Raw genomic sequence first — 59,910 nt, 5'->3', positions numbered from 1 at the left:
CCCGTGTTTTTGAAAGTTCTTACAATCAAATCCCTATATGTTAAGAATCTTTTTTTAATAGGAGATGTTGTAGTTAGCAAGGTATGAGATAAATATCCATATTCGAAAGTTGTATCAACAGATATACATTTTTTTATTTATTATGAATAACCATTTTAATACCCGTTGATCATATTTAACTGGTATTTATTGAGATAGGTTAGATGGATCGATTTTGAAAAAAATCTTTGAACAACACCACACATCAAGATAAGTCTATTATTATAATTAAAATTGATCATCCATACGTAGACGGAGAGTTGGACCAGTACGTTCTTCATAAACTTGTAGGATTTAACAACCATGCATTTCTCAAAGCTAATTTTTTCACGACAAACTCGTATATTATTTAACACAAAACAAAAGACGAAATGAGGCATAAGTAGTGTTTTCAAACATTTATATAGTTTAGGAATTGATATCAGAAAAATAATAATTTAAATGCTGTTAATAAAAAAATAACTTGTGATTCTAAGGTGTTTAAATGGATTAACCACCAAATATATACACTTAATAAACATCCAAGTTAATATTTCAAAGATTAACATGTTGAACTAAGATTAACTATAGCTAATAAAAAATATATCAATTCGCTTTCATACTCTACAAAGTCTTAGCAACATGTTATTGAAGAATTATCTCAATCTAAAAACTTAAGTTATTCAGTGAGGTTCCAAGATATAATTTTATATTATTCTCTAACACACCCCCTCAAGTGAAAGCTCTTTAGGCTTGAAACTTGCATAGATTCACGTTACCTTGTACTTGATTTTTTTATTAAATAAATGGGGATGATGAGATTTAAACTCGTGACCGCTTGGTTATCAAGACTCTGATACAATATCAAATAACCAATTCAATAAAAAAACTTAAATTTTTTAGTGAGTTCTCAATATATAATTTTATATTATTCTTTAATATATATCATTACCATGAAATTCTAAAATTGCGACAGAATTATTGATGAAATATTTTTTATCAAATATATTCAATGATAACAGTGCTAAAATATTTATATTTATAATTTTTAATGTAATCGCCACTATAAAAAATATTGTTGGTAATTAACGATAAAATTACCGACACAATAAAATAATTAAAATTATTATTAATTAAATCAATCATAAAATTAGCAACGAATGTGAAATTACGGGCATAAGTCTAGTTGATGACATGATTTCATTAATAAATTTATTAGTGATATTTTTCCTGACGGATAAACAGTTTTTACATCAATGAAATATTTCTTTGGTATAATTTAATTATATGGCGGTGCATTGCAATACACGTGATTGAAGGTGTGAGCGACCATATTCGAAGAATGTATCATGACAATACACTCAAGAATATTGCACCCTCAACTTTCAACTACTGGGAATTGACAAATTCAGCTTCAATATATTTCTCTCTCGTCGTTGAAAAAAAAATTTAGATATGAACTTTTTAACAGAAAAACGTGCAAAAGAAATATTTTATAATTCATATAAAACAAACTCTAAATATACATAAGACAGCAGTGACAGATGAACATGTATGTGTATTGAATGTGGTATAATTAAATTTAACCCATGATCAGGGCTCAATTTAATTAACACAATTAGGTTATTTGTTATAGGCAACTTACTTTTCATATGAAGATTTAGACGGTCCATTGCATAAGATCTAAATATTTAACTAATTAAAAAGTTCATAAGTGATTATTATTATTATTATTGCCGCTGCAGATTTGGATCCAGCTAGAACCCTTGACCTGATGTCTGCGTGTGATGTCCAAAAAGAATGTCTTAATTGAAGTGCTCTGTACATGTCCACGTGATCTGTATAATCATGATCTGGCCGCCTCTGTTGATCTCTCTCTCTCTCTCTCTCTCTCTCTATATATATATATATATATATATACATTTTGAGGAGGAGGACTATTTTGTTACAAATTGTGTCTGGAGGGACCTTGAGGTGGTCGAAATTGACTTCCTTTAATTAATTTCAAAAGTGCATCTCACCAGCCCATTTAAGCAAAAGTGAGTGGGCCTGCAAAATATATAACCCCACAAATTAAGATTGAATGATCTTGCTGTGGATCCAACGAAAGGCCTAAAGTTGTTTTTGGTGTGTGGGTCCCGCCACGTGCGTGGATCCCCAATGGTTAGGATCCTCTGGTCATAGTTGTTTCAGTCACGTCATCACATGAATAAGTGGTGGAAATTTATTTAAAAATATGATTAATGGGTGTATTTTATGTGAAATTGAAAAGGAGATTTACTTGCTTTTAAAGTTAAAATTTTATTGAAATTTAATTTTTAGGATATGTTTTTTAATATAAAATAATAATATAATTTAAATAAATTATAGATAATTAAAAAATTAATTTCAAATAACTATTAATTTGTATATTTTAGGTTCTTGAGTTTTTGTAAGCAAAATAATTTTTAAACTTAAACTTTATACTTGCCCATCGGCTTGTGCTTGCTGTAAAATAATTTATTCCAATCCAATCCAATATTTTATTTTATGAACATAACATTCATGTTTTATTATGAATTTGTAATGGTTAATTAAAAGTTGATAATATGAAAAACTAATTCTCTAATATTTTTGCTTTCAAAATTAACTATAAAAAGGGGTGGAGGAATCAAATGTTTTTTTTTGTTTTTTTTTAAATATTTTTCCTTACTATAAATTTTAGTGTTTTTCTTTTACTTTTTAAGCTTTTATATTCTTTTCATATCTAGAATATAGGTCTGTTTTATTAAGAGATTATTGAGTCTATCAATTTTGATTCAAAGATTTTATTTAAAAATGAATTAAAATTGAGACCATGGTGTTTGAATTTTAGAATGCTCATTGCTAACAACATTTGCATAAATAGAGGAGCAATAAAGTTTAAAAAATAAAAAAAATTATCATTGATAATAATAAAAGGTTTATTATTTAAAGTGTTTAAAAATATATTTTTTATTTTAATTTAAACATGGTATTTATGTTAAAATTTTATTTTGATATCTATTTCAAGATTATTTATACTTAGTATGATGCTATAATATTTATATAAATATATATAGCATGGTTTTCATAATATATATGTTCTTGAACTTGTAATTTTGTAACGATAAATTAAACAATCCAACCTATATTTATTTGTGGTTTACAATGAGGAGGCACGTGTTGCTTCTGCAATTTTTATGTCTTTATGCAAGCCTCTAATTTCCGTGGGCCAGTCTGTGTAAGTAGGTACAGATGCAGAAGTCTGTCTGTCTGCTTCTAGTCGGGCCAGCCTGAAGCAATAAGTAGCTTTAGTCATTTACATTATAAAGGGAAAAAATTGGTTATAAACAGTGAAAGACAAAGGAAAATATAAGAGGATTTTACAGGGAAACCATCATGATTTAAATAAAAAAAAAAATTAACACATTAAAAAAATGACAAACTAGCAGCGCCAGAAATTTTTTTTTAGAAATAGTTAAGTTTGGTAGAAGTCGATGTTAGGAATAACAACTTTTTTAAGATAAAAAAAATGCTGGGAATAATAATATTTTAAATAAATAGTTAAAATATATCAGTACAAATTTCAATAAAAAAAAAGGAAAAAAAAATGAGATCTAGATTAAATTAAAATTTCAATGACAATAATATAGTAGAAAGATCTTAACACTACAAATCTAATGATGTTAAAAAAAATATCAATAATAATTGAAGTGGATTACATGCACTCTAAAAAAAAAAAAAAAGTAAGTCATATCTTGCTTCTAGGTGACACTTTAATTAATGATTTTTTTCTAATATTATTGAATTTATCTTATTGAAAAGTTTTTAACCATGTCATTAATTTTATTATTTAAACGTTAATGTATTTCCGGTGTTTCATTTCTTTTTCTCTCACTCCTCTTTTTTTTTTTAAAAAAAAAAAATCATGTTAGCTAATTTTAACTATTTTTTTTTAAATACCATTATTCCCGGTTATAACTTTTATTAAACCATATTATTATTTTTTAAAAAAATCAACCTGTGGTTTACCAAATTTTTTTCAAAACTATGTTAGAAAGGAAAAGCACTCAACATCCATTTGTTTTAATTTATAGTTGACTGACGACAACAATTGGCTCAGGAAATAATATTTACTACTTCCTCACGGAATTACTCTCCTGATAAAGTGATTCCTGGGACCTCAGAACTTTATTGTTTGCTTGAAAATATAAGAATCTTAATAAAGTATCAGTTTTTTCTTTGTTATTTCCTTTATAATTGTAAACATATCTGAACTAAATCACCCCTTTATGTGCTCAGAAAAGGGATATCTAAAAATATTATTATAAAAGTTAATATAATATGATTGAATGTAAGATTAGAAATTCAATATATTTTATCTATTATTAAAGATTAACAAAAGAATTTATAGAGTTGGAAGGCGCGTTGATTTTCTAAATTGTGATAAACGAATTGTCGTTTGTCATTGTTTTTCAAAAAAAAAAAGGCGAACGACATATTACTTTCTCTTTTAATAAAAAAATAATAGGAGCAGGCCTGTGCGTGTGGACAGGGAATTAGGCCTGAACCTTTGCTATCTTGTTTTTTTTTTTCTGCTCTCGTTTTATTGTATTCACTTACACTTAAATTTTGAAATGATTATTAAATACTATTACAAATTTTTGTTTTCATTTTAATGATATTTTTAAATTATTATATATTTGATATAAAAATAATAATACTAATAATAAATTATTTATAAAAAATCAGATTGAAAATGGTTGATTGTTATTAAATAATTATGAAAAAAAAACACTAAAATGATTATATTCCAAGATTTAATGATATGCCAAAGAATTTTCTAAGACATGAAATTTTTTTATGTTTTAAAAAAATTGAACCCTTATAGGCTAAATGATTATTAATTTTGAAGAAAAAAAGTCTAACCAAACAAGATTTCTACTTTTTTTAAAATGAAAATAAAAACAGAAAAGTAATACTAAACAGTAAACACCCTAAAGAAACTAAACATAACAATATCTTGAATTTCAACTCTTAGCTCACCTTTTCCTCTCAATTATTACTTACATGCTAAAAAAAACTTTGGAATGATTATGGAGCTTTATTTTTTCATATAAAAAAACTAAAGTTTTTTGTTTTTTTTTTCAATTCAGCTTCTTTTTTGTTTTTTGTTTTTTTAGCTTGGTATTTTTTTTAAAAATCATTCTTATATTTTTTTTAATCAACACTAAGGTTGTCTTTTAAATTAACCAAATCAATTAAATCATGTTTGAAAAACCTCCTACAAGATTTAATTTCAGATCTGGGCTAACCAATGAGGTGGGCTAAGAGGGGTTTTTTACCAGTTTTATTTTTTTTCTCAATTTTATTTTTATGATTTTTTATCAATTAATTAGGTTGATTTTGAACCGATGAAGAGAACTTGGTTATGTAAGGAAAACTCCTACATAATTTATGTAAATTTTATTTTTAGATTTTTTTTATTGGGATATCAAGATATCTTTAAACTGTTTAAATTAACTAGTTCATATCAAATAATTTTTACATAGTTTAATTTTAAATATAAATCAAGTAATAAATCATATCATAAAATTTTTAAGATTGAGATGTTGAGTTCAGTTTAGTACAAAATTTAAACAGTTTTTTTATAGTATAAAATATATATATTTTTTTAAATGATCTAATTTAGAAGCACCGAGGGCTAGGACAAACCAAACGCATCGCCACGTATAGGGAGGTTTCTTAAAAGGAGAGAGTTGGTTTTTAGAGCTGCCCGGAACCAACACAGGGGCTTGAGGTCCAGTTATTGGGATTGGCCCAAATTAAATACAAATGGATCTTCCACGTTTATTAACAGATTCATCAATTGGATTGGTGGGCCTTTATGACGATTGAACTTTTAGTGTTGGCAAAGCAGGTGGAACATGGAAGACTCGGGGTGCGTTTGTTTTTATAGAAAAAACATTTTTGAAATTATTATTTTTTATTTTAAATTAATTATTTTTTATTTTTTATATTATTTCAATATTGGTATTAAAAATAAATTTTAAAAAATAAAAAATATTATTTTAATATATTTTATTTTAAAATATTTTAAAAAAATCATTATTACAATTTTAAATATTATATTAGAACAAAACAAAAATGATCTCGTTTTGTTTTTTGAGAAATGTCATTAGGATTTTCAATTCTATTATAAATCACAAAAATAATTGGGAACACAATCCCCGCCTTGATTATGTTCTCTCTAATCTAATAATGGTTCTATTTAATTTGCTATTTTAAACTATTTTTATGAAATAATTGAGACTTTGAAAAAATAAACAAGTTTTTTTTTTCTATGCAATTAATTTTTTTTTGTGATTTTATTTTGTAATTTATAATCATAACGTAAATATCTATTAATTTGTTTATCAAGAAATCTCTTCCTCGCACCCGAAACCTTTTATGAACATAAATTTGTTCCCATCCCGTTCCCGATAAAATATGTAATTTTTACTTAATTTGCTCATTTTATATATAATTACTATATAGAAATTCTTGTCCAGAACTTATTACAGAATAAACTAAAAAATTTGGAAAAAAGAAATCGTGCATGCCATTGTGCTACTAACTAAGGTGTACGGAATGCATTGTTTATATGAACATTGTTTTTATTTTATTTTTTTTCATTCTGGTCATCCAATTTTATTTTCTTACAATCTCATCTTTCCAAGCTGTTAACATGGTTTTGCGAAGAGTCAAGGAATTTTGTTTAGTTTTATAATACTAGAGAGATTATTATAATTTATTTATGATTTTTTTCTTATATTTTATATAAATAAGTTTTATATGTATGATGCATTTATAAGAACAAAAATCTTTTATTCTTAGAGATTAAAATTAACGTCTAAGATATAATAAATAAAAAATATATAGAATAAAAAAAGACAACTTGAATAAAATATTTACATGTACATCTATATTTTATTTTTATTTAAAAAATCAATTACCTGCTTTGATATTTAATTTGTGTTGGTAGCTCTTTTAGATTTATTAACTCATAAATTTTTTAAATTTACTACATTAAGTGTAAATATCATTTTCCCGTTTCTCAGAGTAAAAACATATCCACAACACCAATGTTTTTGTTTTCTTGTAATATATAAAAATAATATAAAATCCTATTAATATAGCAATGGCTATAAAACTAGATAGCAAATTTATTAGTAATTGAATAAGCTAATCCATCTTCAGACAGGAGTACCCATCGCAAGCCCATATATACTCGAGGGTAGATTATGCCCGTTAACGCATCAATATTCATATATTTTAAAGGGTATTGAAATAAATATTGTAACAATACAAAATTTAAAATAAGTCGAATGTGGATTGAGCTTAAATACACAAATATTAATGGATCCTACGAGGCTAAAAGGTTCTCTTTTTTTTTTTTTTAAAAAAAGAGAGAATAATGAATGAGTAATAAATAAAATATTGTTCATCATTAATGTTATTAAAACCACATTCCCTCAAATTTTAAATTTTAATTTTATTAAAATTTATTTATTTTATATTTTTCAGATCGATACGTTTATCTAAAAAATATTTTTTAAAAAATAATAAAAAAATATCATTTTGATCTATTTCTAAATAAAAACCGTTTTAAAATCACAATCGTTATCACAATTACAAACATGCTCATAATCTTTCTTTCTCTAAGGAGACTTCAATACAAGTTAAGCCACATCTCATTAACACCTAAACAATATTTTAAAGGGTATAGAAATAAATGTAGCAATACAAAATTTAAAATAAGTCATCTATTGATTGAGCTTAAATACTCAAATATTAATGGATCCTATGAGGCTAAAGAATTCCTTCTTCTTCTTTTTGAAAACAAAAAGAAGAGTTATGAATGAGTTATAGATAAAATATTCTTCTTACTCCCACAATTATCATCTCTATCAATATAAAACCTCTATTAATATAAAACCTTTATACTCCAACAATTATCACCTCTATCAATATAAAACGTATATTAATATAAAGGCCATCGGTTAAAATCATGTTCTTTTAAATTTTAATTTGTTTTATTAAAAATATTTATTATTTTTTATTTTTAAATTGTTTTGACATACTTATTTAAAAAATATTTTTTAAAAAATAAAAAAATTATTTTGATGCATTTCTAAATTAAAAAACACTTTAAATCAAAATTATTATCACAATTTTAAAATAGTTCCATAATTTTTTTTCCCTAAGGGAATTGGAGACTTCAATACAAGTTAAGCCACACCTCATTAACACCTAAACAATATTTTTACGTATATATATGTTTACTTATTAGTTGATGAAAAACATGTATTTATTTTGTTCTTAATTAATCATGTATTAAAATTCGCTGCATGAACCAATTGCTTAATTTGTTCTTGCCGTGTTTCTCCATATTGCCTTTTCCGTTTCCTTTTTCACATGCAAACTCTTTGAGCTAGCTTCAATCGCGATTGTCAACTTGAAGATGCGTCACAATTGATGGCTTTGTCTCTTGAAATGGCAGCGTAATTTAATCGGTTGCAGAACCCAAGATTTGTTGTGGCAATGTCTAGCCTAGCTAGAGTAAATTACGGCATGCATGCTAATTAATCTACACCCTGATGTTCCTTAATTTAATATGTTTGTCACTATATACGCACGCATATGTTCAGATTATATATTCAAAGTTTCTAAAGCATCGAGGCTCTCGTCTTTCCTTGATTTTTGGTACTGTTGTGATATTACAACTAATATTTGTCCGGGAGACATTCTTGAAACGATGGCTACCCCCCTTGTCTTGTCCCCACTTTCCCCGAGTTCAGACCAGACACCGTAAGTCTGTAAAGAGGGAGTACTGGTAATTCGGATTTATAAATTGTTTAATCTTGAAACTAGAACGCCATCGTTGGATAGAGGACCACAGGTCGAATTCTTCTGTTATGCTTGGTCTTTCAATAAGTAACCAAATCTCCGCCTGTATAGATTAGTGTATATCTAATTTCTCAGGCGAGGAGGTGTGGACTTTTATCTCCAGCAAGAGGCGTGTCGAGGGTGTGTTCCGACGCTTCATGACCTCAAATCACATCCGAGAAGACTTTGAAAAGTGACTCTCGATTCATTAGTTTAATTTTATGCTTTTTACGGTGTTAAGTGCTATGACTTTCAACCTTAATAGACTGGGTAATTAACAAGCAATACTGTCTTCGAGGAGGAGGAAGAAGAAGAAGAAGAAGAAGAAAAGCTATCGAAATGAGAAACATCTTAATACTTGTATTTTTCTTACGAACTACGTTAGGGCATTTTGTCTCTAGAAGGAAAGGGAGACCTCTGGCTAGGGCCAAGTGTCTTTTTCAATTTTCTTTTCCGTACAAGGAAACAAAGCTACGATTCAATTAGAGATTTCCTCCTTTACATGATTTGAACTCCACTGCTATCAGGGACTCCAGGGCGGGGCTCATCATATATCCTCTGTACAATGAAAATGAAGATCATTACTTTTAGGAAAATTACACCTAGAACTCTGTCTATAACTTACTGTAGGCTCGGGAAACAAAGAGAAGATATCCTTTCTTAATTGCGGTTGTTTCTTGAGTTTTGAAAAATTATAATTTATGTTTTAAATTTTAATGTATCATACTTTATTTAACAATAATTATCATTGCATTTATCTTTGTAAATACAATGTTTTTATTGAAGTCATTATTTTTTTTAAATAAAAATATTTTATAATTGTTAAATCAACTTTAAAAAAATATATCAAAATAGTATGTTTATGTTTTGAAAGCTAATAATATTACAAATATGATAAAATTATGTTCAAAATCTATTTAGAAATTATAAAAAAAATAATTTTCATGAACAATTTATTATTGATATTATTATTTTCATATTAGATACATAATAATTACAAAAATATTAAAAATTAAAATAATATTTAAAAATCATGTCAAAACTAAAAAGTAAATCAATTTGATAAAGTTTTTTTGGAGCACAAACAAAAAAACAAAATAAAAGCATAAAAATGAGTCTAGCCTATTGCCCACTAATCATGCCTGCAAGCTTGGTCTTTTTTTTAAAAAATAAAATAAAATAATATACAAAGGACAAGTCATCCATTTAAAAATAACATTGTTAGTTTTGCTTGAACTTGCCACCAACGCGCTAGGCAACTAATCTATGGCACATGATTATTATAAAATTAATTAAAAATATATATTAAAGTGTTTTACTACTTATATTATAATGTTTTATTATTTATACAAACAGTAAAATACCGTAAAACACTCCAGTTAATTTAGAATGTTGAGGTAATATCCCACTAGAAATACCGTACCGGGGCCTTGTAGCAAATTAGCAATTCTGAAGGTTGTTTGAATTGAAAGAATTAATTATATATTGGATGCCACTTTCTTAAGAGTTAAAAAAAAAAAAAAATTACTTCTTATCCCATTTTCCCGCCATTGGTCGCCACTTTTTTTCTTTAATTAATGATATCAGATTTAATATTCAAATCAGTGATACAAAGAAGAAAAGTTACATCCATAGCCGATAAGAAAATGGCTTGTGTAGGAGAACATAGACTTACAATATGAGCAACAAAGCAAGAAATCAAGGAAATCAAAATTATGACAGAAATATTACCTACCTATCTATCTAGCTAGGTATTACTAAGTTTTTCTTTTGTGAATTGGTGGCGTCCGCTGCGGTGGTTCATAATCTATGATCACCGCGTGCAGCAGCCTTTTTTACTTACTTTAACGTCAAAATAATAATTAAAAATACCAAAACAATGCATACTATAAACTAATGTCGCGCAGCTTGCATTTGTTTTGGGTATAAAATATCACGGGTTCAAATTATGTTATTTATATTATTATTTTGTCTCTGAGTAATATAATAAGAAGGGATAAATTGAGATCAATTAAAATTAGACATACCTAAATATAAATTTAATACATGTTAGTTGATTGTATATTTTATTAGAATTATGTGATTAGATTATTATTTTTTATTTGATTATTTTTTGAATTTTATATTTAAAATTACGATCCAATCTATTCATTAAAAAAAGTTGATTCAATACACATGTTATTCAGATTATTATTTTTTATTTGACTATTTTGAATTTTATATTTAAAATTACAATCCAATCTATTCATTAAAAAAAAATTGATTCAATATATTTTTTATGTATCGATGATGTATTTAAATCAGATATTGGATTGACTGCCTCCCTGCCTCCATTATATTCTTGCTAGTAAATACCACATTTTGTTGTCTTGGATCTTCCAAATCATTCCCGCAAAGATCCAGACCCTTTTTTTTTTTTTCCTGATATACCAATTTGATACGAGAGATCTCTTTTGCATATAATTGCACACACCTGACACCACAGACTATATCTCTAAAGTGTTTTACTAAATAATTATCTTCTACTTCATGCAATGTAGCTGGCTGATTAGCCCCACTTAATCCGTAGAAGCACATGCAGATAAATTCATGCATGGATCATTTGCCCTTGTCACTCTCATCATCGACAAGAGGAAAGTGATGGTTCATGAGCTCACATTTTATTGCAAAACCCTATAAGCTAGATCCTTCACTACTACTGCACTATATATAAAGACTCAAAAGCATTAAGCATCGTTACCTCTGTATTTGTTGCTTTAAGCAACAACACATGAGAATTAGGAGACTTGAAAATCTTACTACCTTCATGTTCCATCCCTATCAGAAAAATAGTGTTTGAAAAGATAGTTGATACTAATTAATGGCTATAAGAAGATAGCATCAACGAGAATGATGGATGATCATATTATTGATTTTTTTGTACAAAAATGGGTACGTAAGAAGTTAAGCAATATACTGGGAGACAGGCTGTAGTTATAGCTAGGGCAATGACAGCAGTGAAATAACAATCCTACTAGTTTCTTAATTTCTATAAATAATAAAAGCCAATAAAGGTATATGAATAATAGGATAGCTTCTAAAAGAAAAGACAGCTTCTCAAATTTATAAGGACATATATGTTGGACGTATGAAGTTGGCCTAATGGTTAAGGACTTGCTCGAGCTGTATGGAATGAATGCATGTCTTGGGCTCAACTATTGCCGGCGCTGCTCTCGTTTTAAATAATCCCATGTTTTGCCACTGCTGCTGGCCGGCCTCGGAGTTTGGTCTGAGCATTTAGCTGGTGCAAGTAGGCAGGACCATTTTCATGTATCCGGAGATGTAGGTGGGTACATTTTTTGGATACCTTTGTTAACGGATAAAAATTGTGGACATATATAAATGCATAACATAAGATTCAAAGAGGGAGATTGATCAGTTATGAGAAGGTGTTCGTGTTCTAGGCATAGCATAATCTGATTGAAACCCAGGGATTTGATGGAGGTTCTTGTGCGGCACACGCCAAGAAACTGGAACAAGACCTGAACTTTTGGTAATAGTCCTTGAGCCCTTTGATTCTTGAGTAATAATTGCAGCACCAGGAGTACTCTTTTCACTGATGCCCTCTCTGTCATCAGTTCCATGAACTGAATCCATGTGTTCGACCTTCTCTCCAACCTGCACTAGACCCCAAATTAAATTTAAAACTACACGCACGCAAAGAGGGTGAAGGATATATAATCAAAGAATCAATGATACATGTTGTAGTGGGAGTGTACGTAGGACACCAACCTTGGCAGAGAAATAGACTTCTGCTTGAAAACCCTCTTTCACAAACCCAATATTTCGAGCATTGCATAATGCATGCATGGAAACAGACAAGAGAAAAATGGAAAGCAGCAAGGATTTGAAGCAGACATGATTAAAACTTAAAGAGGCAGGAGAGTAGAAATCAAGATGAGAGTTATTTGGTATGTGTGTGTTTACTGTTATGAGATGGGATATAGAAGACTAGCTAGCTATATATGTATTTGTATTTGTATTCAAAAGGGACGTAGAAGAAGGAAATTTGAAAGAGAACATGTAGAAAGAGTAATGATATGATGAGACTTGGGAGAAAGGAAATAGGAGGGGAAGCTGGCCCTTTAACCAGTCGCTTTCTCAATAGCAGCAAGGGACCTCCAAACAGTAAAGCTTCTCTTTAAATGAGAATGAAAGAACAAAATGTTTGGAGTTTCATAAAATTAAACAAAATAAAAATGGCAGCACTCTGTAACATCTTTCTTGATTTATGCACGGTTTACGAAGGCATCGTGACTTTACTTAGTAAACTAATTAATCGACACCCATTTTCATGTTTAACTATTATTAACATATAATCCGCAGTTTTAAGCACTCCCTGATCGATTTTCACCATCATCTAGATTAATAATTAAAGGGTATGAATAAATAAATAATTAGGGCATGCAATGTAGTCAAAAAGCACACCTACATTTATACTAGTAAAAAAAATCAACATGGGACTAGTGGAAGAAGTCAGAGAACAAAATGTTAGGATTTCAAAGCTGTAGAGGTAAGCTCAAATCACTACAAATTTTGTCGTCTGATCTCATGCTTGTGGCTCCGTGTTTGCAGTTCTCGTCCATCATGTTACCTTATATATATATAACTACTACTAACATTCTAGAATTTTATATGCAATTTTACTTTTTAACTGCGTTGTGGCAATAAATTATCATGCATTGAAAATGTTGTCGCTTGAACTATTAAGTCACACCTATAAGGCTATAACAATATAACTTCCATGACAGGCAAAACTAGGGACTTTCTAGGTATTAGGAAATGAGGAGAGACCTGGGCCTAAAATTAAAAAGACCTAGCTCCAAGTTTTAAGAAAAACTGTGACATAAATCAGATCACACACATAATATTATGATGGGTTTCATGTGATCTAAGTGAGCATCGCTTGAATCTTGTAATAATTTCATAAGAGAGTTTTACAGTTGGAAGCCTCCACGAAAGATGCGAGGAGACTAGAGTTCTGGCCAAGATCTGAGACATTGAGGAGATGCCTGTCTCCCAAACTAGGTGATTAAACAGTTGGTATTATGTTGTGTGTACATGACAAACAGTCGAGGCAAGCTGTCGCAAAACCTGTATATTTTCAACGCGGCGCACCATAATGTTTGCTGAGTTTGTTCCATAAACGAATTTACAGGTGGGTCTTTACGGGAACCTCACGGACCGACCAAATGTCTCTCCAATCTGAGTACCCTCAAGAGATTATTCATTCATTTACCTCGAGTAAAACATCAGAAACATCAGGGAATTGTCAAATCCTTTTAAACAAACCAACTGCTTTACTCGAACAGAAATCTGACTAAATAGAAAATGGAAGACAAATACCACTGGCCATTAGGTTGCATATGGTTGAGGCAGATTACTTGAATCATCAGCGCGGGAGTATTTGTGAAATAATAAGAACTGGTCAACAAAGAACTAATCGGATGCAATCACAACTGGCTGCAAAATTTCGATTGAAAATTAGCAATTGATGACAAGCATTAGATGTAAATCATTTCGTTTCCTCAGAATCTAACAGGAGCTACTTGATCAAAACAATACATATTATTCATAAATGTACACCATGTATGCAGAACCAGGCAGTACAGCTGCATCCTCTGTAGCTTGCAGCAAATTGATTTGATGCGCTAAATTCTATCGAGGCTCAGAGCACAAGGACCTGCCTCAATGGCTCAACCTTCCCATCTATTTATTTGTATAGATTTTATTTTTCACATGAAACTGAAAAACTAGCACTACATTATGCCTTCTTCCCTCCATTTTCCTCTCGTGTACAATGACTTGGTATGTACATATATTGAAGCTTGTGGATATTTGAACAGGCAAAAGTGCAATGAGAAGAAAACGGTCTGGGGTGATTGGCAAAGTCGTGCACGGCCCGAACCTCCAGAGACACTCAGTACATGGAAGAAAAGGTTGACTGCCGAGCACATGAAGCCATTACAGAGTATTCATCTCACATGTGCAGAAGATTATTTACAGTAACAGTAGCAGAATTTGTTCGCTGCAAGTCCTGCAAAGTTTTGATGCATTGGAGGTTCTTAATTAAGAATACAGGATACTATAAAAAAATGAATTGCTACGAAACATAATCCATGAATACCAACAAAGTTGGAGACTTGGAGTCTAGAAAATATTTTACACACTACAAAACCAATCTCCTAATTTATATAAATAAAAAAGCTCCAACCCTAATTCTTTAAATCAACATTCAATTTTGTGAACAGGTTTAAAAGTATACATCTCACGTTATATGTTATTGAAGGGTGGCAACAGAATGGAGATATGTTACAAAGGATCATAACACATAGTGATGCAACGTGGAAGAAGAGGGAATCGAAGAAAGCACATAAAGGAAATGATAATGACAAATGACAACATATTTGCAGACCTACTTTGTAACTAACCACAAAACGTATACCTAGGGAACAAATGAAGAACCTGGAGACATGTAAATATAAGTAAGTTCAAACAGAACCTGGAGTATCAACTCATCTGGAACATGGGGCAAAACCTCCCGCACTGTCTCAGCCATAGCAAGTATGTTTGCTATGACATCATTTGTGGAGTTTGATGCGGTCCTCATATGTAAACCACCAGTGCCACCAGGGTGTCTTCCACCAGCAGCAGGAGGGGTGGAAGAAGCAGATGGAGTAGCCTGAGATGGACTCATTGGCCAAAGGCTCCAGGCAGCATCCTCGAGAGCAGTTTGTGCATAAGTTTCTCCCACAGATGCTAGATGTCTCATCATCATCTGAACTCCCCCCAAGCCAACTGATCTCATAGCCGTTGAGGGACCAGCCCCATCTGCACCCTGGCCGGACCAAGTAGGTAGCCACCTTGAATCCAACCCTGCACTTCTATGGTGCAAGAGAGAGATGAACATAATTGATGGAAACATTGGCACCAATCTTTGAAATCGCAAACTATTCAATGACCATTTGTCTTTTACTTGAGATTGAATGGCTTTTAGAAAAGATTAGACAGACTCAGATGTTTGGAACTGCAATTTCAGCCAATGGCAGACTAGGATTTAAAATTTGGGTGAGCATTCCTGGTTATCATCATCTCTCTTGCCTCCATCTACTTCTTAGGTAAAAGGAAACATGCATGTATTGGAATTTACTTTTTCTGTTTTCTTAAGCAGAAAATTTGGTTAAAGTCAACTTAAACATGGTCATTGGATCTAATAGAATATGACAGCCAGTAAGCTAAAGAGTCATCACAATGTCAGATCCCGAGCAAATCTAGATTCAAGATTCAAGATTTCCAGTAATGCTAGAATTCATGGGTGCTCATAGAGGAACTACTGCTAGGTAACATGCTAACCATTGCTCAATAGCAGAATGGTCACTAGCTCTAAATTTCAGAAATTCCCCGGCCATTTTAAGGGGAAAAATGATTGTTTTCATCTAGAAGCAGCAAGCTGTACTCATTTCTAGGCAATCAAGAGAGACTATGATGATCTAAGGTAAGGGCCGCACCTCCAAGGGCTGCTCTCTGTAGAGTTCCGAATCTGGGTAGGGAATGCCCCATCAAGCAGTGCACGACCTGGAGTGTTTTGCCGATCAAATCCTTCATTTATTTGATGAGCAAGCTGCTCATCAGCCAGAACTTCTCCAGTATGAGTATTTGCTTCATTTTCAGGCCTGCCTACAAAAAGCGGCTTCCGACAAGTGGGACATGAGTATATCTCATTTAAACCCTGATCCAACCTGGTAATATTGAGCAATATTCAACATTTATTAAGCATAGGAGTAGCCAAATAAAATTGCTCAAAAGCAATAAGTTACAAAGTTGTACCAAGATCTCAAGCAAGCAAGATGAAAAAGGTGACTGCAAAGTAGCCTTTTGGCCTTAGCCATAGGTTCCTGTCATTACCCCGATTCATTAGACACTTACAGTTCCAATGAAAAAAAAGAGAGCAAGATATGAGCCAACCATACCCTACAGATAGCACATTCATCATCATATGCTCGTAGCTCTTCAGATGTTGCATCAGAAAGTGCTGCATGAAGGGCATCTAAAGCCATTCTAAGCTTGATAAATCCTTTTATACGCTTTATGATAGCGCTTAGCAAAGCCTGCTCAAATTACCAGAATCAATTAATGTAAAGGACATCAAATCAGTGTGTCAAAATAAACAAACTCATTTTATGTTAAATAGTTCCAAAAAGATAGTAGAACAAAATATTTACACGTATATTAAAAAAGAGGACCGCGTCCACAAGATGAAGTGCCACACCATGGAGCCACCAAATATGCACATAATGACCAAGTGCCATTAACAAGGCTGCCATGTCTAGCAAAAAGCCCAAATCCCGGATAAGAATGCCTTTCCACTCCAACAATGAACCTGCAACCACACTCCTTAATCAGGAAAATATCATCACATTAAATCCACTAGAAGTGTGGTAAAGTGAAACAAAGTGACATAAATAAACTAGGACCACCGAACAGCATTTTTAAAATTATATTGAAACTGCCCTTAAAGACAATGTGAAGACCGTGGGAGAAGCACTTTTCTAATGTACAGCAAAGGGAATTTATCTACATGCAGTCTAAGAAAAAAACAAGCCCACTTTCAGTTTTCAGTTGAAGAGCTAAGCACAAAAAAATGTGCCTGGTCGTTTTCAATTAAGATCTGTAAGTTAGTTGACCAATTTTGGCCCTTCAACAACTTTTGATGAAAGTAATTGTTGACTAGTCATACACATACACTATCCATTACACTATTTAGAACTTTCCATTTATACACACAAACACATATAACATAGTAATTACACACACATCCATGTGATCTCAGTTACTAAAGGACAAAAGTCTTTAACACGACAACAAGTTCTTGTAGAGTGTCAAGTGTAGAGAAAATGCATCCCCACCCTCCTCCCTCAAGTTCTATTTCTACCACTAGTACTAGTCCTTCACATTCACAAACATTGCTATAGCACCTACAAACTTTATGCAGTCGAGCAGTGCTTAATCTTTTTGAGTGAGCAGAACAAATACTTTAATTATGTTCACTGTTTTAAATTCCTAACATATCCATTGGATGTTTCAGTTGAAAAATATATCTTTGCAGTTTGGAAATTGACTTCGTTCAAGCAGCATCTTGACTTTGTGTCTGATCTCCAAGGTAAATTGCCTTAACACATACACTCTATAATATACTGTATATATAACAAAACTGTTGCCTATCACCTGATACAATCTATGATACTGGCATTCATATAGCAGAATAAAAGTTCAGGAAGTACCTGCTCTTATCGCATCAAAAAACTTGAATCTTTGGCAATTTGCACTATTCCCAGTCGAATGATGGAGCCAGATCTCAAGCAACTGAAATCCATGAACCAGCATAGCCTACAGAGAATATAACCTAGTCAACAAGTGCTATGTGTCTCACTAAGATTAAAATCCACGTAACATATTTACAATTTCTGTATAAAACTAGAGAAGAAGTTTTCCAGAGACATTACTTGCATGGTCTCAAAAGCAATACTGAAAGGCTCAAAGAACAGCAACAGAAACATGGATGAACCTGTGCTTCTGTATATTACATAACACATATGTATCCTGCAAACACCAAGATGATACAGAAATAAAGTGCTAGTCAGAATAAAAATTAACAGAGTGAGAAATAAACAGAAAAGAGAGAGAGAGAGAGCAGGCTAAATAATTCCCTTATATGCAACCATGTGAAAAATCACAAGAATTAGTATATCATCCCCTTCCCATTTAGACCTGTTATTTCACAAAGATACATTGTTTCTGATAGAGGAGCAGCCCCTCATGGGCCACCACTCAGAACATAGGAACAGGATGTTTATGGCAAACAAAGAAACTAAGCGACCTAATCCACCTGTCTCAGTGAGGCAACCATCATGACCAAGCCCAGCCACTGCTCCTCCAAAACTACCCCAACCATTTCCATCATCACAAACTTAGCACCAATAAAAGAAACTAATTTCATATGCACAATGACAAAGAAAATTGTTCTCTATAAATCAAAACAAGTTGCTGCTATGCTCAGGTCTTCTGCTTCCAATATGGTCTCTGATATACGATTGTATATTATTTTTATAGCTTTTACCAAAAGTCAAATTGTACTACCCATGGCAGATATTTCAAACAGTAATGAAATTGGGTTCTCATTGAGCTTTATTGCCAATATCATACAAAGATGGGCACCAAGTGCATTTCCTAAATCATATTTATCAATAAAATATTGGTTTACCAAAGGTTACCAGAAAAAGTCAACAGAGAGGACCAGCAACAACACTGAATAAGCACGAAAATATGTCCATGGCGTTGCAGAAGGAGATGCATTCAAACGTTCAAGTCGATCTCTAGCTAATGCTTGAAACATCTGTTAAACCATGCAAAATACCAGAAATCTTATCATTTCTATAATGAAATTAAAACAGCAGATTTTTATCATAAGAAAACAGTGCCACTAACCTTTAAAGAACATAGTACAGTCAGCCAAATTGACCAGAGACCTATTTGAGAAATTGTTGGTGGAATAACCAATGGTAAAAGTGTTCCCTGTGCAATATTCATCGCATAAGAAAACACAACAATTACATAACTACAAACATAGAGTTCCAACAGAATAACTAGCCTTATCAAACTTCATTCAAAGATACCCAATTCCAATCCAACAATCAAATCATCGTCATGGAAACTAATACTTATCCAGATTCAAAATATTTACCAGCCTGCTAACCAATACTATAACTGGACAAGCAGATTGCAAAACAACAGGTCTAAAAGATACAAAAGGAAAAGAAAAAAAAAAAACACCACTGCTAGATATTATTTGCTCTGAGAAGTTGGTGGTGCAAAAATTATGAAAAAAACAGGAAGAAGGTTGAACAAACACTCAAAGGTGATTTTACTTGTCATAAGTAGCCTTCTTTCTCATTATAGTTGCTCATTTAATAAAACCTGATTGTTGTCCCAAGACAGAATTTTAAAAAACTCAATGTGCAACAGAATGGATACAGTAGCTTAAATGAAGTAGCCTGTCCAGTACTACAGTAAATAATAAAGAAGAAAAGTCAAACGCTTTCCAACTAGTCACTTGGTAAGGATATTTACCTTGTAAATAGCATAATTAATGAGACGTTCCACTAGTTTTTGAATTTCAGAAGGATACAACTCTCCAAAGAAAATAGTCTGCAAATTAAACAACAAAATCAGAACCCTCAAAGCAATATCTATGAAGGAAAGTAAGCTTATCAATATGATAACCAACTGGGAATCTGAGCCATAATTCCATTTGAACTATTTAGCCCAAACAATGCTGCAGGTTCCAAGAACATATTTTCCTAATTCCAGTAGCATTAACTTAGTATAAAAGCCATCTCATCTATGCTCTCTTTTTTTCAAAGAAGGAAGAAGCTTTTACTGGAAAAGAATTAAGTTAGAAAATACAGAGAGAATATGTTTCATGCAGTGCAAGTAAAGAGAACCAAATCAGAAGGGCTGCCTGTGACATATCCCCTTTTGAGAACTCTCCTAAAATTCCCTAAGAAACATATCATGAAGAGACTAAAAGAAAACATCATACGCCCACAATAATTGATCATTCTGCGTACAAGCCCCCACAACAACAAGATGGTGTCCCATTTCTGTCAGGCAGGAATTTATGTGGTAAATTCTTTTCTAAAGCAGTAGCCCCATTCCTTAAGACACGGCATTTACTAACCATTAGACAAGCAATAGATGCCTGGCTAGCATGCAAACTGCAGAGAATGATAGTATAAATCTCGAAAAAACATGTTTCACCATATTTTTGTGTCAGGTCTTAAATCCTAATTGAGATCCTCTTAAACAGATTGCTCAACTCACTACATAAACCTCTGCAAATAAATATTCATAAATGAGCAGTTATAAACCAGAAAACATTTGGCAAAATTTTTTTTTTAAAAAAAACTCACCTTGAGACAAAGATTGAGTAGTATAAATACATTGAATACAAAATTGACCACCAATGCAATGGTGGCATATGAACCAAACAGAAGCTCAAGTGCATGGTTGGCATTCTCAAAGTTGGTAAGATTCTCAACAATCAAACCATCTGATCTCAATATATCTAACGACACTTCTGTTAGAACCGCAAAACTCAAAACCGTACACACTGCTGAAATCGCTAAATAACTGGCACCCATTTGTGACGAAAAACAGCCTCTCCACAAAAACCCACCTCCCAAAAATTCATAAGAACTGGCTTAACATGCCTCTTTCCCAACAACAATCACAACTTCAAACTAAACCGCAAAGAACAAAACCATCAAGTGGCTCAATTAGCTTAAAACTCTGTCAAGAAACCAATAGATTGTATTACCAAACTACAAAACCCCCACGAAAAACCTGCAGAAAAACAAATAATCAGCAATCAGAAAATAATTCGAAGCAGGAAGAGAAAAAACTAAAGCACAAAAAAAAATTCGTTACATAGTAACTCAATTCAGGTAACTTTTTCAGTTTTCAGCATCATGGCAATTTGATTGATAAGAAATTAAGAACCCCGTTTTTAATTAAACAGAAACGTTAAAAAATTGATGACGAATGAAAAAATCAGTTACAATAAATCTGATTTACAGCCCAAAATAGGCAACAAAAAAACCCTAGATTTTGAATTGTAAAAATAAAATGAAAATAAGAAGTCATTTGAATGGTTAGGGAAATAGAAGAAAGAACCTGATTTGATTCGGCTCGATCAGAGAAGGAGAAGTAACTGTTGGTGATGGCGTCGGTGGCAGAGAGAATAATAATAAATAATAAAAAGGCCTGATTGTGTTGAGAGTGTGGGGGTGGGGGAGGACAGGAGAGGGGAGAGTCTTTTTTTGCGGGAAAGTCATGTAAAGTATGTGTCATGATGATTTTTGTTTTCTTTTTCATCTTTGTTTTGTCTCCAATTGAAGGGAATGAAACTGTTTTATCTTTATCATCTTTGTATTCATTCATTATTTCAAATCTCGTTTTCCAGCACGTTTATTTTGTTTAAAAATATTTAAAAAAAAAAACTGAATTTTTTTTATTTTTTTTACTTTAAATTTATTTTTTTATATTTTTAAACCATTTTAATATACTAATATTAAAAATAATTTTAAAATATATCAAAATATTATTTTGATACATTTTTTAATAAAAATCATTTTTAAAAATAATAACTACTATATTTCAAATATTTCCTATATTTTCTTATACCTTCCTAGCTTATAGGTATTAATACATATTAAGTATTGTTGAGATTAGATGGTTATATAACTATATTTACAAATGATAAAAAATAATAATGTTTTCTCTTTATTTCTTAAATTTATATTGTTTTTATTTATTTTATTTACACTTATTTTATTTATATTATTTACTTTTAAATATATAGTTTTATGATATGTTATTAGCATGATTATTTCTGATTTCTATTTTGAAATAGATAATTATATTTAATTCGGGGATAAAAAGCAGAAGTGACCATGACACTTAGGTTTATGGTACTTAATATGTAAGAATTATTTATCATAAATACTTACGCTAAAATTTATAAACACCATTAAAAATGAGAACAAAACATCTCATCAAGATAAGATAAAGGTCATAATCCATCATCTTCACGAAGAGTTGAAAATTATCTCCCGATCAAATTAAGATGCCTTTTATCCAATGCACTTTGGATCAAATCAAAGGGTTTTTTTTTAAAAAAAAAAAAAAGAATTCAGTGATGATTCTACCCTTAAACATTTTTTTTTTCCCGCGAAACTCTTGGGGCTTGAACTTGCACACTGTTTTTGCATGCCAAATATTTTTTCGACTTTTGTTTGTTTAATTGCTAAACTATCAAGAAGTGGATGGAGAGCCAAGACCAGTAAACCACTTGCCGGCACTGTTGGGTGGTATTTAAACTGCAGTAGAGGCTGTAGAAAACTAAGATTTTAGATATCTGGAAAGAAGATGTTTTTGTAGACAAATCGAAGAAGTTGGTACACGAAGAAATTGATTCTGGCCCATGATCAAGGGTCCCTGAACCTCTTCGGCGTGTCATGATTGGAGCCTAGAACATCACAATCCAACCTCGTCTTTTTTATCATTGTAGCTAAAGCCAGGAGCTTTCTGGTTTCAGAGATTAGTGTAAACTGACTTCGATTCGTACCACCATTGTCAGCTCTCCCGAGCTAACTTGTTTTGATATTATTTCTTGCCGTTTGAACCTCCAAACTTACAAATTCCATAACCATAACCATAACCTTCCACGTTATATGACAAGAAGTTTATAAACAGAGTGTCAATGTTATATTTTCAATGCACTGCTGCAGTAGATGCTTGAAGAGAAGATGTTTTCATGGGAAAATTGATAAATACGTTGATGTGTTCAAAGAGCTAGCTTATGAGGACAAGATCAAATCGGAGTCTACGAATTGTCCTATCCAAGATGAGTTGATTTGGGATCTCTAATGGAGGTTTTCTGAAACCACGACTGTCCTGACTCTTGTAGGCTAACGCAGCTGTGTTTTTGAAGCCTAGCTGTCACACGTGCAAATCACCACCATTGCTGTCTGGTTCAAGTCTCCTTTTCAAGTTATCCCCGTTGGTTTCAGGTCCATAACCCATGGGTTGAACCCAGAGTTTCTACCATCCCCATATCGTCCGCTGGACTGAAGCGGAAGTCGGAGGCTTTCTGGGTAAATATTCAGATGAACTCTAGTTCGTTTTTTGAACTGGAAGTACTCTTAACTCATCAATGGTAACATCAAGGCTGGATTTTATTAAAGAGTACCTCTTTTCGTAGTTCATGGGAAACATCTCAGGTCTCATTTTGGCACAAAATATGGTATTCATATAATTGTCCCTGGCCTTGGAGTTAGATTTGGTGTCAAAAATAAAATGGTATTATTTTACTTAATTAATTCGTAATGAATTTTAATTAAAATTTAAAAAAGCATTTTTCGTGTTGTTCTTTTTTTTTTGTCGCGGAGGATATTCCAGTTTGATGACTCAATCATCAATTTTATAAGTTAACTCAATTAATTTAAATATTTTTATTTTTTTTATATAATTGAATTTTTTTTCCTTTAATGGGTTGATTGGGGATCGAGTTTTATGATTTGTTTAAATTTATTTTCTGTGAGGTTGTTTTTGTCTCATGACTTTGATTATAGGTTCTACATGTTCACTCGGTTGACTCAAGTTTTTTTTTATTTTTTTTATTGATTTTTTTCTAGTTTTATTCTTTAACATTTGAGTTAATTGCGAATTAAATTTTATAATTTTTTTTACTTGTTTTTTCTAAGGTTATCACAATCTTATGACTTAGGTCAAAAAATCTAACGGGTTAACTTAGATTAACTGAGATCTTTTTATTTTAATCTTTTTGTAATTGATTTGTTTTTCAATTTCATAATTTGTTTAGATTTCTTTTTTGTTGGGTTATCTCAGTCTTATTATCCAAAGTTTGACAAGTTGATTCGAGTTGACTCGAGTATTTTTTTTTTTTTAATTGATTATTTATTTATTTTATTTTTCAATATTGGATTAATTGAGAACTTAACTTCAATATATATTTTTTATGTGCTTTTTATGAGGTTATAACGATTTCATGACTCGGGTTATGGATTTTACATGTTAACCTGAGTTGATTTAATATGTTGTTGTTTTAATTTTTTTTTAGAAAAAAATATCTTATATTTTTTTTAGTCAAACTATGCTCTTTTTTTTCATGTTGCTTTTGAACTTACAAAGATTATCGGTTTACATCGGGTCAATCATGCACGATTTAATTTATTTTTTCTTCTTAAAAAACATGTTGACAACATATAAATATTATTTTAACATTTTAAAAATCTTGATCCAATCTACAAACGTAGCAGGGTAAATAATTTAGAAGTAAAATAAAATGAGAAAATCATAAATATAATAAAAAAAATCTGATATATTTTTATAAATGTAATAAAGAATTGGTCTCGTAACATTAGGTGTGTAAGAATTGGTGCAAGAATACCTTTAAGAAGAAGCAGACAAATAAACCAACAACGGAAGATGATGCACTGAGGGTCTGTGCCAAGGTTAAGCTCTCCACAAACTATTTTAAGTAAGCATTTTTCATATTGCAAATAATATTTTTATTATTATTGACCACAAAACTTAAATCCTAAAAAAAGAGTTTAAATATTCTCAATTGACAGACTAATCTCTTAAATCTCATTGTATAATTTTTTTAATATAGTGGTATACATAATGACAAAAGAATAAGAATATATAGTTTGTGGTTAACACGCAACTTATTTTACATTTTTTTATTCAATTGAATATTTTAGAAAAGTACACATGGAAAGGAACACGTCATCATCCAAACCCCGAGCCACGAGTGCACTCTGCTTTTCTTTGTCTTCTCTTTTCGTGTACCGCGTCTTAGAGAATAATATAAATCATATCCTGGGACCTCACCTAACAACTTAAGCTATTGAGTTGAGATGGTTCTTTGACATGGTATCAGAGCCTTGATGACCAAGTGGTCACGAGTTCGAATCTCACCATCCCCATTTATTTGATAAAAATTAAGCACAAGGTAATGTGGGCCTGTGCAAGTTTCAAGCCCAAAGGGCTTTCACTTGAGGGGGTGTGTTAGAGAATAATATAAATCATATCCTGGGACCTTACCTAACAGCTTAAGCTATTGAGTTGAGATGGTTCTTTGACACCGCGCAAGTAAAATTGTCTTTCCAAGACACTAAAAAAACAATCCAAAAATATGAAATAGAAATTAAACAAAAAATAAATAAAATTTTGTCGAATAACGTTTGAGTCACGTTACCAAACACTAACTAAAAAGTTAGTTGTGTAGCAATTCTTACACGACTGGCACTCTACCAATTTAAAACAGGTGCCAGCACCTAACTTTCCCGATCGTGACTTTTTTTTTTTTTTTTTTATCCGTTTCTAAAATCAAGCAGCCCTCTCACGGGTTAGGTTAATTATCGCCCAATTGCCCATCTCATATTTCTCGTAGCCCGCCCACAGGAGAAATGGAGCCAGCAGAATCTCTCTTCAATTTCATCATTATTTGCCCTGGGGGGTGCTAGCTAGGTGGAGCGGTGAGCATGTATGCTCCCCCCAATCTGATCATAATCTAAGGACAGAGCCACTGGAGATTCTCTCTCTCAATGAATATATGAATCCTGCACTAAATATAAATGAAAACGAGAAGGGAAAAAATAATGAGGAAATTCTCTTTGTATCTCCCCTCCTTATTAGCTGTTTCCTTGTTTATGGCGCCACTGCTTGCAAAACTTATTTCAGGAAAGATTTGCTTTTCTTCCTCTCTATATTTTTTATGAGGATATTGAGGCAAATCTTTTGTTTATCAAAAAAAAGCTGGAGTAATGCGCATTAATGGATCATCTGAACCCCGCATTCAAGAAAGTATTCAATAATCTTGAAGAGTTTCATTCTGGGCAATGCTGCATTGCTTAAATTGATACATAATATGCAAAAGAATGTACATATATACACAAACAGTAGGACAAGCCCCTCTCCTACTTCCACTTTTCCCAGCCGTATATAATGGAGAAGGTTTAAAAACATCCTCTCCCATCCTAGTACACATCAAGAGGATTTTTCCTCGTCATTTTAATCGGCAGAGCTCATAAAACACTCTGATAATCACACTAGCAAATATAAGTATAACCCCAGTTTTCCTCCCTCTATAAATCACACATCAAGTGCAGCAGCTGGTGCTCTTGACGTAGATCCTTGAGACCTTGATTCAGCAATCTTTGCAGCCACTTCAGCCACAATAAGTCTCGTCAATAGCAAACCTGCAACTAAAGCTGCAGCCATTAACATTGCGAAAACTGCACTCCAGCTCTTAGAAGAAATGTACCCTGTTAATAAAGGTCCAATTGCAGCTCCGACCGAGCCTGTTCCATCTATGATTGCCGTAACAGTGGCCAATGCCCTTGAGTTCCCCTTTAAGGAACTGTGAGTTCCCAAGTCAGCCGAGACAGCTGTTGTTATAAGAGCATAAGGGCCGTTCACAAACATGCCAGTAATGAACATAAGAGCAATGTTTAAACCCAAGGAAAGGTGTCCATAGCTCCGGTAGAAAAAGAGAGCAGGGATGGCACAGTACATGAAGCTTGCTGCTGTAATTGCTCTGGCATCTAGGCGATCAGAAATGTGACCAGCTAAAATCCCCCCAACCACCCCTCCAACATCAAAAAACGTTGACAAGTTTCCAGAAGTTCCATCGGATAAGTACTTTCCGTCAATGGCTGAAAGTTTGATGAGAATAAATAAGTCCACATCATGGATATTATTATGACAAAAAAAAAAGTAGCAAAAGAACACATTTCACCAGTTACAAAATGACAAACACCTATGTTTTATATCTAAATTTATAAACGAGTATCAGTAAGCGAGTCTTCACATTTCTATTGATGTTAAAGAGTTTCAACCAGTCATAGAAGACTCATGAAACCAATGAATCTCATTTTCTCCCTTCACTTTATAAGCACATTAAAGAATGCTACGCAAATTCAGGTCAATCCCAAAAATGAAAAAGCTAAGAACCCCAAATTACCTGTCTGGCTAATGTAGAAAGGAAGCCAGTAGAGAAAAGTATAGGCCACCAGTTTGGAGAAAAATAGGCAAAGAGCAAATGGAGCAACTCCAGGTATTTTCCATGCTTCAATGAACCCCACAGCTTCATGTTTAACATCAGGGTCCGAAGCCAAAAGAGGCTCTGTAACTCCCTCCCCAGCTTTATTTGGAGAATCCAATTCATCTTCATCTTTATCAGCTCCAACAGCTTCGGGACTAACAGGCAGTAACAAAAACACAAGCAAGCCAATAAAAGCAATAACGAGACCAGGCAAAACAAAAGACCAGCCCCACCCATAGCTCAACATTGCAGCAGCAATCAAAGAGCCTGAAATATTCCCAACAGAAGTGTGGGCATTCCATATACCCATAATTAGCCCTCTCTTCCTCTTCCCAAACCACTTACCAACCACCGCAACCACCGAAGGCCATCCAGTTGATTGGAACAGGCCAGCAAGCATTTGCACTATCAAGTAGTAGTAAAAGTTGTGCACATTTGCCCAAAATCCAATGCCAAATAATGACGTAAATATACCAGTTCCAACCATTCCTATTGTCAAAAAGATCCTTAAATTCATCCTATCACCTAGGTGCCCTGAAAAGAACATTCCTATGGCATATATAGCAAGGAAAGCCAAGTCTAGCTCACCAAGCAAGGCTGTTCCGTCTGAGGCATCAAATGGAGCCCAACCTTCTCCAAGTTTCCATGAAACTCTTTTTCTTTCAACTGGTTCATTTGAGTAAGTAATCCTCCATGGGACAAACCTTAACCCCACCTCAGATGATTGTGGGTCAAGGGTGCTCTTGACAATGCTCGTGGTTTTTCGAGCAGCATGGTAGCTCGCGTATGCCAAAAATGTAACGATCAAGACAATGGCTTGATGGGTTCCGTAGGAAAGCCTTCTCTTCTTTACGCATTCTAAGAATCGAATGCCAATAGGGGGCTTATTTTTGTTTCTTTCGACTGGATCCAGAGATGGACTCATGTATAGGTTCTTACCTCTTCAAGGAATGAAGGGGGAGTAGGGATTCAACTTCCTCTCTTAGAGCAAAGGCAGCACGCTGCAAAACAGAAAAAAAAAGAAGAAAAAATCAAGGTTTCACATGAGTTTACAATGATAACTTAGTAACAGACTAAAAGCAGCAGGAGTTGAAAAAACTTTTGATAGCAAGGAGAAAGTCTTCGAATGAGTCTGTATCTATGTCCTACAAGTTTCCACCGATCTTCACTTTAAAGACTGGAACTCTTCTTTTACAGAAGTTCTAAGGGACTCTTTAGAGATTCATTAGAACACATAAACATGAGCTCCTAATAAATGACTCTAGATTCTCTCTAAATTAATTTCTGACACACCTTCCAACTCTCAGCATTATACAAAATTATACTTGTATATTATATCTAGCTCTATGAAAGGATTTCTTCAGTTTACTACCAGCTCAACATCACTCACAGCAAATCAAACTAAGGAACTCAATTGGCACAAACTAGCAACTTTTCGCAGTCGTATAAGACTGATTAATTTTTAAGAAAATCCTCAACTTTGCATCGCTTTAGCAGAGGAGTTCAATTATACAAAACTAAAAACTCTCAAATTCTGTTAATTGAAAATTGAAAAAAAAAAAAAAAAGGATTAAAAAACCCCTCAAACGCTCTAAGAGCTAATGATATCTCAAGTTTCCAAGCGTGTCCAAAAATCATTTTTAAATTCGGGTCAAATAGAGCCCGTATTGAAGAAGACAGCATCAAGAAATATTCAAACTAGAAAAGTCTTCCTCTAAAAAAAAATTCAAACTTCAGTTCTGCATGCGCTAGACTTTATAGTCTATCAATCTAATAGATTTTTAACAAAATAAATCAATATAAAAAGTCCACGGTCAATTAAAAAAAAAAGAAAAAAGAAACACGGGAGAAAGAACTCAAAACAAAAAAGAAGGAACTTTTCAACAATCAGAGATAAACCCAAGATTTCTTGGGCAATAAAAATTACATTTCAACAAAAACCCATTTCTCAAAATCAACTTCTGAAGACTATCTACAGACCACAAACAAACCAGCACGTAAATCAAAAGCCATAATTTCAAAACCAAGAATATGGAAACGAACATTAATCTAAACAATGAACAGAAATCAATAAACACGGAAACTGAAGAGTAACAGCATACCCTGTTTTAGGGTAACAAAGCTCACAGGAGATTGCTTGCTCTCACCTTCTCTCTCTAGAAAACTATCAATCTCTCTCTAAAAAGGGTAACTATGTATCAAACTCTCTCTCTCTGCTTCCGTTTTCTTTCCTTTGTTTCTATTTCTCAAGGGAAAAAACGCCGCGCGCTTGTCGTTGTTGCCTCCAACGGGTGTCTTCTTAATGTTAGCGTTAATTAATATTTTAATCGTGTTTTCAAATGTCCATCCTGTCCTTTGCTTAATTTCGCAACAAGCTGTTTTGCTTTTATTTTATATTACGTGACTTGACGAAAATGCCCTTGACCGACCTGTCATCCTGGATTGAGAAAATGGTTTTTTTTTGTCATTTTTATAGCTTTTCCACGTGGGCAGTTCTTTTTGGAAACGCCGCCTCACACCATCAATTTTTTTTAAAAAAACTAACTCTTTCTGATATTAATATTCGGTTGAGTTTCAGCTTTTTCAATATTTAAAATTTTTCTAACTTAAGACACTTGAGTTTTTCAGTCAGTCATTCAAAAGATGAAGTCCAAGATCCAAAAACAATACTAAATTCATGATTTTACTTCGAATTTGAGCTCTTTGTGATGGCCCGCTCTCTCGAGTGTCCTATGACGACATCGCTGCCGTCGAAGCCCAAACACTTGTTCAGTCCTAAATCCACACAGCTAAGATGCTTGAGAAAACTAATGACTTGTACGCAATGGCCACCGTCGTAAATAAAATATTGCCCTTCAAAGACAAATGGAACATGATGTCGGTTACTCCGAGACCATCACCAGTCAAATGGATTGCGTGTTAATAACTTGATTGTTTCCGCGGCAGATATGTTGTTTTTAAAAAAATTATTTTTTTAATATTTTTAAATTATTTTGATATGGTAGTATTAAAAATACAAACTATATCTTAAAGTCGCTATGTAAGAGATTGTGGTTACCCCTATCATGAATGATTTGTTTTAAAAACAGAGTAAAATACAATTCGTACCCTTGATTAATGGCATTGTCCATCAAATTATGAACAATATGTGAAGGGGGGAGTATAATACTGTAGAATTGTCACTATAAATTGCGTTGGAAATTGGCAAGGTGGATGGTCAAATTTGCAAGGTTAATAATAAAAATGTTAACAGCTGAAACTTAGCATCAAGCACATCCTACAATGACCTTGTCATTTCCCAAGCCGTCATGAATATCACTGTTAATTTGATTTTAAAAAATATATATTTTTAGTTATTTATTTTTTAATATGTTAATATTAAAAATAATTTTTAAAATATATTATTTTCAAGTTAAAAAAAACTTTGAAAACAATAACTGTTGCTATATATATATATATATTACAATTAAAAAAACCGTTCCACTGTCATAATCAACGTGGAGTGCAGTAGCTGAAAGTATGACTTTAGCTGAGGACCACATAGGTGCACTCACTTTTTATTTGCTCCTGATGAGCTGCTTACCTAAGACACGACTTCCTTGACAAATTTTGCAAGTACTATGGATCTTAGCGACCCAAAATGCGGTGGACGCTGCGATCTGTGAAAGCGATTTTTATAGTGTCCTTTACAGTGCGGTTATGATTGTACATGTGATGATATTTTTTTAATTTTTAAAAATTATTTTTTATATTAATACATCCAAATAATTTGAAAATATTAAAATATATTAATTTGAAATTAATTAAAATTTAAATTTTTTCAAAAATATTTTTAAAACACAAAAAAATAAAAAAACTTTATACCTGGTTTACCCAATGCTTGATAAGAGGAACTGAAAAAAATTAAAACCCAAAATTACTAACACAGTAATCACTATCAGGGGGGTGGAGGAATGTAACGCTTGATTATTTTGTAAAAATTCCTGTGTTAGAAAGTATAATAACTGTTATTTTTAAAAATATTTTTTTATTTAGAAATATATTAATATAATTTTTTAAATTAGAAAAAAATATTTCACATATCAAAATAATTTAAAAATAAAAAAAATCAATTTTTTTAAAAAATATGATTTGACTACCTTAATCCAGAAATTACCAGAATATAAGATTGAATATTTGATTTATTTTATATTTTTCGAAAACAGGATTTGGCATCCTACGAACACGACATGTTCTACGAGGTCCCACCAAATCCAAAATTTTCCAACCCCCTTCAGGCTCGGGTCCAGACTCCAGAATCCTCGCCTCGTAGCTGAGAAGGGCAAAATAGTCAAGCTACATAAACTCGCGATACTGCTCTCACAATCTCAGCGGGGTTATTCTTGTACTTCCACGAGCCAGCATCATTTATCGGTGAGAAGCCGCGGGAGCGCATATTCGCATATCCGGAGGGAATTATTCCTCAGCTGCAGGTGTCACGAGTGGAAGGAGGACATTCTGACGTGGCAAGATTAATGGGTCCATGATGACGGGGTGGCCGTGGATGACCGACACTAGTCTGTTTCAGAATTTGAGAAAGAACATAGAAACTTCCTTTTCTGGCTTTTGGCGACGGTGATAGGCGGCTGCCTTGGTTCTTGTTTTGCTTTTATTGTATCTCTTTCAATTTTGTGTTGGAGGGTATTATGTTTGTAGCTTCTGGTCACGATTGAAGGGCACTCCTCTTCAAAAACAAAAAAAAAACAAATTAAAAATATATCAAAACCATATAAATGTTAAGTTCATTTGAATAAATATATGCATGCATGCATAAGTGCAGAATAATAACATGTTTCTCAATTGATGTGGCAGTCAAGGAGTAGACCTATTCCCACGCTATTCTCAGCTAGCGTGGTAGTCAAGAAGTGGACCTATTCTCACGCCGCATTTGTGGTGATTTGATCTGCGGATCATCACAGTAGAGATAGTAGAAGTAGTGGCTAATATTTCTCAATTCTGTTATGTAAAGAGCTGTATTTAAACAGCCCCACTTTGCTTAATAAAGAGTGTAGTTTTTCATCAATCTTGTGAGTTCCATAATCAGAGCTTGAAACACTAACAGTGGTATCAGAGCCTCTACGGGACAGATTGATTGCAGCGAGAGATACACAGTGAGAGTGAGAGATACACGGTGAGAGTGAGAATGAGTGACGATAAGAGTTTAACAAAAATTCCTCATTTCGATGGTCAACACTATGATCATTGGAGTGAGTTGATGGAAAATTTGTTGCGAGCAAAGGGGCTGTGGAGCCTGGTGGAAAACAGCATTCAAGAGCCGATAGTGGGGACTGCGTTGAGCAATGCGCAGCAGACACAACTCGATGATGCAAAAATGAAAGATCATCAAGTGAAACACTATCTATATCAAGCAATAGATAGAGTTACATTTGAACAGATTCTGGACAGGCGCACATCGAAGATTGTGTGGGATTCTTTGAAAAGCAAGTTTGGGGGAAATGCCAAAGTGAAGCAATCTCTACTCAATACATTGAGACGAGATTTTGAGATTCTGCAAATGAAACACAGTGAAACAATTGCAGAATATTTTGTGAGAGTCACTTCGGTGGCTAACCAGATGAGGAGCAATGGTGAGACGATGCCCGACACCAAGGTGGTGGAAAAGGTGCTTCGAACCTTGACAGAAAGGTTCACTTATGTTGTGGTTTCAATAGAAGAATCAAAGGATGTAAGCGCAATGACAATTGACGAACTACAAAGCTCACTTGTAGTCCATGAAGCCAAGTTCAAAAGGCTAGATAAAGAACACAATGAGGAGCATGCATTGCGTGTCTCAATTGGAGATGACAGATTCCACAATGAGCTGAGAGAAAGAAGACGTCCCACCTATCAAAGTCGAGGCAGAGGCAGAGGACGACAGGGATTTGGAAGAGCAACTATGAAATGCTTTAAATGCCATAAACAAGGGCATTTTCAGTATGAATGTCCTACTTGGGAGAGGAATGCAAATTATGTTGAATTGGATGATGAAGAGGAACTTCTTCTCATGGCTCACGTTGAGCCAATGGGATCTGCAGACATTACAACAGAGGACGATGAAGATGCTGTGACACTGGATTGTGTGAAAGAAAATGGTGGAGACGTGGAGCTGAAAAATGAAGGCAACGTGGCACTGGTGGATTGCGTGACAGTGAATGGTGGAGATGTGAAATTAGAAAACGATGTCCTTCTCCTTATGGCTCACAGTGAAACAAAGGAGCTGACAAAGGAAGAAGTGTGGTTTATTGACTCAGGCTGTTCAAACCACATGACAGGCAACAAAAAGTGGTTTGTCACTTTGGATGAGAGTTTTTCGCACTCTGTGAAGTTGGGCAACAATGCTAGGATGCAAGTCATGGGTCAAGGAAATGTGAAGCTGAAGGTTCAAGGGAGGACGCAAATTGTCAGCAATGTCTATTACGTCCCAGATTTAACAAATAATTTGTTAAGTGTGGGGCAGCTGCAGGAGAGAGGCTTAGCAGTGTTAATGAAAAAGGGAGTTTGTAAAATTTTTCATCCGAAGAAAGGCCTCATTGTGCATACAAAAATGACCACAAACCGCATGTTTGTCATGCTTGCTGAATTACATAACGATGCTTGTCTGCAAGTAATACAGGAAGATATCACAGGGCTTTGGCATAAGAGATTCGGCCACCTTCATTTGAGAGGGCTTCAAGGACTGCATCATAAGAAAATGGTGCACGGATTACCAGAAATTCAAGTAGTACACAAGGTGTGTGAAATATGCAACAAAGGGAAGCAACATAGAGAAGAAATTCCAAAAAAGGCTAACTGGAGAGCCTCCGAAAAATTACAGCTAATCCACTCCGATTTATGTGGACCCATAACACCACAAACCGTGAGCAACAGACGGTATATTCTGACATTTACTGATGATTTCAGCCGGAAGACATGGATTTATTTACTTACAGAGAAGAGCGAAACCTTTGAGAAATTCAAGTTTTTTAAAGCCAGCGTGGAGATGGAGACAGGGCTGAAAATTCGATGTCTACGAAGTGATCGTGGAGGAGAATACAATTCTCAAATCTTTTCAGATTTTTGCAACACACAGGGTATCAAAAGACAACTTACCACGTCCTACACTCCCCAACAAAACGGGGTAGCAGAACGCAAAAACCGAACACTCATGAACATGGTTCGGTGTCTACTGGTAGAAGGAAAAATGCCTAGAAGTTTCTGGGCAGAGGCAGCAAAATGGTCAGTTCATATCATTAATCGAAGCCCAACAACAGCACTGCAAGATGCAACTCCAGAAGAATGCTGGACTGGACAGAAACCAAGTGTGGCACATTTCAGAATTTTTGGTTGCATTGCTTACGTCCATGTACCAAATCAAAGGAGGGTCAAGCTCGAAGAAAAGAGTCAAAAACGTGTGTTCTTAGGAGTAAGTGAAGAATCTAAAGCATACAGACTATTTGATCCAGAAAGCGAACAAATCATCACTAGCCGAGACGTGATTTTTGCTGAAGAGGAGATTTGGAATTGGGGGAGGATAGATGGTGACACGGAGGAATTAAAATGGGAAGATGCAAAGCCATTTGCTGACGAAGAAGGCAACGCTGGCAACGACCACGCTGGCAACGCTCAAATGGAAAATGAGCAAATTCAAGCTCAGGCCGAGGAAGCAAGCCGTGAAGCAAGTCGAGCAGACGCCACCTGGCGAGCAAACGCCACCTCATCATCTCAAACAATTCAAAGGGAGCAGCCAAAGAGAATTAGTAGAGCTCCAGCACACTTACAAGACTACATAACTGGGGAAAATCTCATAGAGGAGGAGGAAGGAGACGATCAATTTCTGGTGCTCTACACTACAACAGATGATCCAGTAAGCTATGATGAGGCGGTGAAAGACATAAAATGGAGACAAGCTATGGATGCCGAGATTCAGGCTATCGAAAAAAATAATACATGGGAGTTAGTGGAGCTGCCCAAAGGGATGAAAAAAATCGGAGTCAAGTGGGTTTTTAAAACCAAATTAAATGAAAGGGGAGAAGTTGACAAATACAAGGCGCGACTCGTTGTGAAGGGTTACGCACAAAGACAAGGAATAGATTATAGTGAAGTATTCTCACCAGTTGCCAGATGGGACACTATTAGGATGATACTCTCTCTCGCTGCGCTACGAAGTTGGGAAGTTTTTCAGCTCGACGTGAAAAGCGCATTTCTTCATGGAGAACTGAAGGAGGTTGTTCACATTGAACAACCTGAAGGATACATTCGGAAAGGAGAGGAGCAGAAAGCGTATCGATTAAGAAAGGCATTGTATGGCCTAAAACAAGCTCCAAGAGCTTGGTACAGTCGGATAGAGGACTACTTTAATGGTGAAGGTTTTGAAAAATGCAGTTATGAACACACCTTGTTCATAAAGAAGGAAGGAGGGAGTTTTTTGGTGGTAAGTCTCTATGTGGATGATTTAATTTTTACCGGCAATGATATAAAGCTGTGTAGAGAATTTAAAGCTTCCATGCAATCGGTATTTGATATGACTGACCTAGGAAGGATGAAGTATTTTCTGGGTGTTGAAGTACACCAAACGGATGCTGGAATATTTTTATGTCAAGAAAAATATGCAGGTGAACTTCTTACGAGGTTTGGAATGGGCAGCTGCAATGCAGTTAATAATCCAATGGTTCCAGGAACTAAGTTATCATCACAGGAGAAAGGAGAAGAAGTAAACAACACCGAATACAAGCAATTGATTGGTAGCCTTATGTACATTACGACAACTCGACCTGATATAATGTATGTTGTAAGTTTCTTAAGCAGATTCATGGCCGCGCCAAAAGAAGGACATTTACTAGCTGCAAAAAGAATACTTCGGTACTTAAAGGGGACAATTGATTTCGGTGTTTTCTACAAGAAAGGTTCAGATAACATCCTCAAAGGCTACACAGATAGCGATTTTGCGGGAGACTTAGATGGAGGAAAAAGCACGTCCGGGTATGTGTTCATGATGGGAGATGGGGCAGTAGCATGGAGTTCCAGGAAGCAGCCAATCGTCACACTATCAACTACGGAGGCCGAATATGTAGCAGCTACCACATGTGCATGTCATAGTATATGGATGAAGGAAGTTCTAAACAGTGTTGAAGAAGATTATTGTAAGTGTATTACCGTATTCTGTGACAATAGCTCATCCATTAAATTGTCTAAGAATCCGGTACTACATGGAAGAACAAAACATATCAATGTGAGATTTCATTTTATTAGAGATTTGATCAAGAAGGGAGAAGTGGAACTAGTCTACTGTGGAACAAAGGAGCAAATAGCGGACATCATGACCAAACCACTCAAACTCGAAGATTTTGTGAAACTCCGCATGCTCTTAGGAGTACAAGCGAAGAAGGCATTAAACTGAGCTGAACAAACACGACATGCTCAGTTTAGGGGAGGATTTGTTAAGTTCATTTGAATAAATATATGCATGCATGCATAAGTGCAGAATAATAACATGTTTCTCAATTGATGTGGCAGTCAAGGAGTAGACCTATTCCCACGCTATTCTCAGCTAGCGTGGTAGTCAAGAAGTGGACCTATTCTCACGCCACATTTGTGGTGATTTGATCTGCAGATCATCACAGTAGAGATAGTAGAAGTAGTGGCTAATATTTCTCAATTCTGTTATGTAAAGAGCTGTATTTAAACAGCCCCGCTTTGCTTAATAAAGAGTGTAGTTTTTCATCAATCTTGTGAGTTCCATAATCAGAGCTTGAAACACTAACAATAAAAACTATGTGGAATTTGAGAAGAAGTGGAGCCTGTGAACTTTTAGATTGCAGCTTGATAATGTATGTGGAATTTGAATATTTTTTTTACCAAGAAATATCGGGTTTGCTTTTATTTTAATGGTTTGACATTCTTATATAGAATCCATCAAATGTCATTAAAAAAATTATATTGTTTTCAGGAAAAAAAAAAAAAAAATCGCATTTCCAAACCGTTGTAATTACTTGTCCTCATGGTGCCTTCTGTTTCAATTGAAGGTTTATTTATTAGGCAAGTGTTGTGGGAATTTTGGAACTAAATTTCACGTCGCCAGTTGAGTTTTAGGGTTTTGTTAATTTAGTCCTGATAAAAAGCAAAAAAGCCGCGATTCAGAGGAGGAAACACACGTGAAATGGCGGCGATCAAGAACATGCTGGCTGGATGGCTGCAAAGTTGTACCTGCCATTGAAGCATGTTATTGCCTCGCTATTTATCTCATTCTAAAGAAAAAAAATATTTTCTCATTCTAGAGAAAAGGAGAAAGTTATGTTAATTATGTGGGTGGATTGATCTTATGATGTTTTACAAGGTAAGAACTGATCGAGGAGATCACAAGATGAAATAAATAGAATACTTTGTAGTGATGATGTAAAAAACAGAGTGTGTGTGAATAAGATATAATAAAATATATAAATTATATATTTTAATCTTAACATGTATTACTATAAAATTTTAATTTTTTTAATTTTTTTTGTTTACTTTAGTTTACCTTAAGTATTGAAATAAATAATATTATAATAATTCTAATTATAAAAATTTCGATCGGCCCAACGAGTTACCCCGAGCATGAATAACTTGGGGCCTTGACTGGTTTGAATTTTAAAAAATATGAATTGACCAAACCTAATTAAGTTAAAAATCTTGATCAACTAGTAACCCGGTCAAAACCTGAGTCAAAAACCCATTAATTTTTTTTTAAAAAAAATTGGTCAAAAAAATATTGTTTTAATTGTTTTTTTTTTTTTAATTGGAGTTTACACTCCCGACCCGTTCCAGTTTTAAAATTATAATAACAATCACTTTTATCCCTTTTAACTCGTATTTTAAAAGTATAAAAATCAATTTTAAAATTATTTAAGAGACAAATTTATTTTTACGTCCATGTATTTGTCTCAATAACTAAATATTTTTTTTTATTATTTTTTTTGTCTCTTTAATTAAATATATTTTTATTTTTATTGTTCATGCATTTCTTTTTTGTTCCAAGACACTATTTAAACCCTACCTAGATTATATGAAAATGCTACAAATTAATGTCTGTTTTATTAAAAAAATAAATATCAAAATTAAACTCCACCTTTAAAGTGGTAATGCTCCAGCATTTAAATAAAATTAAAATTCGCTCCAACTTTTTAATTTGTCGTCGAAGATGATGAAAGAACCAAATGCCTATAGCCATTCAACTTCGGTGGAGGTTTTTTTTTTTTTCCTTTCTTAATTTTAATCTGGGCTGAGGTATTTAAGATGGGATTCACATCTGGCGTCTGTGTGTATACTAGACAGGGGAGGGTTCTTGCATGCAAAAGGCAAATAATTGGTTGCTTATTTTTATTTTATTTTTTTAAAATATTCCGATTGATCCACTTTGGGATCCGAACCTTGGAGAGAAAGGCCAGCGTCGTGTCACGAAGCGCCTACCTCTGAAAAAAGGAACAAAGAAAAGGCATGGCTTGTCATTTTCGCAGCACACAGGGTTTATACCGACCTCTCCTCGAATTCAAACTAAAAACGATGATAAAGGAGAAGTGCCCGTTGGCACTGTGATTCAACCTGTTTTTTAAAAAAAAATTAATTTTTTTATTAAAATTAAGTGTGGTTTGTACTTTTTAAATCGTTTTGATATGCTGATATTAAAAATAATTTTTAAAAAATAAAAAAACATTATTGACATGCTTTTCGACACGAAAAACTATTTAAAAAGCAACAATTACCACACTCCCAAACACACGAAAACTCACTTTCTATCCACACCACGTCGGTTCACGCTGTGGGACATGAAGGGCCGCCCTTCAATTGATGACTGGTGGAGACGTCGGTGTCCACCATTAGTTCCGGTGCCTGGTTTTGTTGTTATTAGAGAGGCCGGTGAATACTAGCAATGAAAAAACCATTGGCAAGAAAGGAGGCGGCCTGCTTTACATAGAGTGCGGTGCAGACTTGGAAAAACATGGTGGTTTTTGTATTATGAACATTGGCTAGAAGTGTGTTGTCGACATTGTATAAAAATATGTTTTTATAGAGGGTATCACAGTAAAATATAGAAGATTTTGTGGGCGCACTTCTTTACAAACCAACAAAATATTGATGAGTGAAACCGGAATTTTTTTTAAAAAAAAAAAATAGGAAAAAAAAGTTGAAGAATAAGACAAAACTCAATATAAAAATAGATAAAATGATAATAGATAAAATTATAAACAAAATATCAATTAAGAAAATGGATGAAATTGCAAAACAAAAGTCAATTAGAAAAATTAAAAAATAGCAATTCAAATAATGAGATCTAGATATGTTAAATAAGATATTAAATAATGAAACTGAAAATAAAAAATAATAATAATTAAAATAACGATGACCAAATCTAATACAAAAACCAAATCAAATTAAATTTTAAAAGTTGAAATTGAAAATAAATAAAAGAACGAGAAACAAATTTAATGTAAAAATCAAATAAAAATTAATTTAAAGGGATAAAATTGAAAAGAAAAATAGATAAATAAACAATTTGAAACAATTAAATATTAATAAAAAAATGACAAATATAACTGAAATGAAAATAAAATGGGACACATTTCATTTTTTGCTTGGTCAGTGCACATCATGAGGCCATGAGAGATAAAAGAGAGGGGAAGAAGAAACTTGATCACTACCAAACCACCGAGAACCATGATACACCCGCCAACTCAATGACGCGTTGCCACTCGTTGGAGTTGGTGACACGACAATCTAGCTTTTTATCCATCGAAGAATGAAGCACGCGTTGCTTGAATGTGACGACTATTCTTTACACGTAAACACATTTTCTTCGGATAGAAGATACATTTTGTTATATTATTTTTATATTTCTAAAAAGACCAAAATAACCGTCATTCATTTCTTATATAATGAAAAAAACCAGGATAAAAAGTCTAAAAAACCCTTACATGGTTGTTTATTAAATTTTGTATATAAAGGGTTTGGAAGTAATTACATTATTTATAAAAAATGAATTGATGGAAAAACCCTTCCAATGGTAATCTAAAAGATTTTGGTTATAAGGGTTTGGTGATAATTACACCATGCAACCAACAAATAATGATAAAAAATACCTTTAATACAAGTTATTTTTTGGTTTTAAAGTATTATAGTATTTTCACTATTTTTTTGGAAAGACTAATATGATAAATAAAAAATCAACAATGACCATTATATTCTTATAAAAGAACCATCCCATCCCAAAGCCAAAACTTTTTCTTGTTTTTTTAGTGAAGGAGCAAAAAACACTGTTAGATTGAAATAGCCAGACGCCTATATAAAGTTTCTATTAATATGTTTTGTCTTTCTAGATAATGACGAGAAGACCAGGGCATGATGAGCGCGAATATCTTTAAGGTTCAGAGCTCTTGTCTTTGCCTGATCTCCAATTGCAAAGACAACAGGCTCACTTTTTTCAGCGCCCAGACATGCTTTGGGCCCACTCAGTGCATAGTTTATTATCATCTTATTAGGATCCATATGTGAAACGGGCCTAGTCAGGGAGCATATATTCCAGCCCATCAACACTTTCTTAGTTTTTTTATCCCTTTATTGTTGTAGAAAATGTTACTAAAGCTAGGAGAAAAAATAAAAGAAAGAAACTTCGTTGCTAAACATGATGGAGCGTTAGACATTGAATTTTATTTTTTTTTGAAAAACGGCACTATAAGTACAGAATTTTAGAAAAATAACATAATTTAAAAAAAAAATAGTATGAATACAGCTACATTTTTAAACATTAATTTTATACAACTTCATTTTTACATGATCTGCTAGAGACAGTTCTGGCTCCTGTGGTTAAAAAAAGGTCGAGTATATAAGAAGGTCAAGAATACTGTAAAATAATTAGACTATTAAATTAAGATAATTATTTGACATGCTATCAAAATATTATTAACCAAAAGAAATTACAAACAAGATTCGAGTAAAGCAGAGAAACCGAAGAGTTTAGACTGAAACGGAACTATAATTGATATAAAAAACAGCAGCAGCATCCAAATAAGTTCAAACCATTGGGAACCAAATTTCACAGCTCTGTATGCTTGCTCACTCGAAACATTACCACTAACAAAGACTCCCCTGCAACCTACTCAACCTCAACATGGAAAACATTAGCCCTCTCCTCTTCTTTCACCTTAGGCACCACAACCTTTAGAACCCCATTTTTCATTTCGGCTTTTATTTCATCAGTTTTGTACATTTTCTCGGGCAAATCAATCCTGCTGCTGTACCTCCTCGCATTCTCTTCATCGTCCGATTCCTTTGCTCCTTCCCCTTTAATTACCAGACTGTTCTGCTCCACGGAGACCTTAACATCCTCCTTGCCAAGACCAGGCATATCAATTCGGAGATTGAGAGCATCATCGGTCTCCCGCGCATCCCATCCACGGCGGAGTCCACCAGCACGGGGGGCAGAGACGAGTGGGTTTTCCATGAATTGGTCCATCATGTTAAGGACCTGGGACAAACTCCTCGTTGGTGAAAATGGATCAAACACGTCTGCAGTGTCAAATTGAAACATAAATTGTTAATTACTGGAACCCAAGGTTCAAACCCTCTGTTTCTGCTTAACAGAGTACTAATATCAAGCCAAAATATGAAACTAGAGGGAATAATGTTATTATAAATATGAAATTTAGAGGCACATGCAGAAGTGGTGTGTATCAAATCTGTTAGAAAGGAACGAAAAGACAACTACCAGAGAGAAAGTCATCACGGCTGCGTGCAAGAGAGCGACGGGAGGGGCGATCATCAATCCCACGGCCGCTTTCATGATCACCATCATAGTCTCTGAGGGCATTAGTGTTGAAATGGCGAGAAGAAGAAGGAGAGGTGGCTACCGGGCGGAGAAAGGAACGGAGAGAAGAGCTTTTAGGGATGATGCTGGAAGAGACAAGTCTCTTGAGAGCCAGGGAGGAAGCCATTGATGGTTTGATGTTGAACTTGGGAAGCAAGACAGGGAGATTTTTAGTATTTGTATTGTTTTGTTTTGCTAGCTTCTGATTTTAACCTGATGGAGAGGGTAGGGGGAGGCGTGGATTTTATATGGATGGTGGAAGGTGCTAGAAAGAAGGTTCGGGAGAGAAATTCTGTTATCGTGGATGATTCTGGAAGGGACGAGGACACGAATCTCCTCCTCCTCCTTTACTACTACTATTATTATATTCCCTGACTTCTTGTTCAAGATATACGGACCAAGTGATCAAATGTGGAAACAGAAGGACTCGTTTGTTTTTCAACAAAATATTTTATCTTGATCTTAATTATAAAGAAAATACCTTACTTATTAAACTTCAACCCGCATGACAGGTTAACTCAGTGAGTCCAGTTAGTTTGAAAAACCAGCATGAGTAAAAACCCTGCCCATTTATAATCCGAAGGATCTGGCAAAACCTGGTAAATATTTTTTTCTTTTATAAATATATTTTTTTTTATCAAAAATTTATTTATTTTAGTTTATTATTAATCATTTTTAAAGTTTACTATATAAATATTACAAGCATGCTTTATTTTTTAATGTAAAATTTAAAATCTTTTAGTATATATATATTCTATGTTCATAAAAAAAAAAATATTTTTTTAATGTGAAATTTAAAATTTTTTAATATATATATATTTTATGTTGACAAGAAAAAAATTATGTTTTTTTAATGTAGGATAGAAAATATTTTTGGTTTAAATACTTCAACTTAAAATAATAACATAATATCTTTTTAATATGAGATAACAAAACATTTTAAACTTTATTATTTATAATAAGTATAATCTATATTCGCATGAATTATTTTTTAATTTTTTTATTTAAAATATTAAAATTTCAAGTATTTTTTTTAATTTTTTAAATTGATTCGAGTTGACCTAATCCAGATTAACTTATATAATTCGAGATTTGGCTTTTTAATTTTGGTCAATTCCTAAATTGAATTTAATAATTATACAAAAAAAACTTGTTTTTTTTATATGGTTTATTTCTCAATTTAAAAATTTATTAAAAGATATATTCTATTAAAAATTAAAGTAACCTTGTCACACCACAAAATAATTTATTAAATATTTTTGTAAAATAAATTGTCTTGACATGTGCTATATCAACATTGCAGTTTAATCTGTTTTCTATTATCAAAATCTATAATTTTTTGTTGTTGTTATTTTTTTTTAATATTTTTAGATTTAAATGTGCTAGTATTAAAATTGTTAATAGACATATAATTTTTTTTAATATTAGAAGAGTTTATTTAAAAGCGTGGTTATTATTATTTTTTAATAATTTTTTTATTTTAAAATATATTAAAATAATATTTTTTTAGTATATCAATATAATTTAAAAATAAATAAAAAAATAAAAAAAATTTAATTTTTTTTAAAGATAAAAACGAAACAGGTGCAAAATGGCAATCCCAGAAAACCTCTAAAATCTCCCAGTGATCCAAAACTTCCGTTAGACTCATCCATTACCACCAGCAGGCAGCAGCAGCAACAGACTCTCTCTGTCTCACTGATCAACTCCAAAAACTCAATGTTAGATCTAGGTCCATTCTCAGACGATAAATTTGACCCGAAAAAATGGATAAACGCCGCTTGCAAGACCCGGCACACACAAGAATCACTCGACAAACACTTGGTGGATCTCGAAATGAAACTCCAGATGGTATCCGAAGAGATCGCTGCCTCTCTCGAGGAACAGAGCGCTGCCGCTCTCCTCCGTGTCCCTCGCGCCACTCGCGATGTCGTTCGTCTGCGTGACGACGCGGTTTCTCTTCGCACTTCTGTCTCTTCCATCCTCCAAAAGCTCAAAAAGGTCAGGTCCTCTCAAGTCTCCCAAATTTTGTTTAGATCTAAAGAAAAATTAAAAATCATGATTAATTAACACAGTCCGATTTAAATGTTGATACATTTAGGCAGAGGGAACATCGGCGGAATCTATAGCGGCACTTGCGAAAGTTGATACTGTAAAGCAGAGAATGGAAGCTGCTTACGAGACCTTGCAGGTTAAATTTTAAAAAGATTCGTGTCGTACTTGGAGAATTTGATTGTTATTATTAAGTGTTGAATTTGATTTTTGTGTTTTGTTAATTTGAATTTTATTAAAATAGGATGCGGCGGGGCTAACGCAATTGAGTTCCACAGTGGAGGATGTGTTTGCTAGCGGTGATCTTCCTCGTGCTGCGGAAACATTGGCTAATATGAGGCATTGCTTATCTGCTGTTGGCGAGGTAATGATTTTTGCTGATCTGGGTTTTATTTGTTCAAGTTTTTTAGGTTGTGCTTTTTGAAATTGGAAATAAAATCATTTTGTATGTTTCTAGGTCGCTGAATTTGCTAATGTGAGGAAGCAACTCGAGGTTTTAGAGGATAGGTTAGATTCAATGGTACAGCCTCGCTTAATGGATGCACTATCTAATCGCAAGGTAAGATACAAATACAGAATCTTGTTTTGGTAGCTGTAGATTCTTTGTCTTGATTACTGAATTGTGTGCTTGGACATCTGCTTTGATGCAGGTTGATATTGCTCAAGATTTGAGGGGAATTCTGATGCGAATTGGGAGATTTAAGTCTCTAGAGATGCATTATACCAAAGTTCATCTAAAGCCTTTAAGACAGCTATGGGAAGATTTTGAAACTAGGCAACGTGCTAATAAGCTTGCAAGTGAGAGAAATGAGATGGATAGGCTATCAGGCAGCAATGATTCACTGGCAATTTCATTTGCAAGCTGGTTGCCGAGTTTCTATGATGAATTGCTGCTCTATCTTGAGCAAGAATGGAAGTGGTATTACATTTTAATCTTTCCAAAATTATAGATTGTCTAGGAATACATATTTTTTAAACTAAAAAATTTCATGGTGAATGGATCATCTGTCATAGGACCATTAATATATGAAAGAGGTGAATAAGTAATGTTAAGATTGTCTTAATTCTGTCAATTTCTGATACAGCTGTCCCAACATTAAGTTGCTTACTTGCTTCAGAATAGTGGTGTTGAGAAAGGATCGCTAGTAACTGATTTCTTTGTGTCCTGGTGAATGAATGCATGTATAGGAGACTGGAATATTTGATTCAGTATGTAAAACCAAAACTAAACAGCTACTTAGTTCCAGAATCTGATTGTTAAATGCAATTGCTGCAAGGTTAGTACTTACAGTATGAAGGCAGTTACATAGTTTTAGGGAAACATTTGATTGTGTATTTCTTGCGTTCCATTTTCTCAGGAAAGTTTGTTCTCTTTGGATTTGTAAGTGAAATGCATTTCTTATAAAGCTGTTAAAGCACTTAAAACATCTGGTTTTCTCGGTGCAAATAGCATGTTGAGTGGCTTTGGAACCATGGTTGTTGTCTCAAAAAATTAGGTGCCATCATCTGTAATGATTAATCATTGCCTTATTTCAAATGATATAAATTTGTAGTTAAAACTATTGTCTGCAGGTGTACAATTGCTTTTCCTGAGGACTATAGAACTCTTGTGCCGAAGCTACTAATTGAGACAATGGCAGCTTTGGGGGCAAGTTTTATTTCCCGTATCAATCTTGCCACTGGAGATGTTGTCCCTGAGACAAAAACACTTGCCAAAGGTTTAATCTTACATCCTTTGAGTTTGACATCTTTAATCATATTGCTTTGCATGGTTTAATGCCATCGGGCTCAAGTCCCAGAAACAACAAAAACTAGGTTATTAACATTCTATGTGCATTTCCAGGTTATTGCTACCTTGTTTGGGTTAACGTGATTGTTGATTCAGGCTTTTAAATTTCTCCATTTCACTAGGGGAAATAGTTGATTGTCTTAGAGGATGCTCTGATGTTTTGAAATTGGTAATTGAGCTATGTCCATGATCTGTTGGAATTGGGTTTAGGGGTTTTAGTGCGTGTCTATGTGTGTGGGGTGGGGGAAGGAGTGTGCTATCCCCCATGCCTTATGAATCAACAAAAGAAGAACAATAAATGGTAAATTTGATCTGGTAAGCATTGCAGAAAAGTAAAAAAAGAGAACATATGGCAACTTCATTTCATGTTATTTTGTTTTTTTTTTAATGTTATTTTGAAAATATGCTGAGGTTAAGTTTTGATTTTCAAATATTTATTGTGCATCCTTCCGTTTCTATTTATAAATGCAGGTATATTGGATATTTTATCTGGAGATATGCCCAAGGGCATCAAGATCCAGGCTAAGCATCTTGAGGCTTTGATTGAATTGCACAACATGACAGCCACCTTTGCAAGGAATGTTCAGCACTTATTTTCAGAATCTGATCTCCGAGTTTTAATGGATACGCTGAAGGCAGTCTACCTTCCTTATGAATCTTTTAAACAGAGGTAACCATCAACTAAACTAGATGCTCCATTTTGGTTGATTGATTTCTTAGTCTAATCTTTTGCTTATAGTATAGCTTTGTTGGGTTCATGGCATGAGGACCTTTTCTTGCTCAGTAAGTCAACATGTTTAGTTTTTTCTGAATAATGAGGTCTTCTGTTTCTCCTAAAAGTCAGCTGAAAATTCTCATAGTAGTGAGGAGGGGGTTTGACTGTTTTACAGACAAGAAAGTGTGGTCAACAAACATAGGAATGTTAAAACAAACTGGCTCATCCGTTTTCCTTCTATCTCATCATTTTTTTCCTCTCTTGCCTTCACAATCACAACCACCTCTCATTCTCTTAATCTCTTTCCCTTCTCTCTATTCTCCACTTTCACATAAATTATAGTTGTTTATTTTAAAGTTTGATATGATGAAGTGACCGTGTAATTTACAATTCTTATCTTTTCTGTTTGGTAAACTAAAGACTATGAGAAAACAAATGAAAATTTCAAGAATCCAGATTGAACTTTTATTTTCTTAGTCAAATCATAAACCCAAAAGCACTTTTTAGTTTCTTCCTACTGGTCTGTCTTGGTATATATTGTACCCTAACTGTTTGATAAAATGTTTGACTGTTTTTATGTGTGATTTTTGTTTTGTTTTTATGTGTGATTTTTGTTTTGTCTTTATATAGAAATTGTGATAGTTTTTATGTTGTTTCTAATATATGCATTTTAGAGGTCTTATCTAGTTCCAACTGTTGCAATCCAATAATTTTTTAGGATCGTCGAATAATAAGAGAATTAATATGCCCAACTTGGGGATATCTGTAATATCTACAAAAAAATTATCCCAACCCGATATATCCAACCTGCTCCTGCCTGGGTCCAAATTTTTTGAATGGGTCAGGTTTATATTTTGTAAAGTATTAGAAGGTGAATTGAATACAATTATGGATCAAAACTTGACCCCCTGTATCCATGACTGGAAAGAGGTTCTGCGTCACTTAATTCTGTAAAGATGTTGTGAGCTCACTTACCCTAATCAATTTACATGATTGTGATAGAAGAGAGTGCCATCGTGTAAACTTGGCAAGTCTAATAGAATTACATAATTGTCAAGTTAATCTGTTTAGTGCTTTCAGTTTCAGCTCATGATAAATTTGGTTTTAAGGTGATTTGTGTTTTAGTTGGGTTGCTGATAAGGTTTCAGTTATTTTGATGCCAATTATGACCACTAACAATTCAGTTATTGTGATAAATTACTGGGGATTTTGCTGTTATCTATTTTAATATTCTCAATCAACTGCTGACCTCTGTTTTCTTCTCTTTCTTGGTTTTTAAATGTGGCATAGACCATTGTCTTCCATTAGTTGACTAATGATTGGATGTATTGCAGGTATGGACAGATGGAGCATGCCATCCTCTCTTCTGAGATTGCAGGGGCTGATCTAAGGGGAGCTGTTACTCGTGGTGTGGGAGCCCAGGGCATTGAATTGAGTGAAACAGTTCGGAGAATGGAAGAGTCTACTCCCCATGTCATTGTTCTTCTTGAAGCAGCTGTAGAAAGGTGCATCAGCTTTACTGGTGGTTCCGAAGCAGATGAACTAGTTCTTGCACTTGATGATATAATGTTACAGTACATTTCTTTGCTGCAAGAAACGCTCAAATCCTTAAGAGCTGTGAGTGGAGTAGATAACATAGGTGATCCAAAGAAAGACACAAGTTTGGAGAAAAAAGAAGGGAGTCAAAATGCACGCAAAGTTGACATGGTCTCGAATGAAGAGGAATGGTCCATTGTTCAAGGGGCCTTACAGATACTCACAGTTGCAGATTGTCTAACAAGCAGGTCTTCTGTCTTTGAAGCTTCCTTGAGATCCACTTTAGCTAGAATAAGCACAAGTTTGTCTTTTTCGGTATTTGGATCAAGTTTGGACCAAAAACAGTCTCACATGACCATTATTGATGGAAATAGTGAACCATCCTTGGGACAAAGAGCTGCCTTGGATGTGGCAGTTGTACGACTTGTTGATGCTCCTGAGAAGGCTCGGAAACTATTTAACCTTTTAGATCAGGTACATAAAATATAGGACCTGTTTCCTCCTCACTTGGGAAAATGACATTTCATGCTGCTGTGGCCTTGAAATAAATTTCTGCAGTGATTTTCTTGGTTTTCTAGACTATCAATTTGCCATCCAGTAATACTTTCTGTTTACTTTAAACACATGTTTCCTTGCCATTTCGTTTTTTCTTAAACTCTGTAATAGTGACATTCTCGAGCTGTATTGCAGTCCAAAGATCCCCGCTTTCATGCACTTCCACTTGCATCACAGAGAGTTTCAGCATTTGCTGATGCAGTGAACGAACTTGTTTATGATGTCCTCATATCTAAAGTACGACAGCGCCTCAGTGGTGTATCTCGTTTGCCAATTTGGTCTGCAGTTGATGAACATAGTTCTTTCCGTCTCCCAACCTTCAGTGCATACCCTCAGTCATACGTAACCAGTGTTGGCGAGTATCTCCTTACCTTACCCCAGCAGTTGGAGCCACTTGCCGATGGCATATCTAATAATGATGCCAACAATGAAGAAGCACAGTTTTTTGCAACCGAATGGATGTTCAAGGTAACCACCTTATATCATAAGGATAAAGCCACCGCCTTTTGTTTTCATATTTTCTGTGTGCTTGAATTGCGATTAACAAGGAACAGGAGTCAATTTTGACCCAACTAAGATATGCATGTGCCAATTTGGAAACTGAGAAGGCCTGATGACCAGCTGACCAAGTTTATTCTCCTTTTGTTTTTGGTAAAGGTTACCTGATCTTAAATTCCTGAAGATTCACTGTGGTCATTTTCTTAGTTTTAGAAGTACAGGAACTTGAAATAAATTTCTTTGGTATCATAGATTACCTCATCCCAATGATGCCATTGGTCTAGTTTTCAAGGTCTCGAGGATGAGTTGGGGTTAGAGTGTTGAATTTGGAATCTACTAGCCAGAAAACATGAAAAAAAACAAAAGAAAAAAAGGAAAGAATTTGTCAACAAAATAGTAAAGGTCTTTAATATGATTAGCTTATGGCTAAACTGAAAGAAAAAAATGGTTGTTACCTGGAAAAAGCTTGCAAAATGCACTTGTTCTTTATTACGGTACTTGGAAGTCCTTCAGAAGCTTAGTTCTTAGCCGACTACTGTTCTCTTAGCAGGATTTTAATTTCTGATGTTATGCAAATTTATATAACCGGTTTGATGGGGTACATTGTTGTTGCCATATTACAGGTTGCGGAAGGTGCCACTGCCCTTTACATGGAGCAGTTGCGGGGTATTCAGTATATAACAGATCGTGGTGCACAACAACTGTCTGTCGATATTGAATACCTGAGTAATGTACTTTCTGCTTTATCGATGCCAATTCCTCCAATCCTTGCAACATTCCACACTTGCCTCTCGACCCCAAGAGACCAGCTGAAGCAACTTGTGAAATCAGATTCAGGGAACCAGCTAGATCTTTCAACGGCAAATCTCGTGTGTAAAATCCGCCGGGTCAGTTTAGATTAGAATCTCCCTCGCTGGAAATTTTGATGTTGAAATAAACACTAGTTCAACTAAATCATACCATCTCAGAAGATTCAGTTGTTGCCCCTGCCTTCTTACACGCATTGTTGCATGTTTGTTGCCTTCACTTGAACTGGAAGTATATTCTTTACGATTCTTTTATGAAGGTTCTTCTCTGTAATGACCTAGCTATATTCATGTATGTTGCCTAACCCAGCCTTCCATAATTACCACCAAAATCTAATAACTATGCTTCTTGTGATTTCCATCAAAACCAAATTATATTAAAAATGATTGTGCTAATTATGAAAGGATTGAAAATAATTTCGTTTTCTCTTTCGGATTTAATTAGCACTGCTCATCTTTAATTTGTGAAAAAAGGATAATTTTTTAATGTCATGTCATGTTATAAAATCTATATAAAAGCATGATGCTTACGTTTTATTTTGAGTAACCCTCGCAGAAATATTGTCATCTCATCAATCATAATATTGCACTAATTATCAACGTTATAAAAATGTATTAAGTTAAAAAAGAATTAATTAAAAGATGATGAAGGTTATATCTAGTTAAGTGTTTGATTTTTTATAGCTTATAAAACTTAAACTGTTTTTGGATTTTTTAAATAAAAATATAAATGTAACACTAAATTGAATCCTTGCTTCCCTTAAATGACCTGGCTATATTCCTCCACGTCTCCTGTGTATTTGAAATTGAATGTATCTTTTATCTTTTATATATATATATATATATATATATATATAGCTAACATATTTCTATATCCGATACATGTCTAATAATATGAAGGGCTTTTTTCTTGTGAGTTGCCTAATAGACCCTGTTAACAAAAAAATCTAAAATGTGTGGTTTTTTCTTGTGACTCCTATGAAGTAGCTATTTTGAGTCATGTGGTTCTTTTGCATGAATTTATTGGTCATTATTATATTGATAGGAAATAAAATTATTATTTTTATTTTTATTTTTTCAAGTATGATAAAATAACTAAATTACCTTTAAAAGTAAAATAATAATTATAATAACTAGCATTCAGGGCTATTTTTATATTTTTATTATGTTTTTTTTAATAATTAAATTAATAGGGAAAATTTAGTAAATTTATAAATATAAATGTTATTTTAAAAAAAAGTGGTAGTTAGCGAGCGGGTTGTTCCCACACCCTTCAGAACACTTCAGATAGCGTTTAATGCATGGCAGCCAAACAATGGCTTCCGAGATAGTGTTCAAATCTTACTGACGGCCTTCATCCCTGATGCCATTGTATGTAACTTTGAGTTTGGTGCTAACAATTTTTTTTTTGTTTAATTTTTTTTTCTACTCTCTTCAATTTCCCTCCACTTTTTACATTTTCGAAGTAGCTTTTCAATTTTTTTTTCTTTAAATTTAGTCAATGTACATTTGATTAATATTTATTTTATTTAAAATAAATTATAAAATTATATTTTTTTTCATTTTCATCATCCTTTAATTTTTTTTATCTATTAGAATTTTTTTATTTTTTTAATTGCTATTTGTTTTGTTTGAGATATTTTTTATTTTTATTTTCACAATTCCATTCTTCTTTAATTGATTCCTGTTTTATTCTTCAATTTTTTTACCTAATAGATTTAATCTTCATTCTTTTAATTTCTAATATTTTTTATTTTTTTAATTGATACCTATTTTCAAAATTAAATTGATTGGAAATTGAGTTTTTAAATTAAATCCAAGTCTAGAATTTTATAGGTTGTGAGTTTAAAAGATTAACTCAAATTTAGAAGATTTGTTTGGTTTTTTTTTTTTTTTTTTTTTTAAACTCATGTTTTTTTTTAGTTTCATCCTTTAGAATTTATAAAATTTGAGATCGAGCTTTTTTTGTTTTTTGCTTTCTTTAAGTTGTTTTAATGACTTAGAAAATGATGGAGGTTTTTTTAGGTATTTTTATTTGTTGTTTTTTTATTAAATTTAGTGTTTTATAAATAAATTTAATTTTTGAATTAAAACAAATAATTAAATATAAACATGAAATGCCCGCTTAATGATATTTTATTTGGTTTTTTCTCCATGTTATTACTCTATCAATGAATGCAATCTTTTTTTGGTGGTTATTATGCAGCATTCCGCACTGATATTAGAACTGTCTTACTGGTTATTATTTTTTTTGTGGTGAGGTTAATGTGTATATGATGGAGAGATAGAGACTCTCTATTATACTTTTTTTTTTCATTTTAATAATAAATGATATTGATAATTTATTTGTTATAATTAATTATTGCTATTTTTTTGTTTGTTTTATTTATTGTCAATGATTTTTTTTTTTAATTATATTATTAAATTCAACCAAATCAATACTCTGAATCTTAAATTTTTCTCATTTTTCTTAAAAACATATATGTCGTTTGAATATTTTTTTAATGATAGAAAACTTTTGACCCGACCTTTAAACGAATCACGAGTCACCTATATAGTATAATACAAGCTTTGTGATTCTGAGCTCGGCCTAGTTATGGAATGAAATAAACTACACTAGAGTAAAACAAAAGAAAAACAGAGCGATTTTTATCGTTTTTTTTTTTGTTGTTAGTAGTTTATGAATCTAAACCAATTAATGCCTTGAAAAAGAAAAGAAAAACATGGCGATTTTTATGACACCCTTAGCTTGGCCTAGTTAAGTACTTGGTATTAAGGTTAAATATGTTTTTTTATTAAAATTTAATATTTTTTATTTTAAATTAATTATTTTTGAATTGTTTTGATATACTAATATAAAAAATAAAATATTATTTTAATATATAACTTTTTAAAAAATACTTTAAAAAATAATAATATTTACGCATTTCTAAACGTCAGAAACAGAAACAAAAGGGGGAGAATAATTTCCTTAAACCAGAACATGAATACACTATACTTGTCCCCGATCTGAAGTAAGGCATCAAAGCTCAAAGGCACCCCCACTCCATCGTCTCCCAAACATAACAACATTCCCATCAAACTTCAAAACCAAACCCTAAAAATTAAAATTCAACTTCAATCCTCAGAAAAACCCTAAAAAAAATTATAAACCATTCAACGTAATCTCTTTTATTTTGCTTTAAAAGAAAATAAAGCTCTGTTAATTAGCCCAATTCCCACCATTAACAACTCATGGACCTTCAACGCGCTATGCTAGATGAACTCATGGGTGCAGGTAATTAAAACCTATTTCTTATTCGAATTCTGTCAGATTTACAAAGCTGTGATTACGTGATTGATTGTACGGTTCTGTTAATTTGTTTATAAATCTGGGTTTGTTTGTTTTGTTAAAGATCGTAATTTGACGGAGGAAGAGAGAAAAGATTACAAGGAAATAACATGGGATTCAAAGGAGGTTTGTGCCTATTACATGGCTCGGTTTTGTCCTCATGACCTCTTTGTCAACACCAAGAGTGATCTTGGTAAGTTTTTTTTAGCTTTATTTGATCAATTTTGATTGGGTTCTGTTAATTCCAGCTTGTATTAAACTCTTGGTATATCTGTGTTCGAGTTGTCTTTTGGTGATTTTTTGATATCTCTCTCTAATTGGTTTTTGTTCTTGTTGTTTTTTCTGCCAGGACCATGTGATAGAGTTCATGATCCAAAGTTGAAAGAAAGGTAGGTCTGGAAATGTTATTTTGATTGCCAATGCTATGAAATTGCTGCGTTCTATTTCTGGTGTGTTACTGACTACAAGTTCCCTTTGTGCCTAGTGCCTGAAATCAGAATGAGGGTGGTTTTTGAATGATTGTTGATTTATTGCAGGAACTTATCAAATGTTATGTTTCTTCTTAATTGTTGAGCTTTGCGTCATGTCATTTGATTCAATATGTTTGTTAAACTAGCTACTTCTTGATATTGATGTGTTAGTTATTAATATGCTTGTTTATATGAGACTAACTGCTTCATATGTGCAACAAAAGATGTATCTTGTATTTGCAGAACACTGTTGGTGTGCTGTTTTTTCTACCTGATGTAACTGAACTAAACTGCTCAGCAGGTCCTTGTAAGAAGAGGAGCATAATTTTTCCAGTTCAAATTAGTCTGCAGTGTCAGTGATTTTTACATAAAGCCTTTTGGTTTTATTTTGTTTTTATGCTTGTGCTCGCAGTGCATGATAGATCCAACTTAGGTGTTCTATCAAAGTTTGGTTGGTCTTCCTCACCAGAATTTACATATGCTCTCTGCATATGTACTCAAACAAGGTCTAATGGATTTTTTAAAATTATTTTCTGACTTTAGCTTTGAGAAGTCCCCAAGTCATGATGCATATCTGGCCAAATTTGAAGCTGAACTTGCTCTGAGATGTGAGAAATTGGTAGGTCTCTTACTTCTATTTGTTTGGTTGCTTGTTATCTGTGATATGTAATTTTACATGTTTCCATGTGATCCTTTTCTTCCGTAGGTTATGGAATTGGATAGAAGAGTTAGGCGTGGACGAGAACGCCTAGCTCAAGGGGATGAACCAATAGCACCTCCTCTGCTGTCAGCTGACAAGTCTGAACGGTTATCCGTGGTGGAAGAGAAAATAAAAAACCTACTGGTGCAAGTGGAAGCCCTTGGTGAAGTTGGGAAGGTGGATGAAGCTCAAGCTCTTATGAAAAAGGTGCTATGACCTTATTTGTTTCCTATAGTTCCCTAGCAGATGTGAAAATAACAAAGAGACAAAACAATGCATTCGTGCTTTTAAGTTGCAGTTCCTTCTTGAAAGTGTGATATTGTGTTTCTCTTACATTCCCCCCCCTCTGAAACATGACATTTGGTGACTCTTCTAACAGGTGGATGAACTTAATGCTGAGAAAGCACTGATTCAATCCCAGAATGATAAAGTATTGGTGGTTCCACAGGAGAAAAAGATGGCTTTGTGTGAGATTTGTGGTTCTTTTCTAGTTGCGAATGATGCTGCAGAGAGAACTCAGTCTCATGTTACGGGGAAGCAGCACATTGGATACGGGATGGTCCGGGATTATATCACCGAGTACAAGGTGAGTTGCACTTTGTATTAATCCAGCATGCAACATGTTTGTTTCTTTTTAGTCAACTGAGAATGTGGAATACAAATTGCAGGAAGCCAAGGAGAAGTCAAGGGAAGAGGAAAGACTAGCAAGGGAAAAAGAAGCCGGAGAACGGAGGAAACCGAGGGAGAAGGAATATGAGAGTAGTAGTAGGAGGAGTGATTCAGGTGATAGGGATCGGTATAGAGAAAGGGAGCGGGACCGGGACCAAGATCGTGAAAGGTCAAGGGAGTGGAATGGTAGGGGCAGTCGAGGTGATTGGAGGACTAGGAATGGAAGAGATGGTGGGAAGGATAGGCACCGTTATTGGAGCAGGTCACGTTCCCCTGTTAGGCATGATCGCAGGAGGTCACCTAGAAGTCCAGTTCGCCCATATTAGAGGATTATGTTGATATATATCTGAGTTTAAAATCATGAGGTAGACATTTTCAATCTCAAAGTTTCATAAACATGTGCTTTTGGAGTCTCACGTCAATTGTCATCATGAGTGAATTTTTTCTTGCTATCTCACAGCTTTATTGAGAGTTTTCCTCTCTTTCATCAAATATTTTTAGAGGAGGAAAGGGTGGAGGTAGGTATTACTTAATGCTGTTGTGACTACTTTATGGTTGAACTATATTTTTTTTATGCATTTGTCTCTGTAGCATTGCTTCAGAGTCTAGTATTTGTCTTCTATCTTTCTTCATTGATGTTCTCATGTACTTAAGAGGACAGATTCCAAATATGTGCTTGAGTGACACTGCTGCTGATACTGATGATGGTTTAGTGTCTCAATCTCGAGGTAACAAATAAATCTTGTTTTCTAACGACTCACGTCGATAGGTTGACCTCTCCTTATCGTAGACTCTTTATTTTCCAGAAACCCAAAGTTGGACTATTTTTGCTTGCAACCACTGCTTGTTAACTAGACAGGGAAAGAAATTTGGGAATCGCAAGCCCTGGTGCTAATAACCATGTCCCATTTCAAGTGAGCTTGCATTTCATTGTTAGCTCATTGATGATCTAGTAAGTAGGAAAGCTCAAATCCCCACTTATTTTGCCTTTGCCATTGTCATATGAAACTCAAAGTGACTGGGTGGTGTGAGCGCTTTGCAAATAAATAGGCAGTCTTTGAGGCCAGCTAGATTGTGTTTTTGGGTGGGTGGATGACCAGGAAACCTTAACCATTCAGTTTCATGGGATAGCAGGTTTTTTGTTTTACAGAGTAGTGGGTGGCTTTGGAGTAAAAATTTCAAAAGCCAGGATCGGCCAAGTATAGGTAACTGCCCTTTACATGGTATTTTTCAGAGCTCAGATGTCTCTTAAAAAACTCAATTGCTTGAACAGTATTTTTTATGCTTGCTTGAAAATCTACTTCAGTGGACTGGAATCGGGTGCACTTTAACTTGAAATGGTGTGGTACCTCGAGCTAACTTAAATCTATATAATATATCAAATAGCATATTTCTGTTCCAGCCTGCAGGAAAGACATGTAATCGGTTGAACTTGGATGGCAGAGTTGCCGGGGGTAAGTAAGGACCTGGTGTGATTTGGGGATGTTTTGTGCATGGGAATGGATACTAAAATCTGGCTGGTGCCATCTTATTGAAATTGAACAATGTCAGATTGGAAAATTTGTAATGACAATTTGCGGTTGGAAAGTTTTGCGACCTTGCATTGCTTGAACTAAACTAATGTTGTAATTCTAGCATATGGATTTTGTTTCATTTGCCAAGCGTCGTATCATTTCGAAAGCTTATGATCAATACATTCCCTTGTACAACTTTCTGCTTGAGCTTGTCCATGATTTGGTGGGGGGTTTTTTTATTTTTTAAAATTGAAAAGTGTAGGGACGCAAGTTATTTATCATTTGTCACGTGTAAGCAGCTTCATCTTTTGTTAAAATTCCTTTTGCATGATGGAAGGCCGTGGTAAGCTGTTGCCAATGGCTGCATGCTCTAGCCCTTGCTGGGTCAACGTCGCTATTGATTTGTCTTTCGATGAGATTTGTGAGAGCCGTGCAGAACTGTAACTGGTGGACTTGAATGTAAGAAACAAAATTTTATTAACACCTATTACTAGTCTGAAGGGAATTCAGACAGTGATTTCTTCAGCTTCAGCCAAAATTACCCATGGAATTGCCGATTAATCTGCTCAAATAATTGCCAGCTCCGTTATGTTAGATGATTCTGCAAGTTTGCACGTCTTTCTGCTGAGTATGAGCGGCTCGGTGCCTTGCAAATAATTTTCTCACGAAAACTGTGTTAGTTACTTGACTCGGTTTACTAGGAAAGTTTATTTTAGCTCGTGGTATGGAGGGCTTTTATCTATTTCCTCTGCTTTTCCAGTTCTTCCTTCGAGGGAGACGTGACGATTACATTAGGGTTCCACCTCACTTTTCACCACAAAGTCCGGTATGACCGAGTTAAATCATCACCATTATTGTAATTATGCAACAGTCAAGAGAAGCTATCGCTGTACACAAGACAGAGGGCCTACAACTAGATAGCATACAAGAACATTAGTAACACAAGAAAACTAACAAGGTAACCGGGAGAAAAACAAGTCCAGCCGCTTGTACACCTTACAGAATTTATCCATAAACGAAAATTTATATGTGGCTCTTGTTTTTAGTTTTTCATAGCTCCCAAACTCTGCCAAGAAAGCAAATGAATAACTTTTCATCAAATTCATCACTAACACCAACAGCAGCCATTAGAGTACTTCAGCCATGAATGACACAGTGGACAAGCTGGTCATCTTCCTAGCAAAGAGAGATGGTATAGATAAGCTTGTCAAGACTTTCCAGTACGTGTCCAAGCTTGTTCGCTGGCAGGTAGAAGCCACCCATCCAGACGTTGCACAGAGATTCAAGCAATGGGAAGTTGCTTCTGGCCTTGGCAGGAAAGCCTTCAGAACCGGCAGGTTTCTCACCGGCTTCAATGCTCTTAGAAGAGGCCCTGGCTCAACCCCGACGTTTAAGATCCTAGCTGTTCTTGCTAATGCAGGAGAAATGGTCTATTTCTTTTTTGACCATTTTCTTTGGCTATCAAGAATTGGAACTCTGGACGCAAAGTTGGCCGGAAGGATGAGCTTCATTTCAGCATTTGGTGAGTCTTTTGGCTATATATTTTTCATCATAGCTGATTTTATTATAATAAAAGAAGGACTAGAAGAAGAGAGAAGGCTCTTAACTTCTTCAAAAGAAGATACTTCGAAGGATGCGACAGAGAGCGTAAGGAAGATCAGAGCAGACAGGGTGATGAGGTTGATGGCCGTCGCGGCTAACGCTGCGGATTTCATTATTGCTCTGGCAGATATCGAGCCCAATCCATTTTGCAACCATGCTGTTACTCTTGGTGTTAGCGGGTTGGTCTCCGCATGGGCTGGTTGGTATAGAAATTGGCCCTCGTAAGAGAAATTTCTCAGGTCACCGCTCAGATACCTATCGCCACCAGCACTTGAACATGGAGAAAGAAAAGAGAAAAAATCCCATTCATGTTGTCGTAGCAATGTAAACTATACTCTTTTATGAGAAGAATTCTTGCATCTAAGTGCTCCATCTTATCATCTTATTGGTTTATAGCTTTACGATGAAACTTTCTCAAGTCGCAGTTCAAATTCACAGCAGCCACAGTCTTCAAAACGGAAAAGTTTTCCTTAATGTTGTAGCTATGGAAATTGTACTCTCCTGTTATCATTTTGGAGTAACATGGTTTTTGTCATTAGAGTTTGAACCTTAGGTAAGTTGAATTGAATGAATTTTGGTAAAATTGCCATGTAAAGCAGAGAAGAGAGCGATCAGGCTCAATGAAAAAGAACAGGGAGAGATAGACCTGCATTGCCACTGAAAAGGGCAAAAACAATTGATAAAAAAAAATAAAAATTCCACGATTTCTTTTTTTTTTTTTTTTTGATTTACGTGGGTGTCCGGGCCAGCTTGCGCGCAACACGACTAATCCCACGGTCCACTGAACATCCTGCAAATCTAGTAAGCATGTAAGGTACCGCAGGGGTGACAGGTGTGCACGGTAAAGTTTGAACCTTAATGGAGTGGAAAGAAATAAGCCCCTTCCACCACTAGGTCAATACCTCAAGTGCTTCTCAATTCCAACTTATTTTAGCTGCTCTTGGCTTGCTTTTACCATCTTTATTTCTTATTTCAAGTTGGCGAAAGCAAACATGAGTAGTTAGGGATTGCTTGGTGTCATTTTTGTATTCAAAACACATTGAAATAAGCCATGAAAACTTTTTATTTTTATTTTCAATAAATGAGAAATGACAGTGGTTTTCAAGACTATTGAAAAGCATTCGGGGTGATTTTTTAAAGCTTTCA

At 33.9% G+C, this 59,910-nt stretch overlaps 6 protein-coding genes across 11 annotated transcripts; 3 read left to right on the top strand and 3 right to left on the bottom strand.

Moving 5' to 3' along the window:
- Positions 1-14,433: 14,433 nt before the first annotated feature.
- LOC118028613 (E3 ubiquitin protein ligase RIN2) lies at positions 14,434-21,921 on the bottom strand. 3 transcript variants are annotated; one of them, XR_004684039.2, is made up of 13 exons: positions 21,718-21,921; positions 20,955-21,387; positions 20,113-20,190; positions 19,471-19,557; positions 19,257-19,378; positions 18,489-18,585; positions 18,267-18,372; positions 17,208-17,365; positions 16,956-17,093; positions 16,813-16,880; positions 16,494-16,724; positions 15,488-15,861; positions 14,434-15,022 (listed from the first exon to the last, which is right to left on the bottom strand). XR_004684039.2 is itself a non-coding variant. In XM_035032281.2 (13 exons), the coding sequence occupies exons 2-13, from the start codon at positions 21,183-21,185 to the stop codon at positions 14,966-14,968; spliced, it is 1,752 nt and encodes a 583-aa protein (XP_034888172.1). In that variant the 5' UTR covers positions 21,186-21,387; positions 21,718-21,920; the 3' UTR covers positions 14,434-14,965. The 3 variants fall into 3 exon arrangements, 2 of the variants coding, with proteins under 2 accessions (XP_034888172.1, XP_034888170.1); XM_035032281.2 differs by having other exon boundaries at positions 15,488-15,866; positions 21,718-21,920; XM_035032279.2 differs by having other exon boundaries at positions 15,488-15,869; positions 21,718-21,918.
- A 4,518-nt stretch (positions 21,922-26,439) lies between these two features.
- Positions 26,440-29,975, bottom strand: LOC118028614 (putative glycerol-3-phosphate transporter 1). Of its 2 annotated transcripts, none has more exons than XM_035032283.2 (3): positions 29,824-29,975; positions 27,596-28,677; positions 26,440-27,287 (listed from the first exon to the last, which is right to left on the bottom strand). In XM_035032283.2, the coding sequence occupies exons 2-3, from the start codon at positions 28,599-28,601 to the stop codon at positions 26,725-26,727; spliced, it is 1,569 nt and encodes a 522-aa protein (XP_034888174.1). In that variant the 5' UTR covers positions 28,602-28,677; positions 29,824-29,975; the 3' UTR covers positions 26,440-26,724. The 2 variants fall into 2 exon arrangements, with proteins under 2 accessions (XP_034888174.1, XP_034888173.1); XM_035032282.2 differs by having other exon boundaries at positions 29,779-29,969.
- Positions 29,976-41,588: 11,613 nt separating this feature from the next.
- Positions 41,589-42,863, bottom strand: LOC118028615 (23.6 kDa heat shock protein, mitochondrial). Of its 2 annotated transcripts, none has more exons than XM_035032284.2 (2): positions 42,426-42,863; positions 41,589-42,229 (listed from the first exon to the last, which is right to left on the bottom strand). In XM_035032284.2, exons 1-2 carry the CDS (start codon positions 42,652-42,654, stop codon positions 41,817-41,819), a joined length of 642 nt encoding a protein of 213 aa, XP_034888175.1. In that variant the 5' UTR covers positions 42,655-42,863; the 3' UTR covers positions 41,589-41,816. The 2 variants fall into 2 exon arrangements, with proteins under 2 accessions (XP_034888175.1, XP_034888176.1); XM_035032285.2 differs by having other exon boundaries at positions 42,429-42,859.
- Positions 42,864-44,115: 1,252 nt separating this feature from the next.
- Positions 44,116-50,783, top strand: LOC118028617 (conserved oligomeric Golgi complex subunit 7). Its single transcript, XM_035032286.2, has 10 exons — positions 44,116-44,528; positions 44,629-44,718; positions 44,824-44,943; positions 45,037-45,138; positions 45,230-45,498; positions 46,152-46,297; positions 46,840-47,038; positions 48,418-49,093; positions 49,310-49,642; positions 50,296-50,783. Exons 1-10 carry the CDS (start codon positions 44,247-44,249, stop codon positions 50,572-50,574), a joined length of 2,496 nt encoding a protein of 831 aa, XP_034888177.1. The 5' UTR covers positions 44,116-44,246; the 3' UTR covers positions 50,575-50,783.
- Positions 50,784-53,420: 2,637 nt separating this feature from the next.
- Positions 53,421-56,268, top strand: LOC118028618 (uncharacterized). 2 transcript variants are annotated; one of them, XM_035032288.2, is made up of 8 exons: positions 53,421-53,755; positions 53,874-54,002; positions 54,159-54,198; positions 54,823-54,898; positions 54,986-55,186; positions 55,359-55,565; positions 55,648-56,013; positions 56,109-56,268. In XM_035032288.2, the coding sequence occupies exons 1-7, from the start codon at positions 53,713-53,715 to the stop codon at positions 55,972-55,974; spliced, it is 1,023 nt and encodes a 340-aa protein (XP_034888179.1). In that variant the 5' UTR covers positions 53,421-53,712; the 3' UTR covers positions 55,975-56,013; positions 56,109-56,268. The 2 variants fall into 2 exon arrangements, with proteins under 2 accessions (XP_034888179.1, XP_034888178.1); XM_035032287.2 differs by having other exon boundaries at positions 55,648-56,268.
- Positions 56,269-56,410: 142 nt separating this feature from the next.
- LOC118028619 (peroxisomal membrane protein 11B) lies at positions 56,411-59,136 on the top strand. The gene has a single exon (XM_035032291.2). The coding sequence runs from the start codon at positions 58,306-58,308 to the stop codon at positions 58,987-58,989; it is 684 nt and encodes a 227-aa protein (XP_034888182.1). The 5' UTR covers positions 56,411-58,305; the 3' UTR covers positions 58,990-59,136.
- Positions 59,137-59,910: the final 774 nt, after the last annotated feature.

This window comes from Populus alba, chromosome 3 (assembly GCF_005239225.2).
Source record: "Populus alba chromosome 3, ASM523922v2, whole genome shotgun sequence".
Lineage (NCBI taxonomy): Eukaryota > Viridiplantae > Streptophyta > Magnoliopsida > Malpighiales > Salicaceae > Populus > Populus alba.
The sequence above is the reverse complement of the archived record's forward strand: the minus strand, read 5'-3'. Positions and strand labels throughout refer to the sequence as shown.

What these genes read in the sequence shown, in the direction of transcription:
- LOC118028619 (XM_035032291.2), top strand. Translation starts at nt 58,306, where the DNA reads ATGAATGACACAGTGGACAAGCTGGTCATCTTCCTAGCAAAGAGAGAT.
- LOC118028614 (XM_035032283.2), bottom strand. Translation starts at nt 28,601, where the DNA reads ATGAGTCCATCTCTGGATCCAGTCGAAAGAAACAAAAATAAGCCCCCT. An exon ending in TTTCTACATTAGCCAGACAG is followed by an intron (nt 27,288 to 27,595) that starts GTAATTTGGGGT and finishes TCAAACTTTCAG; the next exon opens with CCATTGACGGAAAGTACTTA.
- LOC118028617 (XM_035032286.2), top strand. Translation starts at nt 44,247, where the DNA reads ATGTTAGATCTAGGTCCATTCTCAGACGATAAATTTGACCCGAAAAAA. An exon ending in TATGAATCTTTTAAACAGAG is followed by an intron (nt 47,039 to 48,417) that starts GTAACCATCAAC and finishes GATGTATTGCAG; the next exon opens with GTATGGACAGATGGAGCATG. An exon ending in TATTTAACCTTTTAGATCAG is followed by an intron (nt 49,094 to 49,309) that starts GTACATAAAATA and finishes GCTGTATTGCAG; the next exon opens with TCCAAAGATCCCCGCTTTCA.
- LOC118028618 (XM_035032288.2), top strand. Translation starts at nt 53,713, where the DNA reads ATGGACCTTCAACGCGCTATGCTAGATGAACTCATGGGTGCAG. An exon ending in CTCAAGCTCTTATGAAAAAG is followed by an intron (nt 55,187 to 55,358) that starts GTGCTATGACCT and finishes CTCTTCTAACAG; the next exon opens with GTGGATGAACTTAATGCTGA. An exon ending in ATTATATCACCGAGTACAAG is followed by an intron (nt 55,566 to 55,647) that starts GTGAGTTGCACT and finishes TACAAATTGCAG; the next exon opens with GAAGCCAAGGAGAAGTCAAG.
- LOC118028615 (XM_035032284.2), bottom strand. Translation starts at nt 42,654, where the DNA reads ATGGCTTCCTCCCTGGCTCTCAAGAGACTTGTCTCTTCCAGCATCATC. An exon ending in TGATGACTTTCTCTCTGGTA is followed by an intron (nt 42,230 to 42,425) that starts GTTGTCTTTTCG and finishes TTGACACTGCAG; the next exon opens with ACGTGTTTGATCCATTTTCA.
- LOC118028613 (XM_035032279.2), bottom strand. Translation starts at nt 21,185, where the DNA reads ATGGGTGCCAGTTATTTAGCGATTTCAGCAGTGTGTACGGTTTTGAGT. An exon ending in TTAATTATGCTATTTACAAG is followed by an intron (nt 19,558 to 20,112) that starts GTAAATATCCTT and finishes AATATTGCACAG; the next exon opens with GGAACACTTTTACCATTGGT. An exon ending in CAGATGAGTTGATACTCCAG is followed by an intron (nt 15,023 to 15,487) that starts GTTCTGTTTGAA and finishes AAAACTTTGCAG; the next exon opens with GACTTGCAGCGAACAAATTC.